At 32.4% G+C, this 72,089-nt stretch overlaps 1 protein-coding gene and 1 long non-coding RNA gene across 6 annotated transcripts; one reads left to right on the top strand and one right to left on the bottom strand.

The window, feature by feature from the left end:
• Positions 1-577: 577 nt before the first annotated feature.
• LOC127718936 (uncharacterized) lies at positions 578-5,525 on the bottom strand. 3 transcript variants are annotated; one of them, XR_007990032.1, is made up of 3 exons: positions 4,052-5,525; positions 2,944-3,859; positions 578-1,288 (listed from the first exon to the last, which is right to left on the bottom strand). It is a non-coding gene; the product is annotated as an uncharacterized LOC127718936 (long non-coding RNA). The 3 variants fall into 3 exon arrangements; XR_007990030.1 differs by having other exon boundaries at positions 2,944-4,603; positions 4,795-5,525; XR_007990031.1 differs by having other exon boundaries at positions 2,944-4,412; positions 4,795-5,525.
• Positions 5,526-13,658: 8,133 nt separating this feature from the next.
• Positions 13,659-47,313, top strand: LOC127718904 (cardioacceleratory peptide receptor-like). 3 transcript variants are annotated; one of them, XM_052224993.1, is made up of 8 exons: positions 16,643-16,724; positions 20,044-20,082; positions 35,918-36,002; positions 36,419-36,560; positions 39,106-39,443; positions 40,664-40,805; positions 43,538-43,645; positions 46,714-47,313. In XM_052224993.1, the coding sequence occupies exons 3-8, from the start codon at positions 35,931-35,933 to the stop codon at positions 46,941-46,943; spliced, it is 1,032 nt and encodes a 343-aa protein (XP_052080953.1). In that variant the 5' UTR covers positions 16,643-16,724; positions 20,044-20,082; positions 35,918-35,930; the 3' UTR covers positions 46,944-47,313. The 3 variants fall into 3 exon arrangements, with proteins under 3 accessions (XP_052080954.1, XP_052080953.1, XP_052080955.1); XM_052224994.1 differs by lacking the exons at positions 16,643-16,724; positions 20,044-20,082 and adding an exon at positions 13,659-13,791; XM_052224995.1 differs by lacking the exon at positions 20,044-20,082.
• The last annotated feature ends 24,776 nt before the right edge of the window (positions 47,314-72,089 follow it).

Here is a 72,089-nt window from a genome sequence, read left to right as displayed (position 1 = left end):
CTTTACAACACCTATATAGTCGTTGCCCGTCACAATCTCTTTAAATTGGTCCAAAATTAACTTAAATTGGCCTACCCCCCTAATCTCATTTTGTCAATTTCACAATTTCAGTTTTTTAACCGTAACTTCAGATTTTCGAACATAAACCACTCAGGAGATTTTCTTAAACGATGCGCCAATGTCTCCTCTACAACACCTATATAGTCGTTGCACGTCACAATCTCTGGAAATTGGTCCAAAATTAACTTAAATTGGCCTAATCTCATTTTGTCAATTTCACAATTTCAGTTTTTTAACCATAACTTCAGATTTTCGAACATAAACCACTCTGGAGATTTTCTTAAACGATGCGCCAATGTCTCCTCTACAACACCTATATAGTCGTTGCCCGTCACAATCTCTTAAAATTGGTCCAAAATTAACTTAAATTGGCCTACACCCCTAATCTCATTTTGTCAATTTCACAATTTCAGTTTTTTAACCGTAACTTCAGATTTTCGAACATAAACAACTCTGGAGATTTTCTTAAACGATGCGCCAATGTCTCCTCTACAACACCTTTATAGTCGTTGCCCGTCACAATATTTTAAATTGGTCCAAATTTTTCTGTTAGTGCCCTACCCTCCTAATCTCATTTTGTCAATTTCACAATAAAGTTTTTTAACCGTAACTTCAGATTTTCGAACATAAACCACTCTGGAGATTTTCTTAAACGATGCGCCAATGTCTCCTCTAAAACACCTATATAGTCGTTCCCGGTAAAATCTCTTGAAATTGGTCCAAAATTAACTTAAATTGGCCTACCCCCCTAATCTCATTTTGTCAATTATAAAATTTTCAGTTTTTTAACCGTAACTTCAGATTTTCGAACATAAACCACTCTGGAGATTTTCTTAAACGATGCGCCAATGTCTCCTCTACAACACCTATATAGTCGTTGCCTGTCACAATCTCTTTAAAATGGTCCAAATTTTTCTGTTAGTGCCCTACCCCCCTAATCTCATTTTGTCAATTTCACAATTTCAGTTTTTTAACCGTAACTTCAGATTTTCGAACATAAACCACTCAGGAGATTTTCTTAAACGATGCGCCAATGTCTCCTCTACAACACCTATATAGTCGTTGCCCGTCACAATCTCTTGAAATTGGTCCAAAATTAACTTAAATTGGCCTAATCTCATTTTGTCAATTTCACAATTTCAGTTTTTTAACCGTAACTTCAGATTTTCGAACATAAACCACTCTGGAGATTTTCTTAAACGATGCGCCAATGTCTCCTCTACAACACCTATATAGTCGTTGCCTGTCACAATCTCTTTAAAATGGTCCAAATTTTTCTGTTAGTGCCCTACCCCCCTAATCTCATTTTGTCAATTTCACAATTTCAGTTTTTTAACCGTAACTTCAGATTTTCGAACATAAACCACTCTGGAGATTTTCTTAAACGATGCGCCAATGTCTCCTCTACAACACTTATATAGTCGTTGCCCGTCACAATCTCTTGAAATTGGTCCAAAATTAACTTAAATTGGCCTAATCTCATTTTGTCAATTTCACAATTTCAGTTTTTTAACCATAACTTCAGATTTTCGAACATAAACCACTCTGGAGATTTTCTTAAACGATGGGCCAATGTCTCCTCTACAACACCTATATAGTAGTTGCCTGTCACAATCTTTTTAAAATGGTCCAAATTTTTCTGTTAGTGCCCTACCCCCCTAATCTCATTTTGTCAATTTCACAATTTCAGTTTTTTAACCGTAACTTCAGATTTTCGAACATAAACCACTCTGGAGATTTTCTTAAACGATGCGCCAATGTCTCCTCTGCAACACCTATATAGTCGTTGCCCGTCACAATCTCTTTAAAATGGTCCAAATTTTTCTGTTAGTGCCCTACCCCCCTAATCTCATTTTGTCAATTTCACAATTTCAGTTTTTAACCGTAACTTCAGATTTTCGAACATAAACCACTCTGGAGATTTTCTTAAACGATGCGCCAATGTCTCCTCTACAACACATATATAGTCGTTGCCCGTCACAATCTCTTTAGATTGGTCCAAAAATTTCTTTTAGTGTCCTACCCCCCTAATCTCATTTTGTCAATTTCACAATTTCAGTTTTTTAACCGTAACTTCAGATTTTCGAACATAAACCACTCTGGAGATTTTCTTAAACGATGCGCCAATGTCTCCTCTACAACACTTATATAGTCGTTGCCCGTCACAATCTCTTGAAATTGGTCCAAAATTAACTTAAATTGGCCTAATCTTATTTTGTCAATTTCACAATTTCAGTTTTTTAACCATAACTTCAGATTTTCGAACATAAACCACTCTGGAGATTTTCTTAAACGATGGGCCAATGTCTCCTCTACAACACCTATATAGTCGTTGCCTGTCACAATCTCTTTAAAATGGTCCAATTTTTTCTGTTATTGCCCTACACCCCCTTATCTCATTTTGTCAATTTCACAATTTCAGTTTTTTAACCGTAACTTCAGATTTTCGAACATAAACCACTCTGGAGATTTTCTTAAACGATGCGCCAATGTCTCCTCTACAACACCTATATAGTCGTTGCCCGTCACAATCTCTTTAGATTGGTCCAAAAATTTCTTTTAGTGTCCTACTCCCCTAATCTCATTTTGTCAATTTCACAATTTCAGTTTTTTAACCGTAACTTCAGATTTTCGAACATGAACCACTCTGGAGATTTTCTTAAACGATGCGCCAATGTCTCCTCTACAACACTTATATAGTCGTTGCCCGTCAAAATCTCTTTAAAATGGTCCAAATGTTTCTTTTAGTGCCCTACCCCCCTAATCTCATTTTGTCAATTTCACACTAAAATTTTCAGTTTTTTAACCGAAACTTCAGATTTTCGAACATAAACCACTCTGGAGATTTTCTTAAACGATGCACCAATGTCTCTTCTACAACACCTATATAGTCGTTGCCCGTCACAATCTCTTGAAATTTGTCCAAAATTAACTTAAATTGGCCTACCCCCCTAATCTCATTTTGTCAATTTCACAATTTCAGTTTTTTAACCGTAACTTCAGATTTTCGAACATAAACCACTCTGGAGATTTTCTTTAACCATGCGCCAATGTCTCCTCTACAACACCTATATAGTCGTTGCCCGTCACAATCTCTTGAAATTGGTCCAAAATTAACTTAAATTGGCCTAATCTCATTTTGTCAATTTCACAATTTCAGTTTTTTAACCGTAACTTCAGATTTTCGAACATAAACCACTCTGGAGATTTTCTTAAACGATGCGCCAATGTCTCCTCTACAACACCTATATAGTCGTTGCCCGTCACAATCTCTTTAAAATGGTCTAAATTTTTCTTTTAGTGCCCTACCCCCCCTAATCTCATTTTGTCAATTTCACAATAAAGTTTTCAGTTTTTTAACCGTAACTTCAGATTTTCGAACATAAACCACTCTGGAGATTTTCTTAAACGATGCGCCAATGTCTCTTCTACAACACCTATATAGTCGTTGCCCGTCACAATCTCTTGAAATTGGTCCAAAATTAACTTAAATTGGCCTACCCCCCTAATCTCATTTTGTCAATTTCACAATTTCAGTTTTTTAACCGTAACTTCAGATTTTCGAACATAAACCACTCTGGAGATTTTCTTAAACGATGCGCCAATGTCTCCTCTACAACACCTATATAGTCGTTGCCCGTCACAATCTCTTGAAATTGGTCCAAAATTAACTTAAATTGGCCTAATCTCATTTTGTCAATTTCACAATTTCAGTTTTTTAACCGTAACTTCAGATTTTCGAACATAAACCACTCTGGAGATTTTCTTAAACGATGCGCCAATGTCTCCTCTACAACACCTATATAGTCGTTGCCGGTCACAATCTCTTTAAAATGGTCTATTTTTTTCTTTTAGTGCCCTACCCCCCCTAATCTCATTTTGTCAATTTCACAATAAAGTTTTCAGTTTTTTAACCGTAACTTCAGATTTTCGAACATAAACCACTCTGGAGATTTTCTTAAACGATGCGCCAATGTCTCTTCTACAACACCTATATAGTCGTTGCCCGTCACAATCTCTTTAAAATGGTCCAAATTTTTCTGTAGTGCCCTACCCCCCTAATCTCATTTTGTCAATTTCACAATTTCAATTTTTTAACCGTAACTTCAGATTTTCGAACATAAACCACTCTAGATATTTTCTTAAACGATGCGCCAATGTCTCCTCTACAACACCTTTATAGTCGTTGCCCGTCACAATCTCTTGAAATTGGTCCAAAATTAACTTAAATTGGCCTAATCTCATTTTGTCAATTTCACAATTTCAGTTTTTTAACCGTAACTTCAGATTTTCGAACATAAACCACTCTGGAGATTTTCTTAAACGATGCGCCAATGTCTCCTCTACAACATCTATATAGTCCTTGCCCTTCACAATCTCTTTAAAATGGTCCAAATTTTTCTTTTAGTGCCCTACCCCCCTAATCTCATTTTGTCAATTTCACAATAAAATTTTCAGTTTTTTAACCGTAACTTCAGATTTTCGAACATAAACCACTCTGGAGATTTTCTTAAACGATGCGCCAATGTCTCCTCTACAACACCTTTATAGTTGTTGCCCGTCACAATCTCTTAAAATTGGTCCAAATTTTTCTTTTAGTGCCCTACCCCCCTAATCTCATTTTGTCAATTTCACAATAAAATTTTCAGTTTTTTAACCGTAACTTCAGATTTTCGAACATAAACCACTCTGGAGATTTTCTTAAACGATGCGCAATTGTCTCTTCTACAACACCTATATAGTCGTTGCCCGTCACAATCTCTTGAAATTGGTCCAAAATTAACTTAAATTGGCCTATCCCCCTAATCTCATTTTGTAAATTTCACAATTTCAGTTTTTTAACCGTAACTTCAGATTTTCGAACATAAACCACTCTGGAGATTTTCCTAAACGATGCGGAAATGTCTCCTCTAAAACACCTATATAGTCGTTGCCTGTAAAAATCTAGTCAAATTGGTCAAAAAATAACTTAAAATGTCCTATACCATAATTTCATTTTGTTAATTTCAGTTTTTTTCTACCACAATTTAAGATTTTCGAACATAAACCACTCTGGAGATTTTCCTAAACGATGCGGCACTTTCTCCTCTTAAACACCTATATAGTCGTAACCTGTCACAATCTCTATTAATCGGACCAAACAACGTAAAGTGCACCCCCATTCCCTAAAAATGAATTGTGTCAATGTGTTAACTTATGGTCATTGTAATCCAGCTGTCTATTGAATGCCTTATGTGGATTTATTTAGTTAGGAAAGAAAAGCTTTGTATTCTTTATATATGAAGTATGGTTTCCCTTTTGTTTTAAGTTAGTTTTTTCGTTTTTGTTTAAGATTGTATGTATTCTCATAATTGTTCGCTAGCTCGAAAAAACGTGATATACTTATGTGATATTGTGGTTTTTAGTTATACCTCCTAATTGTTCGCTAGCTAATTGTTCGCTACAATTGTTCGCTAGCTTGAGTCAGGTCGAGGTTAAACTAGTTTTTTTTTAAAATCTCAACCGTTTACCTTTTTAATCACGATTGATAGTACGTGTATTCTTATATGCTACGATGTTGTGCAAATAACATCTTGGAATGCCTCACGATTGATGTCTGCCAATAAAAAATTACAGAATGTTATGAAACGGCTAAGTAATGCAATTACATTTTATTATTCGGCGCTTTCATTTTCTTTGGATTACCTGCCCAAACAACTTGGTTTGGGATTATAAAAAGGAAGGTTAGAACAGAAGAATTTTGAACTTAAAAAAAATAACTTCATGAATCCGTTATAATTATTTTCCTTGAAATCAGACCCATACACCTCATTTTATCTTCAAAATGTAGTTCATTCTACTCAATTAAGTTAAGAGCTAAGCGATAATAAATTTCTTCCGCTATCTGTTTAATATGTCCCAGTCACACTCCTCTCGCATTTAACGTGTTGATTAATACAAACTACTGGGGAATAAGGACTGTTTATCTCGTATTTTATGGTTACACTTAATGATAGTTTAAGGACCAAATTAAACCATGATATATCTCTACAAAATAAATCAATACGGAAAAGTAGGAGTTCTCATCATCAGGGAAGGGCACTGTATAAATAAAAGTAATGTTTTTTTGTAGAGGAATTTTAAAAGATATAATTTTTATTTTCTTCCATTGAATATTAACGTGACTTTACAATAATAACTGTTCAAGTAATAAATGATTTCGCTACATGAACATGATGAAGGTAATAATAACAAACATTTGAAAACTTGTCAAAAGTTCAAAACTTAGCAGCTGAGAAAACTTCCCTCAATCCATTTCTTACCGGGAAAAACTGAATTAATTTACATATATGAAAAAATCTAACAGAATGCAATCAAAATAACTAAATATTTGTCACTGGGCGTAAGTTAAACAACAATAAATCAATCAAAATATCACATCACGTATTCTGCTTTAGATCTCAATGACACTTTATAAATTAACAGAGAAGAACGGATTTTGACTGACACTCGTAAGGTTCGGTACCAAAATAATCCATTTAAGCAAGAGAAATTAAAATAAATTAATCTATGATTTTTAAAGTTCTCTACTTTTGCCAAAGATCACGAATTAACACGATATTATCATGCACCCCCTTTTCCTCCGCCACACAGTGAAGCCAAGTACAGTATAGAGGATTGCTGCTCACAAGGAAGCTATTAAACCAAGAGTTCCAAATGGTGAAGTTGAAATCATCCCTTCGTAAATTTTACGGACGCCATCACGAGTTGGTTGACCGTTATGGAATAACCGTTTCACAGATGATATCGGATATGCTCCTTATGTCGAAACTACAATACCCTTCCCTCTTCACGAATGTGACCTACCGAATTAGACTATTTACCGGATTTGTAATAACATAAGCAACACGACGGGTGCCACATGTGGAGCAGGATCTGCTTTCCCTTCCGGAGCACCTGAGATCACCCCCAGTTTTTGGTGGGGTTCGTGTTGCCTAGTCTTTAGTTTTCTATGTTGTGTCATCTGTACTATTATTTGTCTGTTTGTTTTTTTATTTTTGGCCATGGCGTTGTCAGTTTGTTTTCGATCTATGAGTTTGACTGTCCCTCTGGTATCTTTCGTCCCTCTTTTATATTGATAAAATGAGCTGTCCAAACATTTAGACAAAACAACTGTTACCCAGAACTGGTAAATTGATTTCAGATGTTGATTTGGTATGCCGTTGCATTAGGATAAGTTACTTATTGAGGTGGCATTTCGTCTATGAACACGAAAACTTGTCGCTAGTGAGTTGAGACATGTGGTGTTGAAAGCAATCGTTCTTTTCATAATTCTGTTGTATAGTAGCAATGTTTGTGTCTTCATGTGTGTAAACAACAATACATTAATGTCTATTGAGATGGAGTAGAGGGTATGTGACCGCTGAAAAATTAAAAGGTGATAAATGGAAAGTTCAAATCATAATTTTTGTCATACATTCTAGTTTGAAGTCGTCCATCTGTGTCAATTTTAAGGAAACGATCAAGATATGAAACATACTTCTTAGTTTCGGTAGTGTCATTAATCTCAATGCCATTGATATGTGGGTTCTTGAGTGACAAGACATCAAATTATCTGAAATTGAACTTAAAGAACTTTGCAAGATGCTTTTGTTTGGTCATTCAAAAGGTTTTGTATGAAGTCTGCTTCATATTAGAAAAAAGACAAGTTGACCAGTAGGAATGCACAATAAGGATTTATTGGAATACCGGCCGTCTGTTGAAATATCAACCCATTAAAGTGAACAAATATGTTTTCTATTAAAAAGTGCAGTATTTTTATGATATAATCTTCGTTGTATTTGTTTTCGGAATCAGTATGGTTCTTTACAAAGTACGATATTTCATGACCTAAAACGTTAAATTTGTATCTACGATTCCAATTCTTGTAGATAAATGCTCGGTTCATGATGTTCTCTAAATCAATTTTGATGTCATCACAATTCTTGAACTTGGAATTTTTCATAGAGATAATACTTGTCTCTAATTTTGTCTATGGTTTTAGGTAGTAAGCTACAAAAGGGGATAATGTTTTATATGATTTTTATTCGGGTTTTCGTAAACCATTTCCTGCAGCTAGAGCGTTCCTGTCTTACTAACAATTAATCTTTTTTCCCATTTATGTACAGTAAAACTCGTCACCTGTAACTGTTTATTCATAAAATACATATTTATGCCCTGAGGGTATGGTGACATATAAACAAATCAAATAATTATACCCTGAGGGTTTGGTGACATATAAACGAATTAAATAGCAATTTATTCTTTTACATATATGTGAATCCTGGATAGATACAGTCAATGTCTTTTTCAAGCTGTTTACGTAAATACCTATCAATTTCGCATGAAAAGAATAAACGAATTTTATCGTCAATATGAAAATATGAAAATAAGAAAAGATGTGTTATGATAACGAATGAAACAACTATCCACCAAAGTTCAAATGAAGTGGATGTAAGCAATTATAGGCAACCGTACGGCCTTCAACAATGAGAAAGACCAACACCGTATAGTCGGCTATAAAAGACCTCGACATGAAAAATGTGAAACATTCAATTGAAAAACCTAACAGCCTAATTTATAACAAAGCAATTTACGAAGAACAAATATGACAGACATGAACCAACGACAACCACTGAACTACAGGCTCTTGACTTTGGATAGGTACATAAATAATGTGGCAGGGTTAAACATGTTTGCTGGCGCCAAACCCTTTCATCACCTGGGACAACTCAACTTCGTTCTATTACAATGTTCTTGAATTCTGTTATCTTTTAAATATTTGGTAATTACCACTCTCAATTTCTAAAATAATGTCACTTTCTTATATTTTGCATAAGACTTTCAGTTTTAAAAATTACTTACTAGAAGTTCACATTTGCTTATTTTATATTTTGTTTTATTTCTACTGTATCAAATGTTTAACATCTTTTTTCAATTTATTTAAATTTTCCAAAGAACACTTCTTCGTAGCATAAAAAACACCATGGAAAAAAATAATAAACAAGTCAAACAGGTCCAAAAACCTCTGCACAGAAAACTTAAGATTGATTGATTGATTGTTGGTGTTTTAACGCCACTTTTAAACGCCACATTTGGGCTATTTCGAGGCGGCCAGTTGTTATTGGTGGAGGAAGCCGGAGTGCCCGGAGAAAACCACCGACCTTCGAAATCCTAGTCAATTAAGATTGGAGTCGAGTGCACCCGCACGAGCGTGGTTCGAACTCACAACCTCAGTGTTGACTAGCTAGTGATTACAGTAGTAGAACTACTTAGACCACTTGGCCACCGAGGCCCCGAAAACTTAAGATCAAGCAATTGAAACTGAAGTTAATTCACGTGTTCCTGGAGAGAACTTAGTTACTGCTCTCCTTGTGATAGTTGTGTTTCACAGGATTACACCCACTAAAAGAAGGCTGTTTAAAATCGATATCAGACACCTTTTAAAAGTTTCTTCTTGTGGAAAGAATGAAACGCTTGCTTATAATTTTGTTCGCATTTACTCATCTATATATGTGAAATGTTTATATATGAAAGTTCAAATAACTGTCATTAAAATGATAATTGTTAATACCAGATAAGCGATGACAGGCCATCAACTCAGATTATTCATTGATAATTTTTTCTTAACTAACAAGCGCTTGAAGTTTCAATGAATGTCTGTTTAACTAATTATAGAACATTACATATATTAACTACAGCTATTAAATGTTTTAAAAATAAATGCTCATTTAATTGAAGTATAAGTTTTTCATGGACGTTGTTACTCACCATATGAATTGTCTGGTTTTTTTTAATCATCAACAGTTGTAAATATTTCATCATACGACATGCATTGTTGGTCAGGTCGGTTAGATTATAAAATGTGATACGAAGAAATTTTTCTTAGTTTCCTGATTTCTGTTTTTGTCCCGATTGAATGTTTTATATTTTGCCTCCAAAACTTGGTCTCTTGCAACTATTTAAAGTTTAGAAAACGTGTCGTTTACAATGATATTACTAGCTTACTCAATAGATAATCTTTAAATTGTAAAGACCTTTTAATACCATCTACTATTATTTCCTTAACCGGCTTCTTTAAATTCAGTTGAACAAAAGAGAAATCTGTATATGTATAATGGGATCAGAATATTCAATGATAGAGTAATCATTTCTAAGTGTACGCAAACGAGAAGTCAGTTCGAGCGTCACTAATGAGTCTTTTGTAGACGAAACGCGCGTCCTGCGTACAAAATTTTAAGCCTGGTATACATGACAAGTAATAGCTTTTCTAAAAAAGCTAGCCGTCTCTTAGCTGATGAAGTGGAAAGTGTTCTCGCTTTGTAGATTAATTCATTCAGAATAGCCTTGCATATAAATCAACAAATTTTACCAAACACGTAATTAAGCAGTAAACCGTTAAATGTTGGGTGTCAAATAAGGTCCTTATCGTACGAATCTTAGCGTTCAAAGCTTAACATACTGGATTGACATAATCTTTTGTTAGAGACCGTTCTTTTAAAATGCCAACAGTATTTTCGTATTTGAAATTTATAATTTTATTCTCATTCTCTCATATAGCATATATATATATAGTATAAATGGTCGATAAACCTCAAAACAACTACTAGAAGTTAGTTCTTGACCCTGCTCATTGTTTTAAGTAATATTCATTTTTTGCTATTAAGATATTATTTTTATGCCCCCGCAACTAAAAGTTGGGGGGCATATTGTTTTAGCCCTGTCCGTCCGTCCTTCCGTCCATCCGTCTGTCCCATTATGGGTATACAGCTATTCCAGATAACTCCTCCTACAGTTTGAATGCTAGGAAGTTTTCACTTTGCTGGCTGTTTGTATATTTATTGAAGGTGTGCATGTGGACAGGGTTTTGATTTTTATTAATAATTGCTCTTTTGGGAGATAGTTGAAATTTGTCATTTTTGGAGTATTTACTTGCAGTATAAGAGGTCCTCTTACAGTGAACCATAAACCCCCATGCTCCCATGCTCAACTTTGTGTATTTTAAAATAAAACTTTGCATCTGCGGGGGTATAATTTGTGTCTCCCAGACACAATAATATCTCAAAGAAAGTCTCACATTGACTTTGTTATAAAACAGTTACTTCAGAGTGGAGTGCGGGAGCATCGCTTTGTCTAGTTTTACATGTATTCACAACTATTCTTTATATCATAGCTAGACTCAGGAGGATTAAAAACTTTAAATATTGTAATGACATGTCCATTGTAGAAGACCGTAGGTTGAATTTTAGAAGTAAATTGTTTTGTTTGATGTTTAATTTGGTTGCTGTCTAAATTAATTACGTATACTTCACATCTCTTTTAAAATCTTTCATAGAAATTTTAAAGCACTGCTGAAATATGATAGTTTATACATGTATAATTGCTTTTATCATACTTATCATTTGTATTGAGAGGTAGAATATGTCTTTATTTAAGCTTCATGATATTTGATGAAGTCGAGAAAATTAGGTGATATGAGACAAACTTAGGTTAAAGATTGAACCTCAAATTATTTTTTGATCTCTAGGGTACTATGTTCTTTTACCAGATACATATATATGTCTTTCCCTTGGGTCTCTGCTTTTACCATGAAAAGGTCGCATCCCCGCCCCCCCCCCCCCCCCTTTTCCGAGATAAAGATCCCAGTTTAAATTAATATTTATTCGAAAATATCTGAATTGGATATCTCCCTTTTTCATTTTGTTTGTCTTTGGATTATCTTACTAAGTATATAAATATTTATAACCTAAGAAAAAGCACGATGTTTTCCTAAGTATGTATACATAAGATGTACGTAACAGTGAGCGACCACAGGGACTCGGTTTATCCGTTAGCAGATTAAAATTTTGTTTATCAATGTTTTTCAAATCTTTTTCGTTTTTCCTGGATTTTTCAGTATACGGATATGGATAGTAGATCATTGTAAACTGCACATTGCTAGAAAACAAAAAAATATTTATGCCAACGTTAAAAACGTTAATAATGTAATACAAATAGACAGGAAATACGAAAAAATATTTGAAAAACATTGATAAACAAAATTTTAATCTGCTAACCGAGTCCCTGTGTGAGCGACTGGATAGAATGTTAAATGATCACATGTGCGTTTACAGGATTTCAGGAGTTTCGGCTATTCATAGATAAGTGTTACCTGTGTACTGTGTACCGATATGCATGATTGGTAACCATGCAAAATCTAATTGCTAAAATAGAGAGTTCAAGTCCGATACTCTACGGGATTGAAAGACATTTACTAGGTTTGGATTATCCCAACCAATCAACGAACTTTAATTATTAACGTCTCAGTAAGATCTTCCAATCAGTTAGTAAGAAGCATTCAGCCCGCAGACTGTCCATCGTTCAAATCTTAATAACGTCTCCGAGGAGACGTTAATGAGTTTATTTATGAGATTGGATCTGGACAGCATATATAATGTGATTGATCTGAGATGTATGTGAAGTAAGCGACCGGTTCGTTATTCGTTATTCGATATTCAATATCCAATCGGCTGCTAGCAGTCAGTTCGATATTCAAATTTTCTTAGCTGAATATAAATGAAATTTAAACATTCGATAAACATTAAAAGCATGATCATAGTAATATTTAAAAGGAGTAAAAAAGAGATGTAGGAAATCTTTTTGTGACCAATTCAAGTTATCGTAAATTCAAATATCAACCCTTATGTAAATCGAATATTTCTCTTTACGAAATGAAATATAGATTTTTATCAATAAAATATAATCAAAGATGTACATTGAACAGATCATATTTCAAGAAACAAAAACAAACGGCTAATCTAGTAAGATTTGAAAATATAGATAGAAACAACTATGGAAAGCCAAAAAAAAAGATATTTTCGATTGACTAAATATTCACACTTAATACAGGAAAGAGGGCCAATGGGTTGGTTAGATCTTCCTGGTCTCTCAATCTTCATAATATTATGCATATAGTAAGTTAATATATAGATATGAATGACACCAAAAGGAATTTGGTGAACTTTTCGTTTCACTGTATATTTTGAATATCAAACTGGCACTTTGAGCCCTCCGTAAACATAGAAGACAAGAAGTTTACCCAATCCCTTTTTTTATATTGACTAAGTATCTGCATAATATTATGAAGATTGAAAGATCAGGGAGGTCTAGCTATCGCCCTGTGCCCTTTTATCTGAATTTTCGACGATTTCTTTCTTTTTTTCTTTTTTTGGCTTTCCATAATCATTTCTATTTATATGTTTAAATGTTACTTGAGTGATCGTATGTTTTTGTTTCTAGAAATATCATGTATAAAAGTACATCTCTGATTGCATTTTATTGATTAAAATCTATATTTCATAAAGACAAATGTGCGATTTACATTAAGGTTTAGATTTACGACAGCTTGAAGGGGTCATAAAAAGATTATCCACATATTTTTGTATTCCTTTTATCTATAACTATCATGTTTTTAATGTTATCGAAATAATATTCAAATTTTTATTGTTTTCAACTAAGAAATATGAATATCGAAACGACTGCTAGCAGCCGGTTGGATATTGAATATCGAATAACGAATAACGAACCGGCCGCTAACTTCACATCCATTGATCTGAGGAGGTAATGCTTTCTGATAAAAAACTGAGAAGCCAATACTAAGAAAAGGGATATGAGGAGTCAATGCTACTAGTATGTGATTCGATCTGGATAGTATATACAATGTGATCGGATCTGGTGAGTCAATGCTTTGTGATATGATCTGAGTCTATTTTAAGTAAAGGGTTCTGAGGAGTCAATGCTTTGTGATAGAATCTGAGTCTATTTTAAGTAAAGGGTTCTGAGGAGTCAATGCTTTGTGATAGGATCTGAGTCTATTTTAAGTGAAGGGTTCTGAGGAGTCAATGCTTTGTGATAGTATCTGAGTCTATTTTAAGTAAAGGGTTCTGTGGAGTCAATGCTTTGTGATTAGATCTGGATATAATATACATGCGAAGGGATCTATGGAGTCAATGCACAGGCATTCGTCTCTATGAAAATTATCTATAACATATTATATAAAGCGTTTTTTTTTTCATGATGCTATGTGATATGAAATTCGAAGCTAATGATAGTTAAAGGGATCTGAGAGGTCAAAATTATGTGATTGAATTGTGATAATATATTTAATGTGGTCGGATCTGAAGAGTTAATGCTATGTGATAGGACCAGATTAGTCAATGCTAATTGAATGCATCTTCATTACAACAATATTTCATGTCGAGACGAATGTGCTGACTGCTGGGCTGGTGATAACAACGGGTAGGAAACGTCCACCAAAAGTGGCATCGATCCAGTGGTTGTAAAGATCGAAAATCCTAAGTTCAATTAAACAGACATTGAGTAGATAATACTATGTGACGGAATCAGAGCAGTCTATGCTTTTTATTGGATTTAACTTTATCTTACCTCCTATACATTTCTAGGAATGTGATTGGTTAAAAGCGCCCTCGTGGAGACCGTGTATATTTCATATTAGGTTAGTAGGGAGGCGGGGCTTATCTCATACACGGTTAGTAGTGGTGTTACGTCCCTTTATATTCCTTATAAGGTAGTAGGGAGGCGGAGCTTATTTCATACACGGTTAGTAGTGGTGTTACGTCCCTTTATAAAAGCAAAACGGTACTGAGAAAAAATCGTAAAGGTTTCAACAGACGAAGAAAGTGATGATTAAGATTGAAATTAATTCATAAAACACATTTAAACCTAACAAGTTGTTATTGTTGGTATCTGTTTTTGTAGGATCAATGGAAGTAGTTTCTTAATGCTAACAGTATTGAAGACTTGCTCATTTGATAGGTCACTAGTCTAAATTTCACACGTTAAGATAGTCGGTAAGATAAATTCGTTACATAGTGTGCTAGTGACCTAATACGGTATATATGGGGTCAGTAAATTCCATATGGGGATTCGAGCTTCGCTCTCACCCCATATGGAATTTACTGACCCCATTTATACCGTATTAGGTCACTAGCACACTATGTAACTAATAATACCATTCTATTTGATGGGATCTGTGTACTCAGTTTTGTGTTTTGATCTGAGTAGTCAATGGTGTGTGATACAATCTGTATAGTCTACTATTTGGCGGGATCTGAGAAACACGATGGGTGCCACATGTAGAGCAGGGTCTACTTACCCTTCAGGAGTACTTGAGATCACCCCAAGTTTTTGGTAGGGTCTTTAGTTTTCTTTACTGTATTTTGTGTGTTTGTGTGTTTGTCTTTTTTCTTTTTTAGCCAGGGCGTTGTCAGTTTATTTTCGACTTGAGTTTGAATGTCCCTTTGGTATCTTTCGCCTCTTTTTTATCTGAGTAATAAAGGCAATCCATGCTACATGTATGTGGCGGGATTGGGAAAGTCAATGATATGTGATGGGAATTGTGAAGTCAATGCTATGTGATTGGAACTGAGTGAAACGGCACCTCATCAGACGAGTTGTTGTTATTATCATATGTTTGTCCATGCAGGAATATAATGTTAATTGCAGATCTGTAATAGTCTCTTGAGCTTTCTATACAATATGAGTTTTGCTCATCGTCGAAGGCCGTATTGCGACCTATAGTTGTTAACATTCTTGCCCTTTTTGTCTTTGTTGGATAGTAGTCTCACTGACAATCATAACATATCCCCCCTCCCTCCTTATCTTCTTGGACACTGTTTGTTGAATTCTGTGTGTCTATCAAATGTGTTTTTTGTTTTTTGTTTTTTGTTTCTCTTGCTCTCTTATTGATTACTTCCTGATCATTTCTTTTTATTCGTATCTGACTTTTTTCATCTGGTCAACTAAAGACAGAAATAAAGATTTATCTCGGGTTAGATAAAACTTTCGTTAATGCATCTAAGAAATATGAGTTTTTTGGCATTATTGTTATACAAATGCCACAAGGGCAAATAATATATCTGTATCATTAAACTTACGACAAAGCAGGTAATTAAGAGTTTTTGATAATAAGGCAGTGCTCTGTTTTTTGTATGTGATCACTTTTTTATGCTTGCAATGAAATATATTGACTACAGGTAGTTTAATACATTAGGGAGACTAAAAGTGCGACAAAAGGTCATGCAAAGTTAAAAGTTGGAAAGAACAATTGTAAATTCTGATCATTGGGAATATAAAGAGTTGGGGAAAATTCTCTCCTGTCACACCATAGTTTATAAAAATTCTCTTCTGTCGCACCATAGTTTATAAAAATTCTCTCCTGTCACACCATTGTTTATAAAAATTCTCTGCTGTCACACAATAGTTTATAAATGTTTAGTTTCTGATAATTGTTTATGGATATTTGTATGATCACTTTAAATACATGATAGTGTTTCTCTTTTATTTAATTATTGAAAAAAAAAAAAATCCTATCAATTTAAATAAAACTTTTTGCAATTGTGAGACAAATTAACATAAAATAGAAGAAGAAAAAACACATCCACTGGTAGACGACAAATAGAATAAAATTGATTATAAGATCTTTTGATGTCGATTGATTGAATATTTACATGTTATTTAATCAATATCAGCTGTGTTATAATTGATTAATATAACTAATATTACAACAGTACTTTGAAAATAAGAAATTGAAAGATTATACCACAAGTATACAATTTGGTGAATTAGTTTATTATCATAATTCTAAGGTAAGTTTTTTCTAAGACACATGGTTGAGTTTTATTTTTTTTTATGTGTACTTTAGAACTAAGATGAACATTTCAAAGACCCTTGATTATCTTATACAAAAATATGTTCACACTTGCATTTGTGGTACTTCTCAAAACTTTGTAGCACACTTACAAACAATGAGTTCTCTAAGTTTATAAACTAATGATACATAAATTAAGAAAATTAAGTAAAGAAAATGGCAAAAAAATATGGACAGTGCAATACTACTGACCACATCCACTACCATCACCTGACTCCTGCGAGAAAAATGGATATAAAAACAAAGAAACAGTGTTTAATCATACATGTTACAACAAATTCAAATCTTTTATTGCGAGATTCTACATATGCATGCCATAACAATTGAAAAGTTCAGACCAAAGTTTCTTCGAAAATTATACCACGAATGATTCCTTGTCTGTTTTGAAGTTTTTACCCCCCTCGCGGTAATTAATTACACTTTTATATATATTGGAAGAATTTTTGTTATCATATGGTTCAATTTTGTTCCATCAAATATTTGTCAGGTATTATTACGTGAACTATTGCAATCATTATGTTATAATGACATTTTCTCATAATAACGTGGGCAGCATATATACCTGTCTAAGTCAAATACAAAAACACATATTTCTTAGCAGTTATGCTTACAATTATAACACATACTAAAACTTGTTGCATTTCATGAATGCTTAAAAAATAATTACCCTGTGATTTAAAAAATCCATCGTTTTAATTCTTTACGGTTCTGAAAATGTGAAAAAAATCTTATCATGTACAAATTTCATTTCTATTTTTCTGATAAAAAAAACACGTTTAAAGTTGAATGAAAATCATGTTTGAATAAGTTGTTTCAGCGCGTAGAGTTCAGAGAATTCCGAATGTTCCAGATAAATTCCAAATCTAAACTATGCATGTGAAGTAAACGGCCGGTTCGTTTCAATATTTAATATTCAAACGGCCGCTAGCAGCCACATTGATAGTCAAAATATTCTAAAATGTGTATTTTAAAGAGTTATATAACCATATTTAAAAGAGAGAGGCGAAAGATACCAAAGGGACATTCAAACTCATAAGTTGAAAATAAACTGACAACGCCATGGCTAAAAAAGACAAACGACAGTACACAAAGCACAACACAGAAAACAGTAGATACAAATAAGAAAAGTGATTTAATAGTTATTTTGTGACCCTTACAGATAATTGTAAACTGTCGTTGTTCTCAAATATAACCACTTATATAGATCAAGATTCTCCCTTTATGATTTATCAATCTTTATCAATAAGATGGTATCCAAAATACTTTTTTTTTAAAACATGATCACCTTAGGTACGCTTACAGAAAAAAACACGGACATTTAAACTATAGAAACACATAATGACATTTTGAATATCGACTATCGAGAAACTTTTCATCTTTTGTATGCAGGAGCACTTAAAATATTATTTGAGGGCAACGACAACTAACGATGACTTGTAGATGGCCAGTGAGAATTTACGATCACTTGTAGGGTTCACGAATTGATTTCCTACTTCTCTATTTACTCATTTTTAAAATGTTTTAACTATGTCTATCATTGTTTATGGTATTAAATATTCACAAATTGCTATTTTATTTGACTTTAAAAATCTGAACATATCGTACCGATGGCTATCAGTCGACTGGATATTAAAAACCAAAAAAGAATTGGTTGCTATAGCTAACTTCACATACATACATAAACTGCTAGCGTTTCCGTTCTAACGTTCCATCAAAATTTACTTCAAGACTAGCTTAAAGCACGCTTTGTTTTTGTATTCAATAACATATGTCTTTTATTTATATATTTTCTTAAATGTATCATGAATGCACATATGGCTAAATATTTCGAAATTTTGTCCTTAACATCTTTTGCATTTTTCCAATTTTATACCCTATACCGAAATTCGGCCATTATTTCATGTAGCAAAAAACTAAAAAGCTAATAGAATTAAAAATCGAAAACATTTTTTCTTAATTCCATAGATTTCATATCTTAATAATACCAATACGAACTGAATCAGTAGTTGTTATCCATAGACCCCGAGGAAGATCTCTAAATAATTTTGTTAATTCGACAGCTTTAATGAATTATTATGATAGTGAAATGTATATGTACATAATTATACATTCTGTTTATATAAAAATTTGTTACGATATAATATAAAGCTGTTTCAGGTTAAAGTTATATGCTTTGACCATTCATTAAGTTGTTTTTGCGAGTAATGATATCAAATATTGCGATGATCAACTGCTTTTTTTTAGTTGATAAGATTACGATAGATTCAGAATGTTTCTTACTATGCAATCATGAACATCTTAGAATAAATGATTTTTTCGAGATGTAATTTTGCTGCACCTTTTTGTCTATACTTTCAGCAATTATTTAAGTGCTTAAGCGACGAAACATGACTACAAATAGTAAGTTCACTCCTCTCACGAGACAACACTCTAGATAACCAAATCATCATGTGGTTGGTTGATTGACAATTTTAAACCGACGCAAAGTTCTCATCGATAATCTGCAGTGATTTTTATAGCAGTATATTGTTGTAGGTTGCACTAAGTGTTAACAACGAGGCGCTATCTTTAACTTTACAGTAATTGTCTAACTTTGTAACATAGTGTTATTTTACCATACAGTAACTTAAAGACATTGAAAAATATGGTTTGTGGGACTTAACCTTTTTAATGTGACTTTCAATAGACGATATCAGTTAACACAAGAAGAATATACTACATTCAACTGACTACATTAAGTGTAGATTCCAGGTCTTGTCAGAACTCTCTGTGATTTAAAAGACTTGAATGTTAATACACGAGGCGTAATCGCATGTTCTACCTTCGGTGTATACATTTTTGATTTTCATGTCTCACATCTATAACTATACTGCAAATATTTAGTTTTCATAACGACAATCAAATTAAAAAAGAAAAACTTTACGAGGCGTGCTGTCTTCATTATTGTTTACAGAAAAGCTACATTCGTGTGAGTCGTTTACGTTGTTTTTGATTTTGATTTCATTTCATGAACATTTCGTTCCACGTAAATCTGATTCTGAAAATGAGGGAAGAGCAATAATTTTCTGTGTAACTATATAGCGATCTCGTCGTGATGAGAATTTAATATAAAATATATAGCTGATTTTTTGAAACTTCATTCCGTCTTTATAATCATTCCCATACGAACGTTTAAGTTGTTATATGTGATCAAGATAAACAGACTAGCTTCATTGAAATTATAAAGATTATTTCAATATAATTCATTTTATGAACAGTTGCACTAGAGGAATACAATTTTCAAGTTGCGTAGAAAGGTAAGTGATTTGTTTTATTTACTGCAATTTGTATCTATCCTTTTCTATAGATCAAATAACATATTGTCATAAGTCATAACAGATCAGTGACGGCTGATGGATGTCCGTACCATGTAAAATACTGATGAAATATCCTCTGTTGTGCCAAAACATTTATGCTTCCATACAATGGTAATATTATCCTTCGTAATTATATTATCACAATCGTTTAACAGATATTTTGTCATTTTCGAGGTTTTTCGAAGAAATCAAACGAAGAAATGTCCTAATGTATTTTTGCAATAATTCGGTCATTTATGATACGGATTCTTTAAACAGTTATGTGAAGAGGGGAAAAGGGATACGTTGATAACAGATGACAAATGTCTTTACTGTGCCTTTTGCAGAGGATATTATGTTTCCCTCTAGATATATGTTATTCTATTGTTGTTGTCCTTTTTCGAAATTGCTCTATTCTCATTGAATATCATGTTTTAAAAAAGAATGAAACTAAAAAAAAAAAAAGAACAAATTCTGACTGATTTAAGACAATAGTCTAATTTTGTAAACTCTCATAGAACATGCATAAAAATGTATATCTGTGATATCTGTTGCGACATGTTAGATCATAGACATTATCATTTCTACATTCATTTCAAAGATATGTATAAATATTTTCGATCGACGAAAAAGGTTATCATTAATTGTTATTATTTCTGTCTTTATTTCTTTTTAAATAAGATTTGAAGTTTAACTGTAGAGAAAGCCATACTGTGTATGAATAAACTTACCATAGATACCAAGATTACACTTTTGTATGTCAGACGCGCGTTTTCCTCTCGATATATTTTCTTGTTACTTGCCTTCATGACATCGAAAGTAGAACTAAAAACGAAAGTCAAAGAGATGGTGTATTATGATACTGTTATACTAAAATATACACCAATGACATTTAAGATCACCATAAAAGATAACTGAAAGAGTACAAACATTTCTCTACCAGTTTTTCTGAAGATCTAATAATATTTTAAATGACCCATAAAGTAATGAGATCTTAGTGAAAAATTAAGATCACAAGTTAAATAATTTAATGCCATTATATCAGTAAATTAAGAAATGACCCTAATCAGAGCGAAGCAATAAAACACAGATACTATATTCAATGTTTATTTCCCGGAATGTACACAGACATCAATGATTAACAATTTCTATTCTGTCATACCTTTTAGATTTTTAGATATATTTTATTCATTACTTGACTAAAAGAATCTGAATAGACATTTTATCATGATTGCGTAGTTGGAAAATTGTATTGAAGATAGAATTACAAATCATTTCCTAGTACGTGAGAGCTATGTTATATAGAATTCATTTGCAATCTTGTAACAGTGGTTTCGTATGAGTCGTGTTTGAAACACATGTGTACAATGAAAGTAAGCGTTTGAGCGAAACATCGCCTCGGCATGTTTTTGAATTGCGTACAAACCGTCGAAAAAATTAAAGATATCCTTTTCTTAAAAAATTCCTTTTTCGAAATTGCTTTATTGGCATTGAATATCATTTAAAAAAAAAAGAATGAAACTAAATAGACAAAAAGAACAAATTTCGGACTCATCTAAGACAACAGTCTAATTTTGTAAATTCTCGTAGAACATGCATAAAAATGTTTATATGTAATTTCTACTGCGACATTTTAGATCATAGACATTACCATTCCTACATTCATTTCGCATGTTATAGATTCTCAAACTTAAGATAAGTAAAATAAGATGTTTATAGAACATCCTAAAGCAAATTCAAAGATATGTTGAAATATTTTCGATCGGCGAAAAAGGTAAGCATTAATTGTTATTATTTTTGTCTTTGTTTCTTTTTAAATAAGATTTGAAGTTTAACTGTTGGGAAAACTATACTGTGAATGAATAAACTTATCATAGATACCAAGACTAAACTTATGTACGCTAGACGCGCGTTTCGTCTACAAAAGACTCAGCAGTGACGCTCGAATAAAAAAAGTTAAACTAGCCAATGCACCTGGCCTAAGTCAGGAACCTGATGTTCAGTGGTTGTCGTTTGTTGATGTGGTTTTTAAGGGTTTCTCGTTTCTCGTTTTTTATATAGATTACACCGTTGGTTTCTCTGTTTGAATGGTTTTACACTAGTCATTTTTGGGACCCTTTATAGCTTGCTGTTCGGTTTGAGCCAAGGCTCCGTGTTGAAGGCCGTACTTTGACCTATAACGGTTTACTTTTAATAATTGTGACTTGGAAGGAGAGTTGTCTCATTGGCACTCATACCACATCTTCTTATATCTAAATAAAGTACTAAGTTGAATCGCAGATATAAGCCTGTATTGAGTTTGTATTCAAAAGAAAGTGTTATAAGTGATTTAGTATACAATTAATTAGTGACTGCTTATTACTTCATAACATTATAATGATTAAAAAAAAATATTACAAGTTAAAATTGAAATGAAAATTATCTCGTTAAGTTTTTTTTTCATTGCGCTTTTGTATTTGAAACAATTATCCGAGTACCTATGGGATCATCATTTTCCAAGATATCAGACATTTATGCTGAAGAACGGTTATGCAATAATTACTTTAATAATTCAACTGCAACCCTCACGGTATTTGATTTCCATATATTTCATTGTATATTATTTGAATAAATTTCATGGAATACTATCATCAATGAATTTTATGTAAATCTATAATTGACAAAGAATAATAAATAAGCCAACCCAACCAAGAAATTAACATTAGGTAAATAATTACAAAAATCCCATTAAATTTAATTAAATTTTATTGAGATAAAATACCACAACAAAACTAGACTAAGTAGGAAATTTGATAATTTATATTCATCTCTTATTATCAGTTTCATCGTCATCATTTAGATATCGTATTTCGTACAAAAACATTCTAAATGGATGAACAATCGTAAATCGAAGATACATAATAAACGAGGATGTTTACCTTTGGCAATTCTCCAAAGTTTCAAAAAAATTTCACCTTGTAGTAAAACAAATTTCATCTAAAACGGTCATTTCGATCACAACAGCTTAGAGATTAATATATTATACAATTATTGACTTTTGATGAGGTTGATACAATAATTTTATCAACCCCAGAGATATGATATTCACCGAGGCCAATGTCATATCTCTGCGGTTGATAAATTATTGTATCAACTGAAATCAAAAGTCAACAAATGTTTTTACTTTTTATCCTTCTCCAATTTTCTAGTATTTGCAAAAAAAAAAAAAAAAAAATACTTTTAGAACTGCTCCCTGTTTTTATACTAAATATATCATCTGTTTTTGCAGCTGCTAATTTTCATAAGTTGAAATATTCAATAAAGTTTTCTAAAAAAAATACACCGAAAACAAGAAGAAGAGAAAAATTACACCGATAAAAAAGAAGAAAAAAAAACGGGAATTACATGACGTTGCCTTGAAATATCTATATTTAGGTACACGGACGCTGTTTCAAATCTTAAATTAACCTCTCGTGATTTTTGCCGCGGGGAATATAATGTTTAAAAAAAAATATCTCCTATGCTTTAAACCAATGAGAAAACAGAAAATTTATAGTCATATAATATTATAAATTAATGCAATTACAAAGGAAGTCTAATGTTTGATATGATTAATATGTTTCAGGTTTGTTATCGATACTTAAATCAGTAGTAATTATCCTAATTTCTACATGCATACGTGTATGAAGTTGTGGTAATGTAGATTCAAACTAGATAAAAAAAATGTCTCCTGTTTCAACTGCTATTTGAACCATTAATACTAATATATAACCATTTCAGATATTTCAAGTTAACAATAAATGACGTGATGTAATTGATTACTTTACAGTCTGTCATTCATATAATCATTTAAACCAGAACAGCGTTATATAAAACCCCTTCACATGATGCCAAATACTTGAACAAGTGTAAACAATCCTTCATATTCTATAAAAATGATGGACTTCAAATAACTGAATATATGATCAATTACTCAATTCATGTATGCTTTCTTTTTTCGATAATTCATCTGGATTTGTAGCATTAAAACATCAATCACTTTTCTTTGTGTATTTTCGTAAAAAAGGCGATACTCTGATAATGTCTGTTGCATTTATTGTTGTGTCGAAAAAACTTATTTATTTATCACTTCTTAAGAAGCAATCTATGTATGCATGGCTAAAATTAGCAAATAAATAAATGTGTAATTTGACAGATATAGATAGTAACTTTACAAAAGTAGCAAATGTGAATTAGAACGGTAGTGAAGCTGATCATTACAATGTTTGTACAGTGACAGGCAGACGATAAATGTCAATCAAGTAACAATCTATTACATGCGATAACATTCATCAAATATATTAAACACTCGTACACAATTTATTCTGATAATGGCAGGTTAACATTTTTAGCTTTTAAATTTTTATGACTTTTCTAAATTAACAAGTATTCACATTTTTTTTGAAAGGATCAGTTTAATAATTTTTTCATTTTTTGTTGTTGCAGTTTCAGAGACCCAAATACAGTCTCTGATTGTATATCCTTCTTTATCTTACCTCCTATAGATTTATAGAGATATGATTGGTTAAAGGACTACACGTGGTGACTATGTATATTTGATATAGGGTGTTCTAAAAAATATAGGGTTAGCAACCATACATGGTTAGTTACCATATGGGGTTAGTAAGGAGTTACTTCCCTTTCAAAACAAAAATGATGCCACAACCCTTCATAAAAACAACACGGTGTTGAGGAAAAATCTGAGAGGATTCAACAGACGAAGAAATTGATGATGAAAGGTTGAAATAAGTTCATAAAACATAATTAAAGCTAACAAGTTGTTATTGTTGGCATAACGGGGTTACTTCCCTTTCAAAAAAAAAAAAAAAGAAATCTGAAAGGATTCAACAGACGAAGTAATTGTAATAAATGTAATGAACGATTGAAATTAATTCATAAAACAAATTTAAAGCATAAAAGTTGCTATTGTTGGCATTTGTTTTCTGTATAGACAAATGGAAGTAGGATCTTAATACTAAGTATTGAAGACTTGATCACTTTGATAGGCCGCTAGTCAAAATACCACATGTGAAGATAGTCGGTAAGATAAATTCGTTACACGGTGTGCTAGTGACCTAATACGATATATATGGTGTCAGTAAATTCCATATGGGGATTCGAGCTTCGCTCTCACCCCATATGGAATTTATTGACCCCATATATATCGTATTAGGTCACTAACACACCATGTAACTAATAATATCTATGCAGTACCGCCGTTTTAACTACCTTTTTCATCTACAGTGTTTCAACAAAGTCCATCACTAAAAGAAATTTGGAACTCCAACCAGTTTATATGCAAAAAAGTATAACAAGGCAAATTAAACAAGGGGAAATCCATAAAAACTGACAAAATCAAACGCTATCAATCAACAGAACAAGTGAAAAATTTATAATTTATTCCCGAAATCGTCCCTTCGACAAACGAGTATCAATAGATATAAACGTGTACCGCTTATTGCAACGCTTAATGCCTACTTTACCTGAGAGTTAGTGTATCGTCAAAGACACATATAGGCAACCAACAAAATTTAAATATAGATATACAAGAGATATTCTAGTGATATAATAGTTGTTTTTTAATACTCTAAGGTTGCACTTTAGTAAATATATACAATACAATTTCCCATTGGAACACCTTTTAAGACTAAAACAATGCCATTTTTACTATGAAATTTCGTAAAAAATTATAACCTAGAATGGAAAGTTCATATGCACTACTATTTTTTTCAAAGGTCAAAACATATGGCTGTTCGCCATATTTTCAACATATATACGCCTCTAACTTCTAAGACTTAAAATCATACTAATTTTGTACTACCCCTACCTTCACTTTGGGTCTTTCACAGAATTCAATTTGGCCGCTATCCTTGTGTATTTATACTGGCAAACTTCCCAAGTTGTGTCTCTATGAGATGAAACATAGAGATCATATCTGGGAACCAGCAGGTAAACAAAACAAAATATCTATGAATATTATATATCTGTACTTTAAGGTAAAACATCTTCAAGTATTCGAAAATAACTAATATATCACTAAAATATCTCACTAGAATATATCACTATAGTTTTCTTTCATTATTTTCCATCAGGTAGGTATTCTATTCCCATTTTATTAATTATTTAGAATTGAATTCAACATGTCTATCCTTATAACATAAGAACGACAATATTATGCACTAACACAAGGATGTGAATACCAGAACCGTACCATTAATGTAGCCAACAATAGAACAAAATATAGCCAAGATCGTGTTTTAACATAGAAAAAAGTAAAATAGCAAAAATACCGAACTCCAAGGAAAATTCATAACGAAAAGTCGTGCTTTACCAAAACAATGTGGCTAACCATATATCATTTGAACGCCAATATCTTGATCTGACATAGTTATGCGGTTAACCATATATACCATATAAGGTTAACCATATAACATAAGAACGCCATTACACTACTTTAACATTCAGATGTGGCTACTCATATACCATATTTACTCTGATATATCGTGCTTTAGTACAATTGCATGGCTACCCATATACCATATTTACTCTGCTATATCGTGCTTTAGTACAATTGTATGGCTACCCATATACAATAAGAACGCCAAAATTGTACCCTTAAGTGCCAATCTGCAATAGAATCAGGCAGTGGTGAAAACATGACAAACAACAACCCACTCAGCTTTATTTTAATTAAGGTTCAGAATGTATAATGATGCATGAATATAAAATTCGTTTTCTTTCCCTGTTCTGGTAATTCAAGATATGATTTGGTTGAAATGCACTAGAAATTAACAATTAAGGGGAGATATCTCTGTAATTTGCTATCATTCTAACAAAATTTATCTAGATATTTTTCGAATTACCAGACACACAGAAATGAAAGACCTACCATTTCTAACTCAGGATGAGGGTACCTTCAAAATAGGGTGGTTAGGTCAGTGGGTTTTTTCGGCCATGTTTTAATTTTTTTCTAAATTGCCTGATTCTTACAAAGATTTTCACTTAAATGATAATGTGCTTACAAAGACATAATCTGTTCATACTCATGTAAATTTTCTTTTTGAAAACTGCAATAAGTTAATTTAAAAAGGGCAGTACAATTTTGGTAGAAGAACAAATATTATATAATACAGCTGATGAGGGGAATACTATCAATTATTTATATGGTTTGAAACGGAAGTTCAAATGAAACAAATAAACTCCTCGTTAATACCAGGATTATACCTTTTGTACGCCAGACGCGCGTTCCGTCTACAAAAGACTCATCATTGAAACTCGAATAAAAAATATAAAAAGGCCAAATTAAGTACGTAGTTGAAGAGCATTCAGTATCCAAAATTCCAAGTTTGTATAGATGACAATGATATTTTCTTCAAGATCTTTCTACAAGAATGTTTTTGAATTTTGAAATTATGGAAAAAAATAAACTAATAGATTTGAAAAAAAAACATTTTTTTTTATATTGCAATAAAAGGTTAAATATATAATTGTGTGTACATGTATTATTACACAACTGTCCTTGACTGGGGGGATGTTGAACAGTCACAAACATATCAAACCCACCACACTCTTCATGTGCCTGTCCAAAACCAGGAGTCTATCCAGTGGTTGTGACCCTTGGTTGCCGTCTGCCATAATTGTTATTCATTAAGTGTTATCATCTTAAATCATGCAATTAGTTTTCTTTATTGAATAGTTTCACATTTGTTATCCCATGGTTTGTTAGAGCGTACTTTTTATAGTGGGATGATGTTAGCTCTTGTTGATGGCCGGACGATGACCTGTAGTTGTTTATACCTTTTTCATACGATCTTCGGTGAATGAATATCTCATTGGCAATCATATCACATCTTCTTAGTATTATATTGTCAAGATACTGCTTCAGGAAATGTAAATATGTTCGGAGAAGCGTAAATTAGCCGTCAGTTTTACGCACTTATGTGAATAATCTCTTAAATTAAGTAATGATAAGTGATAAGAATTTTTCGCAGTTACTTTTATTATGTTTTGTTTATCAGAGACACTATGTTGAATTTGAAGTAGATAAATCCCAGAATGCATGACCAACGGATCCCCCCTAACAGGCAAGTTTATCACCATTGATGTTCTTGTTCGAATATGCGGTTTGGGTCTTGCTTATTATTGAAGGCCGTGTGGTGACCTATAGTGTTTCTTACATCTACATCATTCGGTCTCTGGTGGAGAGTTGTCTCATTAGCAATCATACCAATGATATAAAGAGATGCAGCAAACATCATTAAACAAAAAGCTAATTTAGCACAAACATAAAGTTCCTCAATAAATTTATATCGCAGTGTCGCGTAAAATGTAAAACATAGCATATACAGCAACGACTCGTAAAAAATAGAGATTTGTATATTCAATAAATATATATTCTATGCAATTGTGTAGTTCTATTTTCTTCTAAGAAATTCAAATTGATACATATTTTGTAATTTTTATGGTCACCCTTTGATAAACGAATCAATATTCCGTCATTCCAGCGGATTTACTTAACAGAATCACGTGATGTCAAATCATTATTTCATTAACTGTTGTTTATCTTTCAAATGACTATATTGACTTTAACACTTCATTTCACCTTTATTCAATATTTAGGTCGTTTTGTAAAAGATTTCACAGTTGTTCGACCAACACAATGTAGAATGTCTTCGATCTATGTGCTATATTAGAAGAAAAATTTATGTCATCGCAATTATTTCACAGTAACGTCTTTTCAATCATTATACATGTAGGAACCAAAGGCTTTCCTTTTCGAAGTATTATTGGTGCGACATATGTAACAGTTTAGCTTTTTTCGCATTGTATTCTTTCCTTTTGGAAGAATTACGCTAGTGCAATCAATTATTGCGGTGTTCAAGTATAGAAAACATTCACTTGTGCATTTTATGTACTGTAAGGTCTACACGCCGTAATGAAAGTGTGCGTATGTCAACACAATAATAGCAAAACTTTTATATTGGAAGGCATAGAGAATAACAAATGTAAATCAAATATTTAAAGGATATTGAAGAATACATTTATAAGTTATGTTCATGAACAAATCAATTTCGTTTATTCTTATTGTAATAATTGAGTTGTGCAAACGTACTACGGTAAATATCTTTTGAGAATTGCAAGAAACTGTATGATTCAAAATTCGATAATTTTTGGTTAATTCCGCAATCTAACTAAGTCTTTGTTTACATAATAGACTTTAATGAAAATCTTGATAATCTATGTCACTGTTTGAAAAATAACATTTTCATCCATGTTTTCAAAGTAGATTTCAAACGTAATTAGTTGTGTATTTATGCCTAAAGACCCCAAGTAATAGTTTACTACATCAACCGAGAACACTAAGCTTTTGGTTAAAACATGATTCGCTTTTATTTAAGTGCACTGTTGAATTAGAAGGTTTCTGATTGTTTCTACCAATCAAGATTGATGATCGTTATTGATGAGGGTTTCGATTGGCTTTACAGTATAGAGAATACTGACAAAATTTAGATAAATGAATAATAGTTAAAGAAAAAAATAAAATTAGAGAACATCTGTAGAAAACTAAGAATAGCAAATAATCGGGTGATGAAATATAAAGAATTGAGAATAATGGGAAAGGAATAATACTAATAAAAAAAAAATATATATAAATACAAAATAGAAAAAAATGGCAGAAACATTCAAGAATATCGAAATGAGGACTCGCTCAAATTCATACTCTCATTAATGGTTGTCTATCGTATTCTTAATAAACTATCGATCAATTTTATCGGCCACATCTTTGAGAATCGAATTAGAGTGTGGTATTTATCTTCCGATATATTATTGACATATTCTGAAATCAAGTTGAGTCTTTCATATAAATTGTATATTATTTTTTTTCTATTTCATATCGTTTTATTATTTTGTAATTCAAATTTTTCTTTATTTTCTCAGTTCCCCGAAATGTTTCATTTTCCCTTTTTCTTCTATTATCCTTCCAACTATCCATTCACTACAGATCTGAAGGTGAATTCTTACTAACCTCATAACCTTATGAACATATTATTTGCCTAATAATCTGTATGTAAACGATTTATATTATGATAGAGTAGATTTGTTAAATTATGCCGAACAATTTGGTGAATGTATAATTCATTTTTTGAAAAGTAACATTTTCATCACTAGAGATATATTGAAATGCAGATGCACAGCACAAAACGTCCATATCTACAATACGTCATGTACTAATGAAATCTATATTTGTACATTGACAAGTTCGCAGAGTGGTCTTATGTGCCACAGTATCAAACGAAAGTTATATTTTTGCAAAGTCTAGTTCGGCAAGTAGTCTTAATTGCTGGCAATGATGTACATGAAGGAAATGCACCAACTGACTATTGAACGCTAAGTTTTTAGTAATCTTAATTCGCCGAGTGGTCTTATGCGCTGGCCACTGTATACATGAGGAAAAGACATCAATCGATTAATAAAAGTTATATTTTTTCATAGCCTAGTTCACCAAGTGGTATAAAAAAGAGAGGCGAAAGACACAAAAGGGACAATCAAACTCATAAGTCGAAAATAAACTGACAACGCCATGGCAAAAAAAGAAAAAGACAAACAACAGTACACAAAACACAACATAGAAAACTAAAGACGGTGCAACACGAAACCCCACCAAAATTTGGGTGGGTTAAGTTGCTGGTCATGATGCCGAGGGTATATTCATTGAATTCTCAACATCTTTTATTCAAATTCTGCTGATTGAACTATAGATAAGCAAGATAATTTTACAAAAAAAACCCAACCTCAATCAAAGTATCTCATAAATGTAATGCTATACTTATACGATTTGAGTTAACTGTAAACAAAAGGCTGTCCAAATGACAGCAAATCGTGTTTTCTTACATTTATTATTTTCACTGATAAGCAATGAATACCCATAACTCCTAAACGAAATAAGTGAAAATCGTCAAAACAACATATGGATATCTGAAAAGGAAGATTCAGGCGCAAAATACCAACAAAAACAATAAATGATTTTAACAGGATTCATTAACGAAGTCTCCCAAACAAAGTACCCATAAGTATAAACCCCTCGTTTTTATTCATTCAATTCATCTTGCAGAAATTGTTTGGTGAAGGGTTTGGAATCTTAACCATTTACATGATTTAAGAATATTATCAGATGACAAAGGGTGGGTATGACCCCTGGGGACTTCTTCTATGTTTCGTTTAATGTATCTTTCTATGTCACACCAGAAAAAATATGGTTTAGGGGTATGAATTCCAATCACTTACAAGATATTTGAACATATTCAAATGATAGGGGTGGGGATGACCCTTTGGAACTAACCTTTATTTTTATCATGTTCGCGTGACAAACCAGAATATATATGATTTATGGGTAGGGATCTCAACCTCTTACTAGATATATGAACATATCCAAATTGCAGGGGGGGGGGGGGGGGGGGGGTAGGGATGACCCCTGGGGACTTAATATCATTCAAATCATTTTGACATAACAAACAGGAACATATATAATTTAGGGGTGGGGTTCTTGACCATTTACAAAATATGAGAGCATTCTCAAATGACAAAAGGGGATTGACCCTTTGGGACTAACTTTGTATTCTATTCAATTTGTTTTATTATGGAGATCATTTTCAATTATAAAGATTTTCCAATTTTGTTTTGTATAAATTGAAAAAAAAATGTTCAAGGTCAAACGTCAAAGTCATAATTGACCATTGACCTTTTAGCCTTTAAGTAGGCAATATCTTCACATGGTCATTACTGAAGACCCCATGTGTCTACCACTAACCGTTCTCAAGTTGTAATCATTTGAAAATTTAAAAAAATAAAGATCACATAGGGTTATATAGTAAACTCCTCCCTTCTCTTTTTGCCCCTCAAAGTACCCCTTTTAAACCCCAGTGCACAAAGAAAACCCTGATTGCACCAAAAAGACATATTTGTCTAACATATTGCCCCTCAACGTACCCATTTAAAAACCCCAGTGTACAAACAAAACCCTGATTGCACCAAGAAACATGGTAGTCTAACATATTGTTAATCTGACTAGCTGTTTATGAGAACGGGTGCGGGCAAGTTCAAATCCGAAAAAGTTGTGGAAGTGGAAGTGGAAGAGGAAGAGGAAGAGATATAATGATAATAATAATAATAAGAAGAAGAAGAAGAAGAAGAAGAAGAAGAACTGAGCAAACCCAACAAGTCTCCAAACTTATTTCGGGTGACTTAATTACCATTTGCCAATCAACTCCAGACTATGACACCTGCACGGTAAAAGGAAAAAAATCTTGAAGGTGTAATACCACCAAATCATAGTACGTCACATCCGGTTGCATACGAAAATAGGTAGAAAAAAATGTTCCCTTGAATTTGACAGTTGTAGGTAATTAATCCTACATTTCATTGCAGTAAACATTTCTGGGTCATAAACATATATCTTGGGTATTTAAAAGCACCATTATTTTTGTATTTGGGGTTACTTTAGAATATTTTGGAAACTTGAGGTTACATGGTTACTAAAGCTTATACACAGGTTAATAAAAGGGGAAAATTTGATTGGTTATCTTCCAGTGATGGTTATTTTCTTATATGCAAGGAAATGTTATGTAAAATTTTTTCTATAGTACTGGACAGGATCAAACTTAACTCATACCAAGTATTTCTTTATTTAAAACAAAGATAAATTCTGCACAATTTTTTGAAAAGTGCAAATTTAACAAGGAATAATAGGGGAAAATCAATGGTGGTATTACACCTAATATGGGAAGCTGTACATGCACCTTTGACCTTGTGAGTACTCTCATGTGTTAAAATTTCTTGCTATTTAAGTGAAATATTACAAAAAATGAAATATTCTGAGTGGATTGAGTCTCCAAAACACATTTTATGAGAAAATTTCCTTGAAATAGGACTCTACCATGAATATTAGTTGACAGAACAAGCCATACTTAGTGTTTTGGGGACTTTTTCTCCTTATTTCTTATATTCTGCTATAATAGAAAATTTTTCCTAAGAAATACTTTAATAAATATATAGTTATAAGTAAATTAAATTATTTTTAAAGCAGTAACAACAAATTATTCACTGGAAGAGAAGCTTTTTATGTCCCTCTCTGGAACGCGGCGTAAATTTAATTTTTACGTAAGGACTTATTGAAACCTCCTTGGAGACTGTAAACTTTTATATTGATGGTTCATTCAGCTTGAATACTTCAATTACTCATTTATTATAACATTTCTATCGTAAATGAGTGAAAGCTACCCCAAAATTTTTATTTATCGGCCTAAAAAGTTGAAATTTTGAGGAAATGAGAGGAATAAATGGACCAAAACAGACCTTATAAGGAAGACAAAGAGGTCCATTAGTGGTATTTATCATCCTAAAGTCATCGTTTGTATCATATTTAACTGTTTGTAGGCAGATGAGATAAATATTTGGTCATTTATTGGTCCACACTATATTCTATCATGATGCGCCATGGTTTTGATCTTTCGAAGAAATTTTGCTCGAATCACTGTAGATGTCATCTTACATTATACTAGATTTTTCTCAAACTATTGAACTTATTATGACAAAACTTGACAGGAATGCTTGAAATAACCAGTATTACAAAGGGAAAAAAGTCACATTCGGTTTATTCAACAAAAAAATCTTCTTTAGGTGTAATACCACCAAAGCATAGTACGTCACATACGGTTGCATACGAAAATAGGTCGAAAAAAAATATTCCCTTGAATTTAACAGTTGTAGGTAATTAATCCTACATTTCATTGCAGTAAAACATTTCTGGGTCATAAACATATATCTTGGGTATTTAAAAGCACCATTATTTTTTTATTTGGGGTTTCTATAGAATATTTTGGAAACTTGAGGTTACATGGTTACTAAAGCTTGTACACAGGTTAATAAAAGTGAAAAATTTGATTGGTTAACTACAAGTGATGGTTATTTTCTTATATGCAATGAAATGTTTTGTGAAATTTTTTCTATAGTACTGGACAGGATAAAACTTTACTCATACCAAGTATTTTGAAACAAAGATAAATTCTGCACAATTTTTTGAAATGTGCAAATTAAACAAAGACTAATAGGGGAAAATCAATGGTGGTATTACACCTCAATATTAAACTTGATACATATTAAACTTGGAGAATTGATTAAACGGTTCTCAAAAAATTGATCGGAAACAGCTGGAGTCGCCAACCCGCCCACCGAATTAACCCAAATTGAAAAAACGGACTTTTTTTTGGTAAAAAAACCCGTTTGAATTGAAACACTATAGATTGTTGATGTTTATATTGAAAATGTCAATGGATCTTGACTTTTCTTCTTCCAATACGTTTTAATTCAAATGTTGATCCGATTTCAATATTTTGACTAAGCAATTTTGTCATTAAAAAAAGAAATTTAAAAAGCTTGCATATCAAATATAATCGTTACCATACAAACTCTTTTATATAAATATGTTACGTTAAAACATAGCCATGAACAGACCATATTTACGTTGAATGAATACATTAAAAAAAGAAACAACAATAAATTACCGGAGATCTAAACTGGTAAATCCAAATAAAAAACTGGCTATGTGTTTCTTTGAGTTAAGCATTTCAAGGATTTTTAGTTCGTTTATGTGTTGTTCTGTTTCACCATTGTCACTGGTGAGGTGGAAATGGTCAGAGTTTTGGTTACATCCTCTTTAAACGTGTTAAACCTTAAACCCCTTCCAGTTCAATGGTTGTCGAAGGTTGCTGCTTGCAAAATAGTTTTACATTTTGTTTAAGTGTCTTAAATTAGGTCTTATCCTTTTTGGCTTGTTTCACTTTTGCTTTTTAAAAATGAGTTAAAACTTCCATTGATTTTCCTTTAGAGCCTTTTTACAGCTTACACTTAGACTTTTACTTAAAGGTCTTGTTAATTATTGATGGCCCTACACGTAGATGTTGATTCCACCGTTCTATATGGATACCTGTCGTATTGACGTTCGTACCACATCTATTTTATTATTATTTTTTTAAATAGCTTTTAAAGTCATATAATACTTCAAATTAAAAAAAAAGCTGAATATGATTTAAATACTTAAATGCCTAAGTTTTAGCGTAAAACCAGTGTACGTGGACTTTCTAGTAAAAAAAATCCTTTATCTTTATCAAAATCTTCAGAAATATACTGCTAGTGAATTATTGTCTTCCCTCGAATTCGCCGATATTTTTCCGTATGCAGTGACCTTAACTACGAGACCTCTCGTTAGAACTTTGGCCACCGTGCAGCGCAAGTACAAGGGAAAAACCATGACGAAAGAATATGAACAAACGTGCATTGGAAGTAGTAATTAATACTGAAAGAACAAATCAAATTCACGAAATCATTGAACAACTGTTATGGAAACGTTTAATTAACAAATAAGGAAGGCAGGGAAATATTAAGAAATAAAACTTTACATCGATCTTTCAATTCACTCATTTTTTAACGTGCACTACTATTCTGGGTTGATTGTCTATCAATGTCATAATCCGCTAAACTCGAAAGTTAATTAACTTGCGGTCAACATTCACTAAATGAAATATTATCTATCGCGCTGTTATAGATTCGAAATTAATGTACAAAGTGTGTGCATAGATGACTTAGTATAGTAGATATGTACGCATTAGTTCAATAATTTCTTTAATATAATAATTACACGAAACCCGTTTCGTACGACTTTAACATTCACATTCCAGGACAATATATATATATGTATTATATTATTTTTTTTTATTTGTAGATATTGAAATATCATGGCAACAAATCTTACTGGCAATAATAAAAATGCTACTCAGTGTCGCGATTTAGGACCAATTAAAGAAGAGGTGAGTAACTACGATTATAATACAGATCATCCTGGTGTTCCATAGTGTATAATTCCTATTAATTTCATATTCAAAGAATAAGAAAGTCACAGCTGATTTCGTAAGGTTAACATTTCGGTATAAGCATAATTTAAGTTGGAATAAATGGCGCTTATCATATATAAGAGGGAAAATCTTCTATACTAAACAAAACGAAAGAATAATTACCCCTTGCTGACCCTCTTCTCTCAAACAAGATATCAAAATATGTAAAAAAAAAAAAAAAAAAAAAATCAATGCTGGAAAAATTCATGATCTTAAACCCAATAAATCAAGTTTGTCTCATTAAGATATGACAAACTCATTATATAGTAGGTCGTTTTAGTCAAATTTGGAAAGCATTGTAAGTGATGACTTCATATCTATCTATATTTCAGCCATTTGGAGGTATGATCAAATGGATTGCTCTCACACAGGCAGTAGGAATAATCATACTTAACACACTTCTTATACTGTTGCTAGCCAGACGAAAGAAACCGAGCAGAATGGCCTTCTTTGTTCAACATTTAGCAATCGCTGGTAAAGGTTTTGGTATTTTTCTAACATGATCTTTGACAAACAAATACTATGATTTTCCTGTGCATTACTCGTGTTTTCGACTAATCTTTTTATTCGGAACACTCAAAGACTTTAAATTTAGAAAGTCAAATTTAAAAGAGTGCACATAGAATACTAGATGTCTACGGTCAACTTTGAATTGGGGAGTTATAGCACACAATTGCATATTTTTACTTAAAAACATATAATTATAAAAATGAAAAATGGTTTCTATGTACATTTTATACAATGTGATTTGATGCTATAGTGAAATCATAACTAAGAGCATTATACGAGTTCAACAATGATGAAACGACTTCAACAAACCAAAATCACAAAATAATGAAAGAATAAATACGCGTGCATGGTGTAAGTCACCATTAAATACACATTCTACAGTGAGCAGGATATTGCGGGAGAACGGAAGTAATATTCTGTTGCTAAAAGTTCTCCCTTCAAAGTTGACATTTTTTACTTCATCCATGGCGTTTATAGATTCCAACTTGACATGTGTCAGTTCCAATTTTTCATTTCTGAATTGGATAGTTGGAAATGAAAGAAATCGTTACGTTGGAAGTGAGAAATATCAACCTAGAACTGAGAAATGTCATTTTAGAACTGAGACATATCAAGCTGGTTGTGAGAACTGTGAACATGGAACTGCAAATATGAATTTGACCCGCGAAATATCAAGCTGGAAGTTAAATATGTCAATTTGAAAGTGAGAAATAACAATCAGAAACAGTACAAAAATGTCAAGTGGAAAGTGAGAAATAATAATTTGAAACAGAGAAATGTTATCAACAAAATGTCACTACCGCTCTTTCGTAATAGATGTCTCAAACTAACACTTTGTGAAATCTGAATATAACTCAGTCTTATTGTCAACGCCAATCTCTAATTGATTATCAAGCTAGAAAGAAAGCAAACTTAATGAAACCCTTTCTTGTTTCTGCTGTGGACAAAAACATTACTATAAGACCAGTTAATGAGTACTCAGAAAAAAAGCAGTATCGATGTATCAATATTTTATCAACGGCATATATAAAGTCTAAAGAAAATAAGCTCTCACCGCTTCTTCTTATAAAAAAAATTTAAATTATTCAGTTTACTTAGTAGTAAGACTTACAGAACAAGTTCTCTATTCTATTTGGGGTTGTATAATTTCATTTTCACATCTCTTTTTATTATCGAATCATAAAATCATACAAATATATACTAGCCGAGAGAATACTCTGATATCTGTCGTATTTTATAGCTCACTTAGCCTAAAGTGTGAGCTATTTTCATCACTTGGCGTCTGTATTCCGTTCTTGATCGTTGAGTATCCATTGTCTACCGTCCTTTTGTCCGGACATGATGTCATCGTCCGTTGACTTAAAATATTCTGCTCTGAAACTACAGGGACAATTGGAACCAAATTTGGTCACATTCAGCCATAAGGTATCTAGTTTAAACAAAATTGTTAAGGGGCCAACCCTGTGTTTCGCCTGTTGTTGCTGTGTTCAGTATTATGTTGACTGTAAAAAAATGCACATTTATCAGTAAAATATAGATAAAAAAAATTTAACTTTTTTTTCTTCAGATGCTATTTCATGATCTTGTAGATTCAACTAAGTCTATCTATCAAAAAAATACCGGAAAATGAAAAAAAAAGTTTTTGAAATTTTGCTTCAGACATTATTTCTAAAAAGTGTTTGCTGTTTTCAGTGTTATGTTGACTGTAAAAAGTAAGTCCATTTTCCCGTAAAATACAGATTAAAAAAATCAAACTTTTTTCTTCAGATGCAATTTCTTGATCTTGAAGATTAGCTTTTTCCACCAAACCTATCTATCAATAAAATACTGGAAAATAAAAAAAATATACATTTTTGAAATTATGCTGAAGACATCATCTCGAAATCATGAAAAAGTTTCTACCACAGTTTCATAAGATTCAATGAAGGTATGACAAAGTAATTGGTGTCTAACAAGTTTTAACACCATACTGTATCTACATGCTAACTTTAAAAAACTAAGTCCTTTTATGAGTAAAGAACGGAAAAATGAAAAAAAAAATCGTTATTTTGCTCTGGACTTTTATCTTTTTCTCATTAAAAGCTTCTGTCCAATTAACATAAAATCCCATGAATGTTTGAAAAGTCACTGAAAAAAAAACTTTAACCTTAGACTGTATGTAATTTTAACTTCAAAACAACTAGGTATATTATCAGGAAATTACGGAAAAACTAAAAAATAAAATCTTTTTTTTAAGAATTTTGCTCATGTTATGGTCGTTTAGTCATAAATAATCATCTATCCAAATTTAATTAAGTTCAATGAAGGTTTTAAAAAGGTATTGCAAAGGAATTGCTATTTAAAAAACTTTAACCACAGACTGAACCTGAATATTGAAGCCGCCGACGAGGAAACGTAAGAACTCTATGTCTCGCTTTACCCGGGAAAAAATTCTCAAACTAATATGCATAATTCATAAACCTGTTTTCATATTTGTTAGGCTTCTAAACCTATTCGTGTTTATTTCCAGATTTATCAGTAGGAGTGCTGTATGTTTTACCAGACACTATATTTTCAAGGTTTCTAAATAGCTGGGAGAAATATTTCTGTCTCATATTTTATGGGATTTGTGCTAACATAACAATATTTGCATCTACATTTCTAATTGTTGTCCTGACGATCGACAGATTATTTGTAATAATAAGACCAATATCCGCTTCAACCACAGGCAAGAAATATCGTTATGGACTTGTATCCGGTGCATGGTTGCTCGCTATTATTATGGGTATACCGTATGCTGCTCATGCGTTTTTTTCATGTACGGTTCAGGGAATAAATATATGTGGTCATAATTTCCAAAATGTACAGGTAGGTATGAAATAAAGAGAATCCTTTTTGTACTTCAAACACACGAGAAGAAGATGCGGAATGTTTTTTATTTCAAGATTAATTTTAAAAAAAATCTTACGCGAAAAATACTCATAAGTTGAAAAAAGCTACTAGTTTTTATGGTAATAATAGTTTATTTATGGTGCACTTGGTATATACATCACCTATCAGAAACTTTATTTACTCACACTAAGTTATTTTACAAAATATAATTGATGGTATATTTACAATATCTGGTCAAATGTTTCACAAGAAATTATTATACAGGTATAATGTCATCTATGATAACAATATATATTTCATTGGAAAATGTTATCACTTTTAGTGGCTCAATTAACATTTACTGTAGAATTGTTTGCTGTTTAAGACTCATCTGTGAATCAAAAACATATTTGTTTGACGTTGATGAACATAGGGCTAGTTTCACAATTAGGAAGACCAAGTACCATTGGACACCAATCACTTAGTACAGTAGCAACTTTTTCGTACCTTGGATTAATTTGAACGATACATTTCGATTTAAAATTTATATCATACATACAATAGATAACAATAATCGACACAAAAACCACACAGTACAACGCTCCGTACAAAAACTAATACCCACTCCTCTGAATACAGATATACAAGCAATCGTTTTGCTTAGTTTCTTCTGTTACCTATTCTAACATCGGACTTGGACTGAGTTTTCTGTGCGTGTTGTTGTGTATTTGTTAATTCCAAAATTGGCTAGAGGTATTAGGGGGGGAGGGGTTGAGTTCTCACAAAACATGTTTAAACCCTCATGTCCCAAGTCAAGACCTCTTGTTGCCTTTGCTAGTCTTATAGTTTTTTTTTCCAATTTTGATTATTTTGTATGTTTCGGAGTTTAGTGTGGCGTCCATTTCGCTGAACTAGTATATATTTTTGTTAAGGGGCCAGCTGAAGCCCTCCACCGTGTGCGGGATTTTCTCTCTGTGTTAGAGACCTATGGTAGGCTTGGGCTGTTTTCTGCTCTTTGGTAGGGTTGTTGTCTCTTTGACACATACCGCGATTTCACTCTCTATTCTAAAGACAAAAAACAACGAACAACATATGATTCAGATAGTCTGACTCGGTACAGGCACAAAAGGAATTGGGGTAAAACCAGCTTTCTAGGATAAGAACAAGTTCTGACATTTCTGCTTATTTTTTCACATTACTGTACATGTATTTTGCAGGCAGTTGTTGTTGCTGAAATTTTTATCAATGTCGTTATTCCTGTCATTATTATATCATTCTGTTACACATGGATCGTATATATCATCTGTAGGCGGGAAAAGGCGGGATTCAATGCACCACAGAAGGTCAGATTCTCAAAGGGTACGCAAATATGTCACATGCATCTTAATAAATAAGAAATAGAATCAGTTATATAGACGTAACAGCCATAGTAGTCTGATCTTGAAATAAAAATGGCTTATTTTGAACTAGTAAAACCTTCAATACAATTTTTGCAAACAATCAGTTATCTATATAAAATGTATTTGAAAAGGGTTCATAAATGAAGACGGTAGAGGCTGTTAATCACATGTAATCGACATTTTAAAGTTTTTAAATAAATGTTTCCTTATTCATATGTTAATGCACAGAAACATAACGCAAATCTGCAAAGAAAAAAAAATATGGATTTGTTTTGTACATACAATTGAAGTCATACAAAACGAGTTTCTTGTAATTTTAATGTTCAGAAAATTATTGATAATTAAAAGCATGCATTTATACTAAACTAAGTCCTCTATGCACGATTTTGCATTTGTAACGAATTTATAATGTATTATCGACAAAAAAATATTTCATTCAGTGCTTGTTGATCGCAAGCTAATTAACTTTCGAGTTTGTTGAAAAAGTTTAACGGATTGTGATATGGAGAAACAATCAACGCCTAATTTAGAGAAACGTGAGAAATAAGTGAATTAATAGCGCGATGTTAACATTTTTTTCTACTTTCCATAAGTTCCCATTTGTGAATAAAAATTATCTAAAATAGTTGTTAACTGTTTTGTGTATTCAATAAAGGCAACAGTAGTATACCGCTGTTCGAAAACTCATAAATCGATAGAGATAAATACAAATCCGGGTTACAAACTAAAACTGAGGGAAACGCATCATAAGAGGAGAACAACGATACAACAAAAACACAACATTAAAATGTAACACACACAGAAACTAACTATAATATAACAATGGCCATTTTCCTGACTTGGTACAGGACATTTTAAGAAAAAAATGGTGGGTTGAACCTGGTTTTGTGGCATGCCAAACCTCCCGCTTTTATGGCAACGTAAAACACAACACCAAAACGACAACATCACATGACAGGACCACAATACAAATAAATGGGAGAACATATAGGACAAAGAAACACAAGAATAATTGCTAACAAAAGGTACTAGGCTTAAAATTCAATACGCCAGACGCGCGTCTCGTCCACACAAGACCAACCAGTGACGCTCAGATGAAAAAAGTTTGAAAGCAAAAACAAGTACAAACTGAAGAGCACCGAGGACCAAAACTTCCAAAAAGTTGCGCCCAACACGGACTTTGTTCTTTATTAACCAATTATTACTATTTACCTTCCAGTGCACGTTTGTTTAAATTCTTTCATCACATTTTTATTAGGCACTTGCGCTGTGCGATGGCGAAGTTCTAACGAGAGGTCTCATAGTTAAGGTCACTGCAAACGGTAAAAAATATCGATCGGCTAATTAGAGTAAGGAAAGACAATGATTTAATAGCAATACATTTCTGATAAGATAACGGATTGTCTTTTATAAGAAAGTCCACGTACACGAGTTTTTATAGTAAAACTAATCCATTCAAGGATATAAAACTTATTCAGTTTTTTTTTTAAATTTGAAGTATCATATGATTTTGAATTAAAGTCATTTTGTATAATGACAGGAATTTTAAAGCAGTCAGGTTTATATTGTGCTGTTTTATGTTGTCGACTTCATCCAACTGCAATGTATTGCTTTGTTCTAGGAAGCATTTCACTGACGTATCAGTATACAACAGCATGTTTTAACGACATTTTATATACCAAATATTTCTATTCTTTTTGAGTTCCAAATCATATTGAAACAAATTTCCTCATTACTTACCAAGTTCCAGTCCATAATGTTCATTATGCCTCCAATATTTGACCGTTATTACCCACTGTTTGATGACTTAATCAGCAATTATTCCTTATCCCCTTTGATTTTATTGACAGGTATCCCAGCATGTTTTCTACATTTATAGCATTAGAGACCTACCCTATGAAAAATGTGTTAACTTAATATTTTCAAAATTTAAAAAGACTTCAATACATTTTTGGTAATATACAGGATAAAACAGTATATATTGAACAATAGACAGATGATCTGGACAATGACCAAATGCAGTGACTAAATAAAGAATTGAATTCAATAAAACACTTTCAGATAGTTTAAATATTTTACTTACATAATACCATATAAATAGGATATCAAGATGAAAAACTCGTCCTGAACATGCATGCAATATATGCCACTGGAAATTAAGCAACCAACAATCAATCAATCAAGATGGTTATACAAACCATTACTCCGTGAAATAGACAATAGAAAAAAAAAACCAGACAGATTAGCATGTATTTTGTTTTAGAGTTAGTTGTAGGTCTGGTCGCTTTGTTTGTTATTTGAACTTTATCAACCAGCAAAAGTTAAGATTTGCTCATCCCGAAATCTGTTTGTACCTAATTTTTCATTTTTCTTATCCTGATAATATGTATGATTAAGCCAGTCTTGAACAAACTTCTGGTCTCAATCCGATCAAACTGCTAATCTTCAATATCTTATCGTAGAACATTAGAATATACCAAGCTATTTTTACTTATGTAGATTCAGTTATGTTTAAACACCACTATTTTTATAAATCTATTTATTTGGTTTCAATCACATATGTGCTTAGTTATCAGCGCAGTGTGCTACAATCTACATGCAAAGCAGTTCATACTTATACTTAACCACGATATTCAAATACACATTTACATGAAAATGAGATCAACTGTAAATGCATTTAACATTTTCAAGGGTCAACGACTCTGATGGGAAAATTCAAGAAAATGGAATCTAGTTCATCATCCGTCATTACAAATGCTAAGAAGAAAACTATAAAAATTTTGTTAGTAGTAGTTATTGGTATGTATTATTATTATTATGGGAAACAATAGAGAATAATTTGGTTGTATTTGTCACCGAAAATATATCTGTAATTGTGAGAGTTTTTATGACTTAACTACCACTTATATACCATGTTAACTGTCCTAATGGTTGATCTAAAAAGGATCAATAAACATAACTAGTTGTGTTGTCCATTTATGAATTTTGACAACAAAAAATTCACCCTATACTTTACATTTCACCGAATTGTATTCAACAAATCAAGAATGTTTCCGAACAAAATAGGAAAATCTTATTAAAGTAGAAAAAAACAAAGTGAACATTTTGAGAAAAACATGTTAATGTATACACGAATAAGTGGTGAATGAGTTTCAAAGGAAAAGTATATGTTTGTACAGAGCATGCACGTTTAAAATGTACATCAAAGCCAAATTGTAAGAGATTACAGATATGTTTGTTGCATCTTAAATTTCTAATGCGATATACTGTCTTAACGAATAATATCAAGAAACCAGTGAACTGTTGGAAGAAAACTAACATTTAATGAAATAGTAAAGCATTTTAAAAGGATATAAAATCAGTCACTACATGGAAATTTACAAGTGACTTTCTAAACCACTGCAAATAATTGATTTTTAAGATATACATGTTTAGTCGATTGTATATAATTACAAATAAAATTGTCTATAAATCACACTTACCATAATACTGTATGATTTCATAAAACACCGATGTACTGTATTTGACATTTTTAATTATTATGTCTGTTTTGTTCACACATCGTTATCAATATAATGGAATTTTATGCGACTGTCATACAAGTGAGAGGTTTAGCTAGCTATAAAACCAGGTTTAATTAACCATTTTCTACATAAGAAAATGCCTGTACGAAGTCAGGAATATGACAGTTGTTGTCTATTCGTTTGATGTGTTTGAGCTTTTGATTTTGCCATTGATTAGGGACTTTCCGTTTTGAATTTTCCTCGGAGTTGTTTTTTTTTTTGTGATTTTTCTTTTAAATATGTTCGAAATCACACTGCGTTAAATAAGGTTTAATGAAGTGTGATCTGCATGAGAAATTCTCAAAAATACTTAATCATTCTCATTTTGCTTAGTTTTTTCTGTAACCTATTCTAACATTGGACTCGGACTTCTTTTAACTGAGTTTTATTGTGCGTATTGCTGTGTGTTTGTTTTTTTCACATTGGCTATATGTATAGAGGGAGGGTTGAGATCTCACAAAACATGTTTAACCCCGCCAAATGTTTGTGCCTGTCCCAAGTCAGGAACCTCAAGCCTTTGTTTGTCTTGTGTGTTTTTTAGTTTGTTAGTTTTGGTTAATTAATTTGTATATTTTGAAGTTTGGTGTGGCGTACATTTCGCTGAACTAGTAGACATTATTATTGAGGGACCAGCTGAAGCCCGGCTCCGTGTGCGGGATTGTCTTACTGCGTTGAGGACCCATTGGTGCCCTTTGGGTTGTTTTTACTTTTTGATCAAGTTGTTGTTTCTGTGAAACAATTCCTGTTTCCATTCTGTATTCTATTTATTACTTTCTAAATAAAAAGGATCTTTCACCCTTTACACAGATAAATATTCTACTTCTTGCAAGTGCCATAAAAGACAAAGTTTAAACAAAAAAGCTCGAACTTTTCATCGCTACAAATTATACAACACATATTGCGAATGTTTCAGTTAAAACAACTACTAGGTACCCTTCCGGTACACCTTTAAGTTACCCTGGATCTTAGTTTTAATGTTTTTGTTGTTTTACTCAAATCGATAGTGTTTTTCTTTTTCTTCTAACCATATCACTTTCTGCTTTAAATCTGCGAATATCCGTTTTTTAATATGATCTGTGAAAAAAGTACTTGATAGAGTACATGTTAATCTCTAATCATGCATTGCAAGAGACGCTAACCCTGTTGTCACTGCCGATCTTGTTCTATTTGGAGTTCATGGGATTTGTACAGTTTTTGTTTAATAGCTTGATTTGTCTTCTTAATCGATTTTAGATTTGGATATCGAAAAACTACTGATGTATAAACAAATCAAAACGCATGACAGACTCTGGTCCGTATAGTTTGCTTCATTTGGGTTTTATATTCGATGCATTTCAATTTTCGTACCGAATTCTATAAGTTCAGTAAGTGTTAATGTGTCCTACTACAAATCAATTATAATGCAACAAAAGAACAGAGTTCCAATATACCCCGCGTTGCACATATTTTATCTATCCAAGGTACAAGGGCAATAACTAAATAAAACACTTGTTTTTGTAGCGCTAACGAGGCCATTTTCTATAAGGGGAATAACTCTTTTAAAAATAGTCGATCCGCCACCATTTTAGAACTTGTCCGAGATATTGCTGATATTAACCTAGAGTATAAGTTTTATAAAAATCTGGCCAGAATTGTACATGTGAGAGCGCTAACGAGGCCATTTTCCATAAATTTAATATTTCCAAGGGACATAACTCTTTTAAAAAAAGTCGATCGGCCACCATTACTGAACTTGTCCGAGATATTGCTGATATTAACCTATTGTATAAGTTTATAAAAATCTGGCAAGAATTGTACCTTTGAGAGCGCTAACAAGACCGGACGGACGGACGGACGGACACACGGACGCACGGACGCACGGTATTTCCATATCCCCCGCAACGCGTTACGCAGAGGACAATAAATAAGACAATATTTGCATTTTTCAAAGAAATAAATCTCAATTTACAAGTTACTGAAATTTAAAAACTTAAGATTTAGGTTCGAGCAGAAAAATATATTTGTTTTCGAATCACGATTTGAAAGTGAATAAATTGATCGAAGAACAGAGAATAACAAATATAAGTCCAAAGCTTATTGGATATTTACAGGTTACCATGTAGAAAATGAAATGCCATGATTCATCATCGGAACAAGTAGCAATAAAATGTCTTATTCCCGACATGGTTAAGACATTTTCGAATGAAAGTTTTAAGTTGACCAATACAGGTTATTCGTTTTTTTTTACTACAATGATGGCAATAAAAAGCATTTGTTATGACGAAATAAAGAAAAAACTTGCTTTAGTTTTCTATTTCATTTCAGTGTACATCGTTAGTTGGACTCCTCTTAATGTGGCACAAGTACTGAGTGCATTTGAAGTGATACCACCAAACGATATCTACGTTTTTTTACACGTGCTAGCTCCGGTCAACAGCATAATGAACCCATTAGTATTCCTGATATTTAATCGTCAAATGTTTATGCAGGATAGAAGTAGAAGTACGAGTACTGCATATAACACTGCTACTCACATTGAATCCATTAATCATTGAAGACATTATGTGCCAAGATATCCCATGTTGGATGCATGAAAAGGCGGGACATATACTGCGTAATTTCACCTTGGAATATATACCATATAAACGAAAGTCATCTATCAGAAACCTTTTTAATATATAAAGAATATTTAATAAAGTATTGACAAGCTAATGCTGTCGAATATGAAAGAAAGAACACAAAGAAGAAGAGATTTGGGAAAAATATTAATGGGAAACAAGTTTTTTTTTAAATCTCGGAAGATCTCACAAAGAAAAATTCCATCAAATTTGTATGTGTGCCTCATTCGATGTATACTTATAACTGTAATTGTTATTCTATTTTTTTTCTAAATTTAAACATCGACTTATATAAATATGTATTTCATACATTCTTATATATAACGAGGATAATCAAGGTTTGATTTATAAACCATTAGGTGTACATGACAAAGACCATAATTCAAAATCTTTTAAATTGAATCAATGTTTGTCAGATACTATAAAACCTTGACCTTTTTAGAGCAAATCGTTTAACACTGGTTTCCATGAAAAATTACCCGGTGAATACAATAATTCCGAATGGATATTCACACCCTGTATGAAAACATAGAAAATGTTAATAAAATACAGAAATTAAAATTAAAAATGGATGTTTTATTATAGATATAATATACTAATCGCAATAAAAAGCGCAAACACGAGTTTAACACTAATAAATGAAGATTGAAAAGATTAGAAATTAATAGGAGCGACCTTTACGCTGCTTCTAAATCGAACATCGTCCATTTAAACTAAATTTCATTCTGATTTCCCATTTACACCATTTTACCATAACTAGATTGAAGAATGGTGCGAAAATAACTACATCGCATTTTAATACAGTCATGATTGCGTGTAAAAAAAAAGACAAATCCGAAATGAACATAATGCAACATGTATAAAATGAAGGTTACAAAAATACAATAATTGAGGTATTTTATTAAAGAAAAGTTGCAAGGTAATTTTGTTGATGCATCGTGACTCAACACTAAATCCTTTGATCTTTTTTGGGGAAAAACTGTATCTTTCGGGTGTAGAGAAAACTACTTTTTGACTATTAGGTTTTTACGGAATATGACAGGAACGTTCGTTCCAGATAACTTTTTGAACTTTTCCATCAAAAAGAAGATATTTGTAGATAAATATCTTAAAATGGAATTAGCTGAAAAATGCATGTACACTGATTTTATTCCAACACTCAAATTTGATTTAATGTATACAAAAACGTTATTCAAAACTATAAAAATTCCATAGAAAGCCAACCACAATGTCTTGAATCGATATAAAAAGTAAAATAACAAAAATACCGAACTCCAAGGAAAATTCAAATCAGAAAGTCCCTTATAAAATGTCAAAATCAAAAGCTCAAACACATCAAATGAATGGAAAACAACTGTCATATTCCTGACTTGGTACAAACTATTTTCTTATGTAGAAAATGGTGGATTAAACCTGGTTTTACAGCTAGCTATACCTCTAACTTGTATGACAGCCGCATAAAATTCCATTATATTGACAATAATGTGTGAATAAAACAAACAGACATAATAACAATAAATTATGAACATTTCGTGTGTATTCCTGACTAAACGCCATCTAATTAACCAATAGACATTAATATGGAAACTGTCGATAGGTATGTGACACTGTTAAAGTTATAAATATAAACTGACAGGTAAACATAAAATACAACTACACAGGTAAGCACGTTCAACAGTATAAAGTCGATTTTTGCACGTCTGTTTTGTCTCATTTCATAGATAAAAACATATAGATTAGATGTAAATGATATACTCCTAGCCGGTATAAGACGAATGCTTTTGGCGATTAATCTTTCAACAAAATCAATCAGCCTGCTGTTGCTTTCCCTAGTTTCACTTTTTCAGCTGACATTCGTTTTGACAACTACATGTTGACATGCTGACCATACCAAATAGTCGGCTATAAAAGGCCCCGACGTGAAAAATATGAAACAATTGAATTGAGAGAACTAACAGCCTTATTTATAACAAAACAATGAACGAAAAACAAATATGACAGACATGAACCAACGACAACCACTGAACTACAGGCTCCTGACTTGGGACAGAGACATACAGTATGTGGCGGGGTCAAACATGTTTGTGAGCGCTCAACCCCCCCTAACCTTGGACAGAGGTGTAACAGCACAACATAAGAAAACAAACTATAAAAATCAGTTGAAAAAACTCATCAGACCGATACAAAGGAGAACAACATCCAACATAAACACAGACCGGACGTGGCAGGGTATTTATCCATCCCTCATCCCTAACAATACAAGAATGCACACGCTGAAATGTCTTGCATGCTTTACTTACCATTGAGTTTATGTTGATAGTCCTAAATATATAGCTTTACTACAAGTATCACATAAACTTAATACGATCCAAGAAAATGAAGTCAAGGTCAGATAAACCAAACCGTACATGTATACCTTGCAATCATTCCATACACTAAATATAGTTGACCTTTTGCCAATAGTTTCTTAGAAACAAACTTAACCAAGAAAACTTAACATTGACCAATGAACCATGAAAATGAGGTCAAGGTCAGAGGAACCATGTCAGACAGATATATACACCTTACAATCATTCTATACACCAAATATAGTTGACCTATTTCTTATAGTTTGAGAAAAACAGATCAAAACATAAAAACTTAACACTGAGCAATGAACCGTGAAAATGAAGTCATGGTCACATAAAACCTGCCAGACTTTTCATCGTAAAATATTTCCATACACCAAATATAGACCTATTGCATATAGTATTTGAAAAAAAGACCAAAAACAAAAAAAACTTAACTTTAACCACTGAACCATGAAAATGAGGTCAAGGTCAGATGACACCTGCTAGTTGGACATGTACACCTTACAATCATTCCATACACCAAATATAGTAGACCTATTACTTATAGTATCTGAGATATTGACTTAACCACGAAAACTTAACCTTGTTCACTGATCCATGCAATAAGGTCGAGGTCAGATGAAAACTGTCTGACAGGCAAGAGGAACTTGCAAGGTACGCATATACTTAATATAGGAATCCTATTACTCATAATAAGAAAAAAATTAACATTACAAAAAATCTTAACTTCTTTTTCAAGTAGTCACTGAACCATGAAAATGAGGTCAAGGACAATGAACATATAATAGACGTAAACTTCATAACATAAGGCATCTATATACAAAGTTTGAAGCATCCAGGTCTTCCACCTTTCAAAATATAAAGTTTTTAAGTAGTTAGTTAACGCCGCGGCCGGATCACTATTCCTATGTCGAGCTTTCTGCGACAGAAGTCGCAGGCTCGACAAAAAAGGACACTAAGAACAGAACTGCGAGTACTCGCAGTTACTGACAGCTAGTTCAAAGCCAATAAGAACTGATAAGAAATCATGTATCTAAGACTAAAATATCAATCAGTACACATACAACATCCAATGGATTTAGTTAAAAGACGTCACTAAGTTAACAGACAGAGAAAAACACCACCTTGTGCAATGCCAAAATAAAGGTATGGACAGATTTTAGTACCGTTAACGTACATATGTGTATAATAAAACTGTTTAGTATGACTTTAATTTACTGATAACAAAATCAATTTTTATACAAATAAAAACAATATTCAAAGATATAATTACAGTGTTGAATTGGTAACCTTTTAGAAAAAGTTAATTCAAAGGATTGATACGTTTACCCGAATCGTATATAAATTCCCGGTCTCGGTAAACAACTTCCCCGTGAAATTTAGAATGTGCTATTCCGTCCGAAATAAGTTTTTTACAGGTACAGCCAATCTTGCAAACCAAATTTTTGTAACTATGGAAAAATGTAGCAAAGGTTTTACGTAATTTGTGGTAACGAAATCCCTGACTTAATAACTTTCCAGTAATACATAGATTACGTTCATTGAAATCCAAAACGTCACTACAGACATGGGCATGACGAACCAGTTGGGATATATAAACACCGTAAGATGGTGCCAGAGGAACATCACCGTCCAGAAAAGGAAATTAACAATATGGAAAGAAAAATCATCCCCCCTTTCGTCGTAAATTTTTGGGTAGAGTTTCTGGTGTAAAACTGAAATATCTAAATCTAGGAAAGTACACTTATTGCTGTTAATATTTGATTTATTTGATGTAAGTTGGTGTGGGTAAATTTCTGCAGTATATATAGAGAGTTCTTGATTATTTAACGAAAAAATATCATCAAGATAACGGTAAGTGTTGTTGAATTTTTCAATTAAATGGAATTTAGATGGGTTTTTACTGAATCTGTGTTTCATAACAGTACACAAACAAGTCTGCTATTAAAGGGGCACAATTGGTGCTCATAGGAATACATACAATCTGTCGATAAACCTATTGCCGAAACGTACACAAATGTTGTCAAGGAGAAAATTTATGGCTGTAATCATCTGATCACACATCTAGTAAGTATATCGAGCATATTTACCTTTCTGTCAGTAATGTCAGTTTCAGAGAAATTTTTGTTTGAAAAGTACGATTTATCCCTCCCTAAGACACGATACTTTCATCTACGTTGGCCATTCTTTTTTATGAAACAAATCAGGACCAACTTTTTCAAGTGTATGTTAATCATAGCTATTGCTAGTTTTTTTAAACATACCTATCAACTGTAAATTCAGAAATAATTGCGTGCATTTATCATTGCGATTTGTGAAAAACAATGCGATAATAATTATTGTGATTTCAGAAAAATCTGCATTCATTTATATGTATCAAATTTCACAATGGGAGTTCTTATTATTGCAATACTCATCTAATCGCATTGTTCAATTAAATAAAAGTCTTACAATAATTTGTGAATTTACAGCATTATCAAAAGAACTATGGTTGTACAATCAAGGTAGTAACTGAGTATTAAGACTCAGTATTTGTGATATTGAATGGCATTTTCTACTCAATGAACACAGGACCAAGCAAAAAATGTCTTTTAACTATAGTAAATATTATCTAAATGCCAAAAGTGGTATTTATATTTTGACTGACATTACCATTATATTATAAACAATGAAAATCATTGATATAATTGCAATGAGGAATGATAACAAAACCTCTGCACAAGATCGTGTTAAAACATGATGCAGACAGAAGTAAAAATCTAAGTCGCTTACCCCTTCTACTTACTGTATAAAAAATCCCAACAGGAAAACATATCCCAACCGATTGGAACCAAATTGTAAAAACTTATCAATTAAACCAGGCTTATAATTTTAAACGCAAGACGATAGTTTAGTTTACATAAGACATATAAGTGGCATTCAAACTTTATCCCATTTTAGATAGACGACAAACATTTAGTCTCCAAATATCGAACTTTTGCTTTGTCATATTAATAAATGAAGACTAATACTTGATTATGCAGCAGTCCAACGGCATGAATGATATTTAATATATGTTAAACGTGTTTTTGTTATTAGACTCCAATTTTAATTCTGGTCTGGATGCATACCATAACTTTCAATTCGTAGCAAGCATGCATCATGTATACACTCGCTTCTTATCAGTTTTTTGCTGATATTTAATTACCCTGCTGATGGCGTGTTTGGAATATAAAGTCTGCTGTTGACACGTCTATGGGAAAAAGGTTTTCCGACACTATATTTGTCTACATATAATTTGTGACATTGTTAATATCGATCTTATTGATCGATGAGTCTTATGTACACGAAACGTGCGCTAGGCATACTTAATTATAAGCCTTGCGACTTTGACGGGTATTTACAACCACTTTGTTGACGCCACTGCTTGCGGACATTTCGTCCCCGATGGTATGACCAGACAAGTAGTTGGCATACATTGATACGGTCATTCATGTTATAGAACTGCTTATAAACGCTTTAATCATTCGAAATACTAATTAAATCTACCCCAGGAATATAATGTTTAGAATGATCTTCAACTTGTTATGGATTTTGACTTCATTCTGTTCGGATTCGAGCGACATTGATTGGTTTTATGTAGACCAAATGCGCGTCTTAGGTATTGTTGATGCGTTTTACACTCATTGGGTCAAAGACGCTGCAAGTGGACGTTTCGTTCCCGAGGATTTCACCAGCCTAGTAAACAAAATGTATGTCCTGGCAGGAAATATTGATGCAGTCATTTCGGTGATTTGATCGGTCATTAACTGCTAAATAAAGGCGACAGTAGTTTACCGATGTTCAAATCTTGTAAATCGATTAGGAAGAGCCAAATCAATGCTACAGACTGGACTGAGGAAGAAATTGTATGAGCTCCAAAAGGATCGATACTAGATGTGTCGGCAGAGTAAGCGTATTTTGCTGTGAATGCGAATTTGTACTCAGTCAAAATGTCACAATTGGGGGAATAGGACACAAACAGATCAGACGACTATAATGGTATCTAAATATTTAAGACGGTGAAAACATTTTGCTATTAAGATGAAACACCGACACATCGTATCGGTTAACCAATTCGTGAAGGTGACCGTAAAGCTTATAAAGAAAAAACTTATCAAAGATGCCTTGCGTAAAATTTTGTATGTTAGATGTAGTGTCAATCGTTCTTCCTCATAACTCTGTTAGAGCAGTTTATGTTTTAGGAGCTCACCTCTTAAATGTAGGTTATTGAGTGACACAATATCACCAATATATCTGAAATTAAGATTAAAGAACTTTGCAAGATGCTTTTTTGTATTTTAGAAGGTCCAGTATGAATCCTGCTTCACATCTTCGTTGTATCTGTTTTAAGAATCACTGGTGTTCTTCACAAAATAAGATTTGTCATGACCCAAATGAAGGATTTTGTAAAAAAAGCTCTGTATGATGAAATGATGAAGCCAATCATTCAATTGAGCATTTTGAATAGTAGTGGAAATGTAGAAAAATCTAAGATTTTTTATATTACTGCAAAATCGGCAAAAATTGTAACTGCAGATTTTGGACTAGATCTGAACAATGTTTAAGAATCCACATCTGATTGACACCGCTGGATGAATATATCCCATCAATATGTTTCTGAATACCATCTTTAACTGTAGAAAGAATGGTGGTAAGTTTTAGACCTTGAGACAGATGTTTAGTCGAACAACTTGACGACACGGCTATATATCGTTCATAAAAGGTATTCAGTATAAAGATTGGAGATTTTCATCGTACTTTTATATTTTAACAGTAAAGGAGAGAATGACAGAACCGCTGGTGCTCGCCTCGAGTGAGGGAGGTCATTGGTTTGAACCCCGACTGGATTAAACCAGACTTGGAAACTGGTATTTTGTGCGTATTAAGGAGTTAGAGTCGGCCCGGAGACAAAATTGTGTGTCTAAGTAGGGTTACACGGGGTATCACCAGGAGAGCAATCATCACTCCTGTACCCGCTTAAAAAGTAATTGATACGGTCATTTTCTGTAAATTTGATGTTCATAAAATTCCTAAATCATTCGAAACACCAATGTTTTCTTAAACCCTCAGTCATAGATGGCATTAACAAGATTTGTTTCAAAATTCCAATGCTCTTCAATCTCTTTATTGATTTTGACTTCCATCTGTTATGATTAGAGCGCCATTGAGTCGTACGCATACTAAAGTATAGACCCGGTATCTTTGACACGTGTTTTGTTTATCAATAATGCAAACTGGTCAAACACATTGTAGGTAAGTAAAAGCATGATGAGAGCGACTTCATATATTTTAGCAATACTTAATAATAATAATAATAATAATAATAATAATATAATAATAATAAATTCTTTATTTAACGAAGGTAACTCATTTAACATACAATTGTTAATCTCACACGAGGCCTTCACACATTAAAATGAACAATTAATACATATAACAATCAATGCATATAACACAATAATCAATAGAGATGTACACAATTACAAATTTATATACACAAGCATGAAAACAGACTGTAGAACTAGCATGGCAAGAATGTCCTAAGAAAAAAAAAGTTTGTCTACTCATTTTGTTTTGTGAAAAAAAGATTAGCACATTTCACCTTAAAGCTTTCGATATGACTTGAATCCTTTATAACATTTGGCAAACTATTCCAAATAATTAGACCAAAATATTGAAAAGTCTTTTTGAAGTATTCAGACTTTGGCCTTGGTAAATGAAGATGTCCAGATGTTGTTGACCTAAGAGAATAACTATATAGATCACTGCACGCAGTAAATTTACTAGCAAGATAATCTGGCGCTAGTCCATTCATACATTTAAACATTAAAATGGCTTGAAAATATTTTATCCGTGTAAAAATGGTCATCCAATTAAGTTCTTTAAACATTGATATTGATGGATAATCAAAAGGTTTATTCAAAATTAATCTTGCTGTGCGCTTTTGCAGCTGATGAATCCGCTCAATGTTGCAGTTTGCGGTAAAACCCCATATGGTGCAACAATAATCAATTATTGGTAATATATAACTATTGTAAAAAAGGATAAGACCTTTGCGAGGCAAGTGTCGTTTTAATTTATTTAGCAGGTATAATCTGCTTGAAAAAATCTCACATTCTTTATCTATGTGAATTGACCATGACAGATTTTTATCTTTATGGATACCAAGAAGTTTTTCTACTTCCACATTGTCAAATGAAGTCTGATTTTGCGATAATACACACAAGACATCATTACAATTCTCAAGTTTTCTCTCAGATCCCATAAGCACACATTTGGATTTCTTGTTATTTATTATCATATTGTTTTCAGCACACCATTCAATTACGTTTTCAAAGTCTTTATTTAAACAAGAGTTTAAGTTTGAAATAGATTTAGACGATATATGCAAAGTTGTGTCATCAGCATATAATTCAGACTCTGTGTGTTTTAATGTAAACGGGAGATCATTTATATAGATTAAGAATAATAAAGGTCATACTATGGAACCTTGTGGGACCACGAATGTTACATTATATTATCCTGATTCAGTTGTTCCAATTTTAACCTTTTGCAATCTATTTGAAAGGTAGGACGAAAACCACTTAACAGAGTGATCATCACATCTATATAAATTAAGTTTCGATAATAAGATGTTATGGTTAACAGTATCAAATGCTTTTTTAAAATCTAGAAATAAAACAGCAGTGAAATTGCCTTTGTCAAATTCTTCTAACCATTTGTTTATTATTGTGATAAGTGCTGTGTGGCATGAGTGTTTTTCTCTAAATCCAGATTGTTGTTGTACTAGTAGTTTGTATTTAGTTAAAAATGAATATAATTGTTTAAACACAGTCCTCTCAAAAATCTTGGACACTGTAGGTAAAATTGAGATAGGACGATAATTGTAAGGATCATCCTTATTACCGGCTTTGAAAATTGGAGTTAATTTTGCATACTTTAGAATATCAGGAAATATACATGTACATAAACTAAGGTTTATAATATGAGTAAGAGAATCTACAATTATTGATTTTGATACTTTTAATATTCTTGGGCCAACTCCATCGGTCCCGGTTGATTTATTAATATCTAGATTTGTGAGATATTTAAAGACATCACCATTTGAGACAGTATACAGTGAAAACAACGTGTTATCATTAATTTTGGATTTCACATAATTGTTTATTTTCTTTGATTCAAAGTTAGAATGGGGATGGGGAATAAGTTTTTCTCCCACTGAACTAAAGTGATCATTTAAGCAGTTTACAATGTCAATTTTATCCGTAAGATTCTTATCTTCGTATGTTATCATATCAATATCATGATTCGTTGTAGAGTTTAGATCTTTTAAATGTCTCCATAGAGTTTTACAGTTTTTATCATTATTGATGGCATCCATAAAATACTTAGATTTTGAAGAACGAATCAGTTTATTTGTTAGGTTCCGATATTTCTTATAATTATCTTAAATGGCAGTTGGATTGCGGTTCTCGCTTAGAAAGATAATTATATATGGCGATCGAGGCCCACAATCTTCTTGGTATTAATAGTATATTCGACAAGAAATGCAAATATTGCCACTTTAGAGCAAAAAGTTTCAAAGCAAGTTGCAGTTCTCATCAAACTATAAGTGTTCCTTCCACTATCGCAGTATTTTCAATCAGATTCAAACAGAAATATTGCAGTTTGGAAATTGATCCTTTGTCTCAAATACTGTGAGCATGGTAGATGTAATAATCGCTTGTCAGTTTTTCATGCGTTGTAGTATTTACAGTGTGATGCTTTGTTTTGCCATTTTTAATGTTTCATATGTAAAGTGTACTATGTATTATATATCCAATTGAACATTTCTCTTGAATTTGAGAAGATATAGTTTAATTGTCTGGATTTAAAAACATGCTTTGACGACGGGTACTGGATCTGTTTTTTTTTCCTTTTCTTGGGCACATGAGTGCAACCCCTGATTTTGGTGAGATTCTAGTGATTCATTCGTTAGTTTTGGCTAATCATATAACCTATCTTGCGAATCTGTCTCTTTCATCAAAGTTGGTACCTAAATAACTGACACTTGGCAGAGTTAAAATATTTATTAAAAAGATGGCAAAAACTACCAGTTAGCTTTTTATCTACCATATCCAAGATTCATGGACAAGTAATGTATAAACAACTTGAAACACATTTTATGGAACATCATTATGCTAATGTTAGGCTCGTTTTAGGAGCTCGTACACAAGTGATACATGTACTTATTTTATCCATCTATTTGATAACATTTGGCCACACTCTTCAAAAGGACTTTATACAGAGATGATAAGGATAGAAAAACAAAAAGTATTTGACTCTGTAGACCATCAAATATTATATCAAAAATGTCAAATGGTTCGATTCTTATTCATTGATGAAAGCAACTCATTAATGTAAATTGGACCGTTTCAGATCTTATGAATTTTATTTCGGTGTGAATCAAGGAAGCATTCAACGAACTTTGGTTTTCTTGTTTTCCTTTAACGATATGTCTATCGGTATTCAATCCGAGTGCAAACTATTAGTTTTCGCTGACATCATCACCATAATATTTTCTAATTAACACCTCAATGTCATCTCAAAGCTAATTGGCAAAGAGCTGGACTCGTACAGTAACTTGTGTGTAAAAATAAAGTTATTTTTTTATTTAGACAACATATTTGCTCCTAAATGCAAGCAAAGTGAATGTATCGCCAGACACTCAAAATACCCAAGTGTAAGCAAGCGATACCGCTTTCATATGTTATCCTTGACTGGATATCACCTCTTTTAAATATGTAGCTTTTCATATTGTCATACTCGTTTATCTGTCATATTTTATTGAACTTTTATCTACACGTGGAAGTAGTTGATATATAACCTGAATGTAATTTTACCTTTTATCTTTACCTTGGTATCTCTTCCTTCTTTTTCTTCCAATAAAACTGATTTATGAACACAATTCTCCAAACATATCGCGGGAGCTTCACCAGATTTTTAAAATTTTAAAATTTACATCTTTGTAAAAGAAAGGCGAAAGATGCCAAAGGGACTTTCAGACTAACAAGTCGAAAATAAAAAAAAAGATCAAAAAAACAAACCACAGAACCCCAACTGAAAAAAAACTGGGGGGATCTAAGGTACTTCGGAAGGGTAAGCAGATCCTACATCGCATGTGGCACCCGTCTTGTGGCTTATTTAAGTACAAACTAGGTCATAAGTCTAATTCCGTAGGTCACATTCGGAGAAAAGGAGACGGGGTTGTAGTGGCGACAATTGGAACATATTCGTCGTCATCTGTGAAACAGATATCCAATAACGGTCAACCAACTCGTGATGGCGTCCGTACAAATTACGAAAGGATGATTTCAATTTCACCACTTGGAACTCTCGCTTCCTTGTGATCAGCAACCAACTATCAAGGAACTCATAAAACGAAATAAAAGCCCTTGAATATCGTATCTACTGGAAGATATATACTCCGTATGCAGGCCCTGCTGGAATGATGCTAAATAGAAATGGGTAATGTCACGTATTCCAGCAAAATGACCAGAAGAAAGAGAAATCAGCAATCAGTTGTTCATTTCCTTAAAACTTATTGAACCTATTTCAATATTTTAATCTATTCATTCATTCAAAACAAACAAACTCTCACAACATGACGCCCATTGTGATAGTTGTAAGAATGTAAAATAACGAAATGAATAATCCCGAATAGGCTACAAAGGAATGTTGAGTTTGTATATGCTATTAAAGGAAACTTTTGTTAACATCGGGGTTTCTTGGCTCAAATACTACGTTGAAAAGAAAGAAGAATTATGTTATGACACGACCGAAGCCTTTCCCGATTCTGAAAGTGTGTACTATTAATGTAATTTTTGTTTTAACTTTGGCTAGTATGGTTGAATTTTGTACAATACAATGGACCATTACATTTTGATTCGGAAAACGGGATAGAAATATCTTATGATGACTGTTTCGTCCGAAAACATACAGTTCACCAGATTTTTAAAACCGATGTCGTTTGATTTGTATGTCTGTACTAATGTACAATTTCGTTGGACTAATATACATTATTGTCTAGGGGCCAGCTAAAGCCCGGGATTTTCTCGCTGTGTTGAAGAACCATTGGTGGCCTTGGATTGTTCTCTACTCTTTAGTCGGGTTGTTTTCTCTTTAGCACATTCCCCGTTTCCATTCTCTATGTTATAATGTACATGTATTTAACACTTTCATCTTATCAACGCTGTCGATTTGCTCTCAGTCACATAGAGTTTTCGATGAAATGTTTGAGAACAACAGTGTATCTCCTTTTACAACCCATTTCTGCTGTACATCAAACAATTTTCCTCTTCGCGGTCAATGTGTACTTAACATTAGTCCTTGTCGAAGTACATTGCAAGAAAAAGTTAAAATTATACCTTTTATCTGAATACTTCTTGGTATGTAATAAAAACAGTTTAAATTAAATTTAAAAATACTAATAAATCATAAAAGTTAAAAAAGTTAACAAAACATTGCAAAACTGTCAAACAGTTGCTTCAATTTATATAAGAATATCTATTAAACATGATAACAATTTTACCAAAAATATTAGGCCTAATCTAAAATGTAAAGATCTTAAATTACTGTAATATTCACATTAGAGAAACATGCACTAATGAATTTATGATGTAACTTTTTCGAACGTCTGTAATGTCTCAGTAATTCCATAAAAAACTGAAAAAAGGTTAAGTATATTCTTGGGAATACTGTTTTATGCTAAATATCACAGAAAAGACATTAAATCACTAGACAAACAGCAACGACGCATAAAATAAAATACGATATAGACGCTGACACTAAATGAAGCATGATTAAACTAACTAGTGAATCGGAAAATGTTGGCAATTTCACTACATCTTCTTTTTTCTTTTTTGTTTACCATAGAAAAACACTCAACCTCTAAAACACAAAATTTGAATTTTTAATTGGAGATCATTCTATTAAGCATGTGTTTTAGCTACTTGGTGTTGGTGGAGGGGATGATGGTGGGGAGTTCGTGGAATTATTTTTTCATGTTAAACGTAAGGGTATAAGTGATGTCCGTCTTATATTGCAAACTCGTTTATTTAGTCGCATTTTACTTAAAACGTCATTATAATCTATTATTAAACAATGACTTATAATACTTTATAGAAAGTCCATTTGATACAATTCCATGTATCTGAGAATTGGTCGTTACTACAGGTCTAACACTGAAAACAATCGATTAACGTTAAATAATTTCTGAAACATTGGTATTTCATTAATATACGATCTTGAAGTCTGATGTTCCCTGGTCCCTTGACAGCAAGATTGTTTTCTGTTAACTATTTGCTATTACAAGGATTTACAAATGAAAAAAAATAAAGGCAACAGGAGTATACTGCTGTTCGAAAATTATAAATTGATAGAGATAAAAACAAATCCGGGTTACAAACTAAAACTGAGGGAAACGCATCAAATATAAGAGGAGAACAACGACACAACAAAAACACAACATTAAAATGTAACACACACAGAAACGAACTATAATATAACAATGGCCATTTTTCTGACTCGGTACAGGACATTTTAAGAAAAAAAATGGTGGGTTGAACCTGGTTTTGTGGCATGCCAAACCTCCCGCTTTTATGGCAACGTCAAACACAACACCAAAACGACAACATCACATGACAGGACCACAATACAAATAAATGGGAGAACATATAGGACAAAGAACCACACGAATAATAGCTAACAAAAGGTACTAGGCTTAAAATGCAATACGCCAGACGTGCGTCTCGTCCACACTAGACCAACCAGTGACGCTCAGATGAAAAAAGTTTGAAAGCCAAAACAAGTACAAAGCTGAAGAGCCAGAGGACCAAAACTTCCAAAAAGTTGCGCCTAACACGGCCAGGGTTTTCTGCCTAGGACAAGAACATCCTTATTATTTAGAATAATTTATAATTTTGCAAACAGTAAATTTTATAAAATAACTATATAATAGATATACATGATAAAACCGAAGTGGGAACTAACTACAGAATAAAAACGGATGCATTACGTAAAACAACTTAATCCAACACATAAAAATACACAGCCGAGTAAGCCAAAGCCTCAACGCACAAAGTGACGTCACATTTGAAATTCTAAAAAAACACACAAAGTGACGTCACATTTGAATTTGTAAAAATATTTCCCAAAAATAAGATAGGATTAGTAATATCAAATTGTGGTAGTAATTAGATAACTAATTGTATTATCTAGCTATGTCGGTGTTTCTTCTAAATCAAACTGTAAACCAAATATATCGTATAAATTTCGTTAAACCAAACTAAAATCTAATAAATGAAGGGGGTGATTAATTATCTTTACCATAACACACGAATATAACAGAAAAGACGTTAAGACATTTGACAAAATCCGACGAGAATAACAAATATAACATCAAAATTAAATACATGAATTTGGGATAGAAAAGTACCGTGACACGTCTTATATCAATGCGGTTTCACACTCAGCAAAACAGTCACAATCGGGAATAAGTCACGTTCGGTAATTAAAAGATCAGACGACGTAATGACAAACCACAATCTAACACGTGGTAAAAATGTCCTTAGTTAGTTTGGACAAGAACATGAAATTAAAATATTTTCTTGTTATAATTGCTGCTACGAGAAATACAGGTAATAAACAGTCTGCGTATTGACTTAACATGAACAAAAGGAAATGTAAAATAAACGTCAATGAGACAGTAACCCTACGACACAGACAACTAAAAGACATTTTAACATTTCGAAGACTGAACGTGTCGTAGTTACAGTGTATATAAACATAGTCTTAATGTTTTCCATACTTCAACATTGATTATCAATAATTGATAACACATGAACAATAGTACCATGATTAATCGTATAAATTTGGAGAGATTTTTAGTGAGTTACAGTTTTCACCAAAAGGAAGGTTCTGATTCCCTCAAGATATTTGACTTATGTGCTTTGTCTATATTCCATTTTGTTTTTCTTTGTTGAAATATTTATTTGTTTTTATAGTGATTAAGATTATAACACAATGTTGACTGCTGTACCCCTATTTTTTTACATTTTGTCCTATTATGCATGTCTGTTTGTTTTGTTCACACATTGTTGTCAATATAATGGAATTTTATGCGACTGTCATACAAGTGAGAGGTTTAGCTAGTTATAAAACCCGGTTCAATCCACCATTTCCTACATAAGGAAATGCCTGTACCAAGTCACGAATATGACAGTTGTTTTCCATTTGTTTAGTGTGTTTAAGCTTTTGATTTAACCATTTGATAAGGGACTTTTCGTTTGGAATTTTCCTTGGAGTTCGGTATTTTTGTTATTTTACTTTTTATACTGATTTTTATCTTAAAATCATGCTGAATCAAGAGTTATTTTTGACAAAATTTGATTGTCTAGCTCTCCGTGTGTTTTATCAATCTTTGGTCTTTTTAGGCTCGGAAAATTCGTAATATAGGATAATCCAGCAAAACTTACTATTTTGCATAAGAGACCGTAGAAGAAAGACTTACAACCGACAAGCCAAAGAATCGTTTACTTTATATTTTCAGTTTGAATTTTTTTTTTTTTTTTTTAGATTTTGTTAGATTTTAGTTTGTCATTTTCCGAGTGTAAGTGCAACATTACAAACGAATTTGCATCAGAACTGTAACAACAAAGACATTAAGTATTTATTTGTTTAATTTGATTGTATGTTTTAACTTAATTTATATTCTACTATAAACTAAATTTGAATATTGATTTATGGGTTTCTACTTTAATTATCTCAAAGGATTCATTGAGCTGCAACATATCATTTTATCGGCGTCATTAAACATGTAATTTCATTATTGAAATTGTCATTCCATTTCCAAGTAACCTAAAACTACAAAGCAAACGGATTGGCAAATAGTTTGCATATATCTGAACTGTCATATATTATATCATTAGTTGATTTTGTTTTGTTAAATAGCTTAATCACAGTTTCCAAACTACCACGGGGAAAATGCCTCGACTCGTAATTATCTAATTTTCAGAACGGTTACGGACATAAAAAAACAGCAAAGATGTGTGATTTCTATTTACTTGTAATGGTTATTTATATTAAATTGAAGATGATAATGTATATCTACAATCGTCCAAGCTAAGTAACAGTGCACTGCAAAGCTTTGATCAGGGCGACCTCTACCAAAAGTCTAACTCAATTTTACTTTAAACTATGCGCCTTGATTGGAAAGAATTGTACTGAAGGAACGAAACATAATTGGAGATCACAAGATTGATAACTTTTTAAATTTACATAAAATAAATAAGCACAGATTGAAAGAAATTTGTCATATCAAATGGAATTAGTTGATTTTGTTAATGTTGTTTACAACATCCTGATTTTTTTTCGTTCTAACATCACACATTCATTGAAGCCTACTTAGATCTGGACAATTCCCCTGGGCAGAAATTGAAATTGAACTATATAGATTCAATAGCACTGCCATCTCTATAACAGTACTGTGATGTCAGTTAGTATTTACACTCCATCATCCTTGTATATAATTACAATTAATATATATTGCCTTACATCCTTGAAATGCACTACCTACGATGACATAAAACGGTAATAACAAAAAATTACTAGCTACATGCAGTTGATACTCATATTTTGGCTTTGCACACGGTTCTACACACCTTTCCTACACTGATCGTGACGGGTATGCACTTAATTCCATCGAATGTTTACTGGTTGATATTTTAGTCGGTAAAAGCATTGTTTATTTATTATTTTTTATAGTCCCTTCGAACGTTTTGCGACAATTGTCATGATTTGGTTGACCGGTATAGAATATCTGTGTCACAGATGGCAACGGATGTTCCAATTTTCTTATCCACAATTCCGTATTCTTATCTTTGATTGTGATATCAGCGAATAAACTTCGCCGAATTTGTACCTGTCATGAGCAACACGACGGGTGCCAAATGTGTTGACGGATCTCCTTATTAGTTTTGGAGCACCTGACATTACGCCCATCTCTTGATTGGATTCGTGTTGCTCGGTCTTTAAATCAGTTTTTTTTATGCAATGTATTTTTTGTAGACGAAACGAGCGTCTGGCGCAAATACAAAATTGCAATCCTGGTATCTATGATGAGTTTATTTACAACCACTGGGTCGATGCCACTGCTAGTGGAGTTTTTATTCCCAGAGGGTATCACCAGCCCAGTAGACAGCACTTCTGTGTTGACAGAATATATCATTGATATGGTCATAATTATAAATTAACCGTTTACTAAACTTTGAATTTTTGAAATACTAAGGCTTTTCTACCTCAGAAATATATAACCTTAGCTGTATTTCGCAAAACTTTTAGGAATTTTTGGTCCTCAGTGCTCTTCAACTTCGTATTTATTTGGCCTTTTTAACTTTTTTTTATTCGAGCGTCACAGATGAATTTTTTGTAGACGAATCGCGCGTCTGGCGCAAATACAAAATTTCAATCCTGGTATCTATGATGAGTTTACTTACTATTGTTTGTCTTTTGTCGATTTCCGTTCTTTTGGTAATTGCATTGTGGGTTTTCTTCGCCTCTTCTCTTTGTGGTCTTTGTCTCTTTTTGTTTGTTGATAAATGATAAGTACCGATCATATAAGTAAAGCCCTTACAAACTGATTTTTCAGTTAGATTTTTCGTTGTTCTACTACACCTCTCTACCAATTGTATTTCGGATGTTTTCTTCATTGTAGTTTTATCAGTATGAATTGCTTTTTATCTTCCTAAAAGTCAACATTTTTCTTGCTACCGTTTTCTTGTTTTTATCAAAATAAAAAAAAAAACGAAATTTTACAACAAGGAAGGAAATCGAGATTAATTTTTGAAATGGAATGCACTGCATATGAAAATCAAAGGAATTTTATTCTTGAGGAAGCATGTATTCAATGTAAAAACTTCCCCTATATTTCAAAAAGTATGAACAGCTTATTTGGTAGATGTCCAGTGAGTCTGAAAATGTTAATATATCAGTGTCAAGATTTATTGTATTCCAGTGACTAAACATACATGTAGTAGTGATGTAGTTTATGTTGTATGCATTACAAAAGGGTTAATATTCTATTTATTACTGTGGATTCATTTTTTTTCGTGGGTACCAATTTTCGTGTTTGAAGGAAACTTGCATATTCGTGGATATTTAATTTCGTGGCTTTTGGCAAATATCTTAATATCTTAAATATATTCCTTTAGAAAATTTGCAATTCGTTGTATATTTAAATTTGTGGTTCCACTGTACCCACGAAGTCCACTAAAATTGGTATCCAACGAATATTAATGAATCCACAGTACTTTTCAACACCATCTTGTATGGAAAATAGTTATTTATTCATTTATTTTCAATGTTATATATCATAAACTTGATTTATCCAACGCAATCATAGGCTTGAACGTTGTTTTCAATTTAGACTTGTTTATATTTTTTCATTTGAGCTTGTATTGTATTTGCCTTTGGGTTTATATGATCCGTTCATCCTATTTTGACTCTTTCAAAATTCAAGAGTCTATCCTAAATTGAGGTAAATTATATGGCCTTCCAAATACCGTTTCGATTCCTAACATCACTGAAGAGACATTAATTGTCAAAATCCGGATATGGTCAGCAGGGTTTAAGAACATCAGTTGTTCGACCTGCTAGTCAAATGCGTTTTGTTAAAATATACCTTTTCACTCATTTGGTCTTTTGGAAAATGTTGTTTGTGCTGTATTTAGACCCCTCTACCAAGAAATTTGTTTTGCATGCACACGTATAAAAATTGCGGTTTTTATCCAACGCAGTCATAGGTTTGAACGTTGTTTTCAATTTAGACTTGTTTATATTTTTTCGTTTGTGCTTGTATTATATTTGCCTTCGATTTTATATGATCCGTTCATCCTAAATTGAGGTAAATTATATGGTCTTCCAAATACCGTTTCGATTCCTAACATCAATGAAGAGACATTAATCAGAGAAAATCTCGCACCTGGAGGCGAGCTTCAGCTGGCTCCTAATCAATAATGTATACTAGTTCAGCGAAAATAAACGTCACACTAAACTCCGAAACATGCAATATGCGGCGGGGTTAAACATGTTTTGTGATATCTCAACCCTCCCCCTATACCCCTAGTCAATGTTGAATAAACAAACACACAGCAATACGCATATACATGTATAAGTATATGTATATGCTCGGAAACGGGTCATTTAATTGGATTTAATAAAAGTATTCGTATTCGTAAAGTATTTTACAAACTATCGAAGCAAAGAGAATAAAAAGAGTAAAAATTTACTTGGTTTAATACTGAAAACTAAAGGTAGATATGTTCGAATCTGTCACAGTGCCAACACATCGTTCTTATATCATCAGAGTAAACCTGAAAGAACATGCACAAAGGAGATTAAATGTAAACAAATGTTCAAAAGCATGAACAGTACAACTACAATGTAACACAATTAAACATGTTTTAAAGATACGAGAATTATCAGTTTAACAAAGTGAACAATGGCATTCATGTAATATATATATTACATAAATGTAACATATGGTTTGCTGTTTCATGTCTAAATGACATATTACTAGCATTTATTTTTCTGTAACGGCTTTATTATCAAAAAACTACTTGTTTCAATTACTTTTATACATGTTATATGAGATAAAGAAATCGGTATGACATACACCTCAGTAATAGTTAGTACCTAAATCACCTCCAAGATATGCATGTTTTGTTGTTATAATTTAATTGAAAAAGTTACATCTAGTGCAGAAAAATTGATACCGTTAATATTATTACGACCACTGGATGGATACCAATGAAGAGACATTTATTGTCTTTTTAATGGCAGTTAACCCATTTAAAAGACATGATAAAAAATTAAAAAACAACACGTTTAATAATTTCATGCGTCCGAAGAGCTTTTCTGGATTTACCTTCATCAGGAACGCTCAAAGCCAAACATTTGAAATCCGAGGGATGTATAAGTACCGAAACAGTTGAAGAGCTATATATATGATATCAACAGTAAAATGTAAGCAATGAAGATTATAGATCCCAGTAACATTCTCTATAAACTTTCTTTAGTTAGGGAGTACCTCTGGCAAATTTCTATCAATTTACATATGACAACTAATATCCGCTACTGACAAACTTGAATTGCTTCTGATCTATTGCAAAAATAAAAAAAATAAAAAGAAGTCTTTGAAGTTTTCTTTCAAAAATGCTTTAGTACACATATAAGGACGGTATTAAGGGTTTTTTTGAAATCAATAGAAAAATATTTAGGGTTTGCATGTTCAATATCTTCATTTGATCGTACAAAATAAGGTTTGGTCCCTCCCCGCACCCTATTCACATGCAACCACTTATTCCCTTCTCAAATGTACCTGGATTTATAAGAAAACCAATATTCGGTACTGTGATTTACCTCTTCAGTTTGAACAATTCATGCAGAACCCAAAACATTTTTTATTATATAAATGCAATACACGAATTTAACATTCTACGATGTGATTATGTCAAGATTGAATAGAACAGGTCTTGGTATAGAATGAAAAATGTTCAGAATAATCATACAATCATAACAGACAGATCTGAAAAATTAAGTAATAAGGAAATTATCAATAGGTCTTTAGATAACCACCTCATATTGTATACACAAGCAAGCGTCGTATGAGATGCAACCATAATCACTCGGCCATCTCAAGTCTCGTGGGAGACCAATTTGTAAGAGGTATATGTTTGATGGACAGTCACGTCAGATCGGAATGGAAACATTGATTGAATTTACAACCCTGCGTTCAGAGAGTGTATTTTTCTTTTTCCAGTTCTCACTTTCGACCCACAGTGTCCACTTAACCTCCAAATATGTTATCGTCCTGATGGTGGCTGAAATATTTGACACTGGACGAAATAAAAATAAAAATAAAAATTGAAATTTACTTCTAACATTTTACAAGGAGATGGAAATCTGTATCCTTTATTTTCCAACCATCATATACTTGGGTCATTCGAGTAAACAGTTCGTCAGTACGTCTAGCATTTTAATCTGTATTCCACTGATCGGGATGATAAAGGTAAGGTTGAGTTTTGTCTAACTCCACCAAATGCTAATGTAAAGGTGCCGACCAATATTTATGTACCTTTTTTTAGTCCCACTTATTATTTGTACTCTGTATGCTGATTGTAGACTCGTCACAATGATAATATTGGTATCCGTAACTTGTTTTTTTGTTTGTTTTTTGATTTGCACAAACAATGTTTGAGAAGATTAGCACTCCGTTAACAGTTATTGTAAATCTTAATTGAAAAAAAAAAACAGAAATGTCATAAAAAGAGTCTGTCGTTTGCTCTTTTCTTTATGTGTAATTCTGTGCTGTTTTTGAACATGTATTTTACTCATTTTTTGTAATTTCTAGTTTTATAACCGAAGCTTATCTTGATTTAAAAAAAAATGAATCGGTTAATATCCTGAGAACTAAAATCTGACATCATGTCGTTATCAACCATGACAAAAGCACACTGTACTAATATCCACACGTTCCCACAAATATGTGTTTCACCTATTAATAGAAGCAATGAACGGAGAGAGAACCTATAATTTAGGTATGTCAGATTAACCAAGTGTTTAAATACAAAAAGGTTGCCAACTGAAGAAATAAAAAGAAGTTTAAATCATTTTTTTTTTTAAATAAGGACAAATAATTAATTAACGAGATAAAATAAATTTGTGATCAATTTTCCATCATCTTCTAAATTCAAAATTTGTGTCCTGATTGTATATCATACAAAACCAATTACAAATGTATAACCAACAACTTCTATCTTGAAATATCGATTGTGAACTTACGTTCTGCTATTGTGGAATTTACCAAAGACTGAAGCGTGAACATAAATCTATTATTACAGAACTAATCAGAATGTGGCCTAACTAGATTATAATTGTATTATTGTAGTAGGAATTGTAACGTTTGGGATTTCATCACTAGGATACCGGTAATACATCTCAAAGACTAAACACGCGTATTAAATTTTCAGACATATAGAATTTGACGTTACAGAAATGTAATAATTATTATAACTTAACTGATCGTTTTGCTGTGTGTTTCTTGTACGACCAAAACCCTGTTACTTCCTGTCTTCAACGAGAATGTTAATCACGCGGGAAACCTTGGTTCATTTCGGTACATTATATTAGCACATATTCACAACTCATCGTCCGCTCGAAGTTTCATAGTACAAACTTTTTTCATGCGCTAAGTAACAATGCATGAATGACCACAAGTGTAAGATTTGTTTGTACTTTTTTTAAAACCTTGATCACAGTACAACGCAACCTTGTAATTGTGACCAGCCATGAGATTTTCAGGCTAATGGTGATACCAGGGTAAAAATTTTTTTTTTTTTGCTTTTTTTATGGAGAATGCATAGATTCAAAACACTCTGACAAGTTATTTTGCTAGATTCTTTGAAATAACAGAATTATGGTAATTTTTGTTAGTTTCGATTTTATTAACAAAAAAAAAACCAATTTCAAATGTATGTTCAGCTATAGTCTCTTGTTTTGTTTTGTTTTGTTTTGTTTTGTTTTGTTTTTGTTTTTTTTTATTATTCAAAATATAATTGTAGCTTTCATAACTATATAACTGAAGAGTTTTAATTCGGTTGCCATAGCAACAATGTATCGGAATCTGCAATACTAATAATAATGACTTCTGTCATAAGGAAAACTACATTAATGCTAAGAAAGTGAATAACAAGATGTATAATAAACCATCAAGGATCATCGATAAGATATATTCATAGCAGTCGACCTATTAATAGCCTAACTGACCTGGTAGATCTAATGAACCTGTCAGTGATATTTAACTACTCGTGTATTAAAAGGCTAAGCCTAAAAAAATCCAAACAATGACACTTAATGCATATTTCAAAGGGCATAAGCTACGATTTTGAAAAAAAAAAAAAAACTATGATTTTCTTTGTACCAAACATTTATAAAAGCGGAAATGTGAAATACTATTTCGCTATTAGCAGTCAGTTTGATTCATTTTCGTCAAAATAAGCTCAAAACATAATCATGTAATGTATTATTGGCAAGCTAGTCAATAATTCAACTCATTTGAATACTTATTCACCCGACCTTTAATTTAACCATCGACTAGAGATGGGTTTCGCATGTAATGTTACTTCCATATTCAGTTATTAAAAAGAAAAGAATGTCAATATTGGAAAGGGAAACTAGAGAGACACGGGGAAGACCAATTTTGTTGGCTGATTCTGCTAACAAAACTAACTCTTATTCAGGTAAAACACTTGTTTACATAATTCTTTAATCAAATTGAATGACATGAAATCAAACAGACCTAGATAAAATCGCTACTTTACGGTTGCACTTGCCTGTCTGTGTATTTAAATTTTATGATTATGCTTATATCGAGTTGTACCCCCGCACCCGGAGGCGTCCTTCAGCTGGCCCCTAAACAAATATGTATACTAGTTCAGTGATAATGGACGTCATATTAAACTCCAAATTATACACAAGAAACTAAAATTAAAAATGATACAAGACTAACAAAGGCCAGAGGCTCCTGACTTGGGACAGGCGCAAAAATGCGGCGGGGTTAAACATGTTTTTTGAGATCTCAACCCTCCCCCTATACCTCTATTGTCCATTTTCACAAAAATTGCCAGACGAGTTGTTGCCCTTATATGAAGATTTTCATCAATTTTGGTTTTTCTTTTTTTTAGTTGAAAACTATAATATATAAAGAGAAACGTTTAGATCTTGGGTCGACTCCTTATAGGAGTTATTGCCCTTCAATGATGATTTTACCCAAGTTTTGCATATTTTGCAAAACCTGTTATAAATAAAGAAACCCCACCGTGCAAGAACCTCATGGGTAGTCAAGGTCGTTAAAAAAACCCCATCTTCAGATAAAGAAGCAAAAATGATGAGCAAGTCAAGATCTACGAATGAGTCAACATTGCCGAAAATATCAGGTACATTTTTATATGGTGGGCAAATACTATAAAGAGAAACTGTAAATAACAGAAACAGATTATTACTCATTTTTTTTTGTGTTTTGGGCAAAATGAAAATTATAGAGATAAAAAGAAACTGAAAAAATATCACCAATATGAGATCAACAAAAAAAAAAGGCAGATTTTAGCTATGAATCATATTCTTATGTCTTTAATGTTAGAGAGTGTTCACTGGTGAAAATGCACAAAGATTGAGGTTAATAATAAAGGCTCTAAATCTAGTTCAAACTTCTGAGATTTCTCCCCCCCCCCCTTTTTTACATTCATATTGGAATGCTTAATTGTACACGGCAAGCTGAAACAGAAGAAAATTTAACTTAAAATAGAAAGTGTTTCGTTTATTAATTATGCAAACAGAAACACAATATTGACAACTGTATGAAATTCAAATTGGTTGCTTATTAATGTATTGCAATGAAACAATAACAAAGAAAACAATACCACATGAAAATTTGTAAATTATAAATTGTGCTTTAATAAGTTCTACAAATAAGTCAATTTGTTCTTTCTATAATGTTCAAATATCAGCCTAGCAATGAATTACTTTTCATTTCCAGTTTTGAAAATGAAATAAACAAGACAAAGATTTCAAAAAGTACTTATTTCTTTTGTTTATAAAAAACATAACAACACATTCA

This window comes from Mytilus californianus, unplaced genomic scaffold (assembly GCF_021869535.1).
Source record: "Mytilus californianus isolate M0D057914Y unplaced genomic scaffold, xbMytCali1.0.p SCAF_10, whole genome shotgun sequence".
NCBI lineage: Eukaryota > Metazoa > Mollusca > Bivalvia > Mytilida > Mytilidae > Mytilus > Mytilus californianus.
Note: the sequence above shows the minus strand (reverse complement) of the source record. Positions and strands in the feature narration are given on the sequence as shown.

Coding starts and splice junctions, on each gene's coding strand:
- LOC127718904 (XM_052224994.1), top strand. CDS start 35,931: ATGGCAACAAATCTTACTGGCAATAATAAAAATGCTACTCAGTGTCGC. Junction 36,003..36,418: donor TAGGACCAATTAAAGAAGAG/GTGAGTAACTAC, acceptor TCTATATTTCAG/CCATTTGGAGGTATGATCAA. Junction 36,561..39,105: donor TCAACATTTAGCAATCGCTG/GTAAAGGTTTTG, acceptor GTTTATTTCCAG/ATTTATCAGTAGGAGTGCTG.